The sequence below is a fragment of the Zingiber officinale genome, chromosome 8A, assembly GCF_018446385.1.
Source record: "Zingiber officinale cultivar Zhangliang chromosome 8A, Zo_v1.1, whole genome shotgun sequence".
Classification (NCBI taxonomy): domain Eukaryota; kingdom Viridiplantae; phylum Streptophyta; class Magnoliopsida; order Zingiberales; family Zingiberaceae; genus Zingiber; species Zingiber officinale.
Window position 1 is genome coordinate 130,772,987 of NC_056000.1, and position 66,043 is coordinate 130,839,029.

At 38.2% G+C, this 66,043-nt stretch overlaps 6 protein-coding genes across 13 annotated transcripts; 3 read left to right on the top strand and 3 right to left on the bottom strand.

Moving 5' to 3' along the window:
* Positions 1 to 1,574: 1,574 nt before the first annotated feature.
* On the bottom strand, positions 1,575 to 4,542 carry LOC122010249. 2 transcript variants are annotated; one of them, XM_042566717.1, is made up of 7 exons: positions 4,049 to 4,540; positions 3,873 to 3,959; positions 3,581 to 3,802; positions 3,259 to 3,423; positions 2,649 to 2,702; positions 2,291 to 2,437; positions 1,575 to 2,191 (listed from the first exon to the last, which is right to left on the bottom strand). In XM_042566717.1, the coding sequence occupies exons 1-7, from the start codon at positions 4,280 to 4,282 to the stop codon at positions 1,814 to 1,816; spliced, it is 1,287 nt and encodes a 428-aa protein (XP_042422651.1). In that variant the 5' UTR covers positions 4,283 to 4,540; the 3' UTR covers positions 1,575 to 1,813. The 2 variants fall into 2 exon arrangements, with proteins under 2 accessions (XP_042422651.1, XP_042422652.1); XM_042566718.1 differs by lacking the exon at positions 2,649 to 2,702 and having other exon boundaries at positions 4,049 to 4,542.
* Positions 4,543 to 13,499: 8,957 nt separating this feature from the next.
* On the bottom strand, positions 13,500 to 15,179 carry LOC122012884 (probable methyltransferase At1g29790). The gene has a single exon (XM_042569543.1). The coding sequence runs from the start codon at positions 15,043 to 15,045 to the stop codon at positions 13,660 to 13,662; it is 1,386 nt and encodes a 461-aa protein (XP_042425477.1). The 5' UTR covers positions 15,046 to 15,179; the 3' UTR covers positions 13,500 to 13,659.
* A 1,704-nt stretch (positions 15,180 to 16,883) lies between these two features.
* On the bottom strand, positions 16,884 to 22,467 carry LOC122010251 (single myb histone 4-like). Its single transcript, XM_042566727.1, has 6 exons — positions 22,183 to 22,467; positions 20,835 to 21,034; positions 20,031 to 20,115; positions 18,015 to 18,098; positions 17,199 to 17,481; positions 16,884 to 17,109 (listed from the first exon to the last, which is right to left on the bottom strand). Exons 1-6 carry the CDS (start codon positions 22,330 to 22,332, stop codon positions 17,078 to 17,080), a joined length of 834 nt encoding a protein of 277 aa, XP_042422661.1. The 5' UTR covers positions 22,333 to 22,467; the 3' UTR covers positions 16,884 to 17,077.
* A 258-nt stretch (positions 22,468 to 22,725) lies between these two features.
* Positions 22,726 to 31,783, top strand: LOC122010250. Of its 7 annotated transcripts, none has more exons than XM_042566725.1 (13): positions 22,739 to 22,877; positions 22,987 to 23,008; positions 23,124 to 23,182; positions 23,788 to 23,858; positions 23,942 to 24,112; positions 25,129 to 25,245; positions 25,335 to 25,416; positions 25,501 to 25,602; positions 25,674 to 25,741; positions 30,550 to 31,084; positions 31,203 to 31,406; positions 31,479 to 31,571; positions 31,703 to 31,783. In XM_042566725.1, the coding sequence occupies exons 4-13, from the start codon at positions 23,806 to 23,808 to the stop codon at positions 31,733 to 31,735; spliced, it is 1,458 nt and encodes a 485-aa protein (XP_042422659.1). In that variant the 5' UTR covers positions 22,739 to 22,877; positions 22,987 to 23,008; positions 23,124 to 23,182; positions 23,788 to 23,805; the 3' UTR covers positions 31,736 to 31,783. The 7 variants fall into 7 exon arrangements, with proteins under 7 accessions (XP_042422654.1, XP_042422655.1, XP_042422656.1 ...); XM_042566719.1 differs by having other exon boundaries at positions 22,741 to 22,877; positions 25,492 to 25,602; XM_042566720.1 differs by having other exon boundaries at positions 22,726 to 23,008; positions 25,492 to 25,602.
* Positions 31,784 to 33,155: 1,372 nt separating this feature from the next.
* LOC122010252 (IAA-amino acid hydrolase ILR1-like 1) lies at positions 33,156 to 39,270 on the top strand. The gene is made up of 5 exons (XM_042566728.1): positions 33,156 to 33,557; positions 33,842 to 33,967; positions 35,526 to 35,840; positions 38,347 to 38,475; positions 38,632 to 39,270. The coding sequence occupies exons 1-5, from the start codon at positions 33,183 to 33,185 to the stop codon at positions 39,034 to 39,036; spliced, it is 1,350 nt and encodes a 449-aa protein (XP_042422662.1). The 5' UTR covers positions 33,156 to 33,182; the 3' UTR covers positions 39,037 to 39,270.
* Positions 39,271 to 52,382: 13,112 nt separating this feature from the next.
* On the top strand, positions 52,383 to 53,311 carry LOC122012885 (signaling peptide TAXIMIN 1-like). The gene is made up of 2 exons (XM_042569545.1): positions 52,383 to 52,652; positions 52,770 to 53,311. Exons 1-2 carry the CDS (start codon positions 52,540 to 52,542, stop codon positions 52,891 to 52,893), a joined length of 237 nt encoding a protein of 78 aa, XP_042425479.1. The 5' UTR covers positions 52,383 to 52,539; the 3' UTR covers positions 52,894 to 53,311.
* The last annotated feature ends 12,732 nt before the right edge of the window (positions 53,312 to 66,043 follow it).

The window sequence follows — 66,043 nt, forward strand, 5'->3', positions numbered from 1 at the left end:
AGATGAGCACAAACATAAATGCATGCACAATTAGAATTGTAAATAAATTGAACATTCATAAATAAGCTTAGTATTTGGCTTAGTAAAAACTTATTTATGTTGGTTCAATACACACACGGTCAAGTAAATAAACAAACTTGAACAATTCATTAAACTTAATAAATAAACTTAAACACATATATATTCAGCTCATTAATATTAGTGAACAACGTTTGTCAACAATATTCATAAACTATGTTTATTAATAAAACTCTTATCAACATGTTAAATAAATAAATAAACTTTTAAAATGAATAAACAAGTTTGATTATCAAACTCAAATACCAATTAAACAAACAAAAATTTGAATTAATCAAATAAGTTTGAATTGAGAGCTCGATAATATTTAAATGAACCAAGTTTAAGGTATACAAGCTTGAATTGAGAGCTCGATAACATCTAAATAAACTAAGCACGAGCTCATAAAAAATAAACCAAGCTAAGTTTGAACAATTATTTCAACGGTAAAGTAGAGAAAAATCCCCAATGACAACTTGAATTTTGCATGCAATCCCCACCCATAAAAAACTTTGTTTCCACTCCCTGCATGCAAAGTTTTATTTGTTTCAACTCCCTCATGCAAATATTGTGACCTAATTGCCCCTCAGATTTTTAGGTACAAAAGGTCCAAAAATGAGTATAATTCCTCTTAAATTCAGCATTTTACATTAGAATTGAGTATATTTTCTATTAAATTGAGTATAATTCCTCTTAAATTCAGCACCATGTAAAAAGAAAATCTAGTATATTTTCTATCCAATTAAGTATCATTTAAAGAAAATCTAGTATATTTTTTATTCAATTGAGTATCATTTAAATAAAATCTAGTATATTTGAGTATATTTTCTATTAAAATTGCCCTTCATATTTTTTAGGTATAAATAATCTAAAAATGAGTATAATTCCTATTAAATTCAGCATTTTAAACTAGAATCGAGTATATTTTTTATTTAATTGAGTACGATTTGTTTCCTATTTAATATAATTCCTCCTAAATTCAGTACCATTTGAAAAAAATCTAGTATATTTTTTATCCAATTGAGTATCATTTAAAGAAAATCTAGTATATTTTCCATCTAATTGAGTATCATTTAAAGAAAATCTAGTGTATTTTCCATCTAATTGAGGTGGAAAAAGAATCGTACTCAATTTAATAGAAAATATACTAAATTCTAGTTTAATGTACTGATTTTAAGAGGATTTATACTCATTTTAAAACTTTTTATACTTAAAATATCAAGGGCAATTAGGTAAGTATATTAGACTAGGGAGTGAAAACAAAGAATTTTACCAATGGGGAGCGCATGCAAAGTTGTATTTGTCAATGGGGATTGCATGCAAATTTTCCCTTATTTCAAAGCCTTGGTTCATTTAGGCTTGACCGGCTGAACTTAATTATCTTATCAAATAAGTTTGAACACTCCAAATTTCGCTCAGTTCAGCTTCTTTACAACCCTATGCATAATAATCACACAACATTAAGATTAAAAAAAACTTCGAACAAAAATAATCAAAAAATCACAAGAGCAAAATAATAATCTCCAAGGTTTAATTTCCTTTGCATTTACAGAACACGGAGCCATCCAAGAACACGCTTCTATGAGCACAACAAGAAAACAAAAAAAGAAGAGAAGATTTTCTCTCTAAAAATACCCAATAATTTTCTTCTTCTTCTTTTGTTTTCAACAACAAGAACAAAACAACAAGAACAAGAACAAAAATAAAAACAAAAACAAAAATACATGTCAATATATATTTATATATCCATTAATTTCTAAGGGCACCTCACGTTCCTCCCCGGCCCTCCGTAGTAGAAATAATTCCCCCACACTCTGTTCATCCCTCCTCGTATGCTGTAGCAATTGGGGTGGTCAGCTAAGAGCCTGAGGTTGGCCAGGGGGATCAAGCTGTTGTCCCAGTCCACCAGTTGCAGGTTGCGGAAGTAAGCAGCTCTGCGGAAGCCTTCTTCCGCGAACTGCCCGCTGCCCATCTGCGTCGACGTGTGGAAACCCGACGACTGCGCGTTCACAATCTCTCCTCCGAACTGCACCATGTTCGCGTGCTCCGCCAGGTGACTGAACAGGAACGCCGGCCAGTACCCCACCAGCAATCCCGACCCCAATTCTAGCCACCAGTGCCCATGCTTCGGGTCCTGTTATAATATATACGTAATTTTATCACCCATTCAATTCAGTGCTTGCAGATTAGTTAATGTGATGAGTTTATCTGGAAGAGAATTAGTAATTGTTACCTTCCACACCAGAAGATCGATGTCGAATTGGCCGCCATTCGAGGCTGAGATTGGTGAAATAGCTGCTCCAATGGCTATCCTACTGTCTGTCTGTACGAAGCCTGAGCACAAGAGATTGTAGCAGCCAGTCTCTTCATATGCATCCGTCTGCATAACAAAGCCTCTCATATATCGTTGTAATTATATCTAAAAAGACAGTCCAGTGCATGAAGTAAAGATTCATTGTACTCAGTCTTACTCTGCTTTTTGTAAAAAGTTATTTTTAGTCATATGATAATAATTTTATCGTTGCGTCAAGACTCCCTTTCATTATAATTATTGTTAAAAGTACATGCTTGATAGTAATGTAATTACTTACAGTCCAGTATGTGAAAAATCTGGGCCTGCTGTCTCCATATAGCTGAGGACTTACCTGATGATTAGAGTTAATTATTAATGTCAAGCAGTTTTTTTCATCTTCTAAATATACCAAATGATTAAAAAAATATATATTAAATTTTTATATTTTCTAATGATGTAAATTTATATATCTGTTTCGGACGAAACTGACTGATGAATTCAAACTAAGACCAATGTACTTCTCAATTATCTCCTCGGATCTAAATTTGATATTGCAAATTAAAATGAGTCATTTTTTAAACGAGTATCATAAAATTATAAAATACTATGATTACGAAAGAAATAAATGATCGGATTCAGTACCATAAGCATAAATATACTAAGAAGGTTTTCAGAGATATATTAATTTTGATTTGAAATGATTTTAACTTTTTATACATCCATCAGTCAATTTTGGACGAAACTAAGTAATGGCAAGAGGCATTCCCGGAATGGATATTATGAAAATTAGGTAAATGCCGAATCTAAAATGATGTGGAACTGAAAGTAAGTATTTTTTTTTTTCTTTTTTGAAGAATGGGAACTGAGGATAGGCTTTAACTCAAGCAGAGAGTGTTTAATAATTTTACCTGCCATCCAGCTTCAATGGTGTTAAGATCATCGCCAAAGGCTCCAGAGATGACCCAGATCTGCGACAAACTGAACTCTGATCCAATCGTCACTCTCGGTTCCCAGACACTGAGACTAGCTTTTGCACCATAATACTGATCTCCCATGGCGTAGCCAACAGCATGCTGCAGAGCAATTAACATGAGGCAGTAATGGACAAGACACCATCAACTACGAGGTGGACGAAGGTATGCATGCCTTGGAAGCATTCGAAAATACATTAATTAACTCGAGACAAAATAGATGACGGAGAGGAAGTGAACAAGGATGAAGGAGAGGAACCTCGTGGCCGTTGCTGGTCGAGTCCCGGCGGAGCCGCGCAGCGGCCGGCTTCCTTCCGAATCGCCGGAGGGAACTGGCTCGCAGAATGTCTCCCGCCGTCGTCCTCCTTATCGGCACCGTGCCTTGAGGACATGACTCCCCGGAGATCGTCCAAGCTTGCAGGCTCACGCCGTTTACTGCACTGATGTTCCATTTGTGGCCTCTCGGTCTCTCAGGAGGATCCTGAGACAATTGACTATCAATATACCAGAAGAACAATTTTTTTTTTTTAATTTTGTTTGGTGAAACATACCAAGGGCTTCTGTCCTCTGAGCTTGGGATGATCGAACGAGGGCTGGAGATGAGAAGGAACGCAGTCAATAACATCGCCATCAGGGCTCTGCGTGCACAAGAAGAAAGAAACAGAGTTATCTCCAGCTCAAGAACAGTAACCCCAAGAGGCACAGAGAAGGAGACGACGGGGGCTGCCTCGATCGTCTTCAGGGCGGGTCTGTTGACCCTCTTCAAATGGGCCGTGATCCAGTGATGCAGTGTGAGGTTGACCGCAGGCGCCGCCGCCGCCGCCGCCGAGGCAACAGGACAAACAAGAAGAAGCGCGAGGAGAAAACAGCAAATGAGTAGGTTGTAGCTAGAATCCATGGCCGAGGATTTTTGGAGCTGCGATGCCTTCCCTCTTCTAGAGCTGTCTGTTTCTGTGGGCATCGGTGTGCTTGTCTTCTTCTTGTATCTTTCATTTGTCCCCTTCAGTAAAAGAAATTCCCCATGCCCGGGCTCTCTGTTCTACTCACTTCCAATTCACAGAAGCACCACTAGCTCCAAAGCTGAGAAGCACAAAACTAACAATATCTCCATGTTAATTTGATGCTTCCTCTCGCTTTATATGGCAGAGTGTCTCTAATACAGGACCAACTCAATATATTAAAGAGGGCATAATGTTTTATTTGGAACACAAAATGAGACTATCTAGGCAGAATTTAAAGATCTACGTCTACTATTGAGAAATTCTTAATCGTAAGATTTCAGACCCAAAATCCATCAACTATGTGTGCAAAATTAAAGAATCTACCTTTGTTACTAAGGAACCCATAACCGTAAAATTTCGGACCCAAAATCTATCATTTAAGTCCTCCTCATACTAGTCTCTGAACATATTTTTATTATTTTTGATAATTTATATATTTATGGTGTTTAGGATAATTTGTATTTTTTTTAGTATATATGAGTCAAGATTTACTTATATCAGTGTCCTAGTTTAGTAATTTTGATTTTTGTTGAGAAATTTTTTTCCTAGAAGGATTTATTTTCTTTCTCTAAAATTGATATTCATATATTATAATTTCTTTTCGTTTCTTATCTTAGGTATAGAGTTTATATAAATATATCTATTTAATTGCCTGAGGATTTATCATATAGGTTGCGTTTGGTTAAAGATAATGTAATAAAACTTATAACGTAATGATTTTTTATTACAAGGATAGTTACGTTCTTTTATTTAGTATCCATTAATTTTTTATAAGGAATATAATTTATATCATAATAAAATGATAAAAATATCCTGCGACATTTGTCGTCGTTGACTGTCATCGTCATTGCCTTGCCTGGAGACGACGACAACAGCAGCCGGCGAGGGAGGTGGTCGGCGGCAGCGGCAGCGGAGGCGACGCCCGATTGATGTAGGAAATTGACTAAGAGTATATTTTACATTTAAATTTTAGTTAAGCATTAACTTAGAATATAATTGGATTACATGTTGGCCTTGTAAATCAAAATTTTATTATGGGTAATTTTGCATGCAGTCCCTATTGGTAAATAAATCTTTACATGCAGTCCCCATCCATGAAAATCTTTGTTTTCACTCCCCAGTCAAACATATTTACCTAATTGTCCATGATATTTTTAGGTACAAAAAGTCCAAAAATCAATATAAATCCACTTAAATTCAGTATATTAAATTAGAATCTAGTATATTTTCTATCAAATTGAGTACGATTCTTTTTTCATCTCAAAATATACTCGATTTTAATTTAATGTGCTGAATTTAATAGAAATTATACTCATTTTTAGACTATTTGTACTGAAAAATATGAGGATTAATTTCGATAGAAAATATACTCGATCCTAGTATAGAGTACTAGATTATAGTGTAAAGTGTTGAATTTAACAGGAATTATACTTATTTTTAGACTTTTTATACCTAAAAAATAAGAGGGACAATTTTGATAGAAAATATACTCGATTTTTAATATAAAGTACTGACTTTAAGAAGAATTATACTCGTTTTTGGACTTTTTATACTCAATTTTGGACTTTTTTGTACCTAAAAAATCTGAGGGCAATTTAGGTATTAATATTTATATGAGGGAGTTGAAACAAGTAATACTTTGCATGCAGGGAGTGGAAACAAAGTTTTTTGGGTATGAGGATTGCATGAAAAGTTAATATTGTAATTGGGGATTTTTCTCTAATTTATCGTTTTATTTATTATCTTTTGTTACCGTTAAACTGTATCAAATAAATTAATCAATATTGTAATGTAATTTTAATTTCTCTTTATTAATAAAGTTTTTTTGGTAAATATTAAATTTCTATTTATTTTTAGAGATTTCTCTATATCTTCTCTATAATTCCGTCTTCTTATCAGTTTTTAGGATAATCATTACCTTATTCGATATCAATCCTCAGTTCCGACAAGAAAACAGCTCTTGCAAAACTAAATAATGTAATATTAAGACGAAAGAAAGATTTCAGACTTCGTTAGCAAGCCTGCAGCTTTTACTCCTTTTCTCTTCTTTTGATTCGTAATCGTTGTTGCAACTGGACCACTGAGTCGTCGAAGGCACCGTGCATGGGCTTTATCATTAATTCCTTGTTCCTTTTCGGTAATGGAGTCGAAAGTGGACTCGCAATTCATCTAGACTTTCTTTCTCAGTTCCCTAGAAGTTCTTCGGCGTCTTAAACAAATCAAGTTTTGTAATATAAGGAATTGGAAAGACTCTGCAGTGAACTGTAGTTTCCCGTGCTCTCCGGAACCACCCCATGCTCTCGTATTCGATTACAACGACGACTGTGCTTGAAATTTCCACTAAACCTTAAAAATCAAAAGGGCTTATCTAATCGTCACACGCACATCATTTTTTTTAAAATAAAAATTAAAAAAAATAAAAGAGAATTTTATTTTATGAGAATATCCTTACTTCCACTATTATTATAATTCATATGAATAACAGTTAAACATATATCAACAGCTAAATAGTTATTACAACATGAATTAATCAATATAAGCTTAATTATCATAGTAAGTTTAAAATAGTGGTAGAAACTATTAAGTGGCGGTTATACTACTATAAATTTACACGTTATAACAACTATTATTTAAGATACTACTTAATAGTTTCTACAACTACTAGTTAAGATCTATGATTTAGAATATGGACAGTGACATAATCAGGATTTTTAATTAGGAAGATCAAATTTTAAAAATTCATTAAAGAAGAAATGAATAATTTATAATTCTTGAAAGATCATTATTTTTGAGAAAAATAAAGAAGAAGAGGTAAAAAAGGGGAACTTTACTTTCTTCGTTAGCAACTTGACTAGTTTCGGTGGGTTCGGTAACGACACAAGAAGAGCAAGGCAAAACAAAACATGACTATTTTATGGTGCCAATAAAATCCTAAAAAATACGAGAAGAGGAAGAAGATATGGAGGCTAAGGGTTGCTTGATCTTGTTGCTGGAAGAGAGTAGCAACTGTTGCTGCATTTCTTGCTTGTTGGAAAAGAGAAGAAAGAAGAAAAGAGAGCTCTTGTACTTCAGAACAGGAAAGGAAAAAAATTATAGGTTTACTAATGTTAGAGAAGAGAAGAAAAAGAAGCAAATGAGGAAGAAGAAAAAAAAATAAAAGAGAGGAATGGACGAAGGGGTGTCATATGGTATGGCGAAGTTGTAACATGCTGTAGGGAGAAGAGGGAGAGAAAAAAATAAAATATTTTGTCCAAAATATCCTATTTTTTTTTAAATCATTCGAACTTGTTTAAACATTAAATTTGGTTCGGTCATAACTCAATTTCAAATCAATCTTGATTTGAACTAACATAATTCTTATCTCTGTATACATATCCGTTGAATTTAGTTCAAACTAAATTCAATTTTAATTTTACTTCCTTACTTCATGTCTTATGATTTAGTTCATTCGTTTATTATTATATTTTTATTTTTAAAATTTAATATTTAATATTTCAAATCACGATATTCCCTCGTAGAAATGGTACCAATAGATAACTAAGTCATGTGTTTTCCAAATATGTGATCACTTTTATTTTTTACACTGAATGATGATGAATTGACTACTCAAAATGACGATAGGGACTTTCAAATAGATATATTATTCTTTAATAAAATATGATATAGGGTTTAAGATTTATGATTTACTTATAATTAATTATGTAGTAGTTATTTAGTAATTCCTACCGTTGTTTTAAAGTAATTTTAATCCATTTATTATGATTGTGATAAAATTTAACTAATTTTGGGCAATTGATAAAAGGTATTATGATATAATAGAAATCAAGATTTATAATTCAAGAATTTAGGATTTAGTATTTAAGATTTAGTTAGCTTAGTTTTGATCCATTTAGAATAATTTTAATAAAATTTAAATAATTTTAACTAAATTAGTAAAATATATTTGAATACAATAATACTTTATCTATATTAATTTTAATTAAAATAAAATAATTAAATTTTCACACTTTAGTGGCTACTCGAAAAGGTACTTTCAACAAGGATATTCTCAAAACATAGGATGTCATTTTAACTTTTTTAAAAAAAAAAAAAATGTCCATCTAGCAATTTGATAAATCTGGAATTTCCTATTATTTTTTTTTTTTGTTAATCCAACCGGTTAATCTTAAAGGTGAATGATATGATCTCATCAAAATTTATCATTGACCATAAAAATAAATCTAAAAATATAGATGAATCTTGACGAATGACCAACGACACGAGTGATTCGAGCTCCGGAGATGTTCGAGAATATTCGACATGAAAATTGAATACTCATTCATTGCATAAGCATACCATCTCATTATTTACCATCACACCGTAATCCCATCGGCCATCCTATTGATCTTTGTCCTATTCTTTACCATCTCTAGTTAAATTATTTTCACAATTACCTTAAAAGTCGACAGTGTTGCCTCAAACACGTACGGTGACTGTCAGCTAGTTTGGTGCCTGCAGCAACCAACGTATGGGGTCCCTGCCCTCAACTCCTTTACGTGTCTCCCACCTCCAACTCTTCTCTTCTCTTCTCACTTCAAATTAAAAGCATGCTCTCTACAGCAGATACTAACTTAATATATACACATATTGGCTCACTCCTCCACTCACTTGAACTTTGAATGGATTATATATTAAGATATCTCACTGAAAGCAGTGCTGTCCAGATTGGCCCAGCTATCGATGTAAAGCAGCAAAAGTGAGGCATGGGCAACTAAATATGATATTTCAGGCTCTATCACAATCCTAGACTACCACCTATTAATGTAAAATGTAATAATTTTCACGCCAAACCTTCCTCTAATAGACTATCAAATCTATCACATGATTACGGGCTTGGCTACGTCCTAGGACAATGGATTACACCTTTTGACAGTAAACCATCGGCCCTCTAAGTGTCCCTTACTTATTGGAAGGAAAGTAAATCATGAGATTTTGTCTAGTAACAACAACACATACGAGGGGTTAAAATAACTAGCAGGGCATTCCGCATTGCTGGAAATCAACTTCATGTATATTGACAGTGACACTCTTATATGAATTAACTACGCTAGTCCGTGAAGATAATAATAGACTACCACATACATTTATTATAGAGATTACAGAGAGATACATATGTGGCAAAGGTGATTCACTTGTCCCAGCGCTCCAACCAATCCGTCTCTAGGTAAATACGGAGGAGGTAAATCGCAGGTAGCTACTAGCCATTAGTGAAAATGACCAAGGTAAGAGGGAGGGTATCATCAAAAACCTTATATGACAGCATCCTATATTTCAACCACTGTATCGTTCGGGGGGCTGAGAGAGACATATGTTTATATTATCCTAGGAGAGTGGTGATGCAATTCCTGCATAACAATCTACGTCTTCGAATTGTGTTCGTACCATGTCTTGCACATTCACACACGTATTGAGAATCCGTCCCACATTTTCCACTCATCCTCCCATGCATTTGACCTAGTTTTTGATCGAGTTAACTCCGATTTGATTATGATCACATGGTTTCACCTTTAATCTTCTGGCCTGACCCAAGCCTAGCTAGACTTGAGCCGAGCTGGTTTGTCTTGAGCTCAGCTATGAGTCAAGCTGCCCTGGCTCTATGTTGACCGAGTTCAAGGTCGGCTACATGGTGCTTACTATCTCCGGCATATCAAGATCATTGATTTTGAACGAGAATCGATCAATTTTAGAGTTTGCAATTAGAATTTGATAGATTTTCTCTATGGTATAAATATAATCCATCATTATTATTCTCTGGAAATAAACATAAAGTTTTTCCTTATGTGTTAGTTATTATTCCAAAAGTTAATAGTCGTCCGTAATTTATCTCCTCCATATTGATCTTGAAACGAGTTGATAGGGATATTAAAAACAAACATATTCATCTTTTACAAGGAAATAAACATAAAGTAGGACGGAAGCATTAATTCATGGCATGCCAGTCTTGATGATTGGTTTGCCTTTGGAAATGGAGGTGGAGCAGCACTGCCACTGCAGTAAATTCCAGCCTTCGCAGCCCACACGTCTAAAAAGAAAAGGCGTGAATTGTAGGAGAAGCAACAAATAGTGGCAAGCACACGGCTATGATTCTATCAGACATGCACAGTCACTATCTTTCTTTTTGGGCACTCAGCCACTAACTTACTAAGGAATTGGTGCGAGTCTGTGTGGAATGATCATATTGCAACGAGTAAGATGTTCATCATACAAGTCACTGTTAAACGATCAAGAACAATCAATAGACGAAAACCTGTTAACAACGAAGAATCAGACCAAATATGAAGATGAGGTGATCAACTAGATGATAGAACCACAGATTCTCTACACAGACGATGATGATTTAGAGATCAGAATATCTTTTAGAAACTAACCATGTGACGCTGGACAAGATAGTGATTATCCTACGGACTAAGAGAAAAAAAAAGGAAAACCCGGTGCACGAAACTTTCGCCATACGGGATCTCGGAGAAGGATCCATTGTACGCAGTCTTACCTTGCTTTTTGCAATAGGCTGTTTTCAGGATTCGAACCCGTGACCTTTTGGTCACATAACAACAACTTTACTGTTGCGCCAAGCTCCCCTTCGCTATAGAGAAAAGAAGATTGAGGAGAAAATAAGAAGAGGATCCTCCTAAAATAAAAAAAAAAATACGTTGCTCTTTAAATTTTACCACAATAAGAAAATTGTATTATGAATAAAAGATAAATCAACGTCTAAACAGAAGTCTTATATACCATAGCCTAAGTCCCAAATAAAGGAAAGAATTATAATTAACAGATCTTAATTTCAATTTTAAGAAAAAAGAAAATAGATCTTTTACCCGTAAAGGAAAGAACATAACTGAATGATCTTAACTCAAAACAAAACAAGACGTAGATCAAGATAAATCATCTCATATAAATACCAAGAATATCAAAATCATCCTAAATACCCCAAAAATGAAAATTAGCAAAAATAACAAAATGACTCTGAAAAGGGTTTAAACGGTGGAATATGGGGCCAAAACTTGACAGTTAAGGTTTCACCAATAACAAACGTAGGTTTTCAAATTCTGCACGTATGATCACCGACAGAACCTTATTCTGAGTACTGAGTCAAAAGTCATGCTCTTTTGAAGTTTGAAGGGTCATATTGGATTTTAACATGAGTTGGGCCTGCATCACCATGTATTGTTAACCGCTAAATATGAACTCAAGTTTAGGGTTTGACTGAAAGATTTAATTTGTATATAAGAAGACAGCTCTTATAAACTTGGGCAATGGCATGAATGGGCTACATCAATTAAAGAGGTTCAAGAGAAGAATTGAACCAAATGTTCATTCATCAATAAATAGAAAATTCTATTAAACCTATACAACTATACAAATGAATCCAAAAGCGTATAAAAGGATAGGAAAAGGGTTACACTAGGCCTTGACAATGAGCATTTAAGTATATCAATGATCACCTCATGAACTAGAAGTGTAACCATATTTGTCGTTGTCATATCTATTTTGAGGATTCATTCATTTCGAACCGCCAAAACACACATCCTCATGACTAAATTCTGGCAATGAGGTGAAACACCACTATACTTCTTAAGGCTATTTCTTTTAGCCTCTACCTTTTATAGTGGTAAGGCAAACTGTTTGAACCTAGAAAATACCAACTCTTCCTTTTAGTTCTTACTCATTGCTTTGACATTCTTCTTGCAACAATTTAAGAGATCATTGCACTTTTCTTGGAGCCCTCAAGATCAAATTAAGTGATCATTAGAAAATTTTAAGTTTCAAGTACATTTTAGTCATTCAAGTGGGGTAAAAAAGGTTTAATTCAACTACAGTTCTTCAAAGAGCCAACTGAATTCTAAACTATATGACCAACAACTATTGTCAACCTTGGCAAAATGTAGTATATATGCAATTGACCAAACAAACAGAATGAACTGAGTAGGTCAAATATGCTGGAAGAATTAGGCAAATCAATCAAACCAAACTTAAAATGAATGATTCTATTAGTTAAACTATTTCATTACTACAATCAAATAAAGGAATCAAATGGATTATTTTCCCTTTCTATTCTATTTCATTCATTCTAATTCTAATTCTACACCAAGGGCTTGACTTCTCTTTGATCTTGCATGGAGACCTCCACTATCCACCGCATCTCAAATGTTCATTCATGAATAAATAGAAAAATCTGTTAAAACTATACAACTATACAAATGAATCCAAAACCGTATAAAAGGATAGGAAAAGGGTTACACTAGGCCCTAACAATGAGCATTTAACTATATCAATGACCACCTCATGAACTAGAAGTGTAACTATATTTGTCGTTGTCATATCTATTTTGAGGATTCATTCATTTCGAACCGCCAAAACACACATCCTCATGACTTTAGAAAAGCACACAATTACAATGCTAAATTTCTAGCAATGAGGTGAAGCACCACTACACTCTATGATAATGCCAAATTCTTCTTAAGGCTATTCCTTTAGCCTCTACCTTTTATAATGGTAAGGCAAACTGTTTGAACCTAGAAAATACCTACTCTTCCTTTTAGTTCTTAGTCATTGCTTTAATGTTCTTCTTGCAACAATTTGAGAGATCATTGCACTTTTCTCGGCCCTCAAGATCAACTTGAGTGATTAGGTCAAATATGCTGGAAGAATTAGGCAAACCAATCAAACCAAACATAAAATGAATGATTCTATTAGTTATACTATTTCATTACTACAATCAAATAAAGGAATGAAATAGATTATTTTCCTTTTCTATTCTATTTCATTCATTCTAATTCTAATTCTAATTCTATACCCCAGTGTAGATTTTTTTTTGATAAAGCTAGAGTACAATTATCAAAGGAATAAAAAATAGAATTAAGCTCCAAAAGAGAGTCAAATATCCAAATCAACAGATAACAAGTGATGAGATTTTTTCTAACAAAGACATGGCTTTACAAAACTGGATAATGGAACTAAAAAAAAAAGGGTATACTTCTGCTCTGTTAAATTTTTGATAATGATCGAGCCAATAAAATATTAAGGTGATCAAACATATCAAACCTTTTTAAAATGAACAAGATCAATCATGATGAACACACTACAAATTATGATGAGCCCAATAAAATATTAAAGTGATTAGACTCATTAAGCCTTTTGAACAATGAGAAAGATCATTGTGAACTCATGCTAACAATTAGAAGGGTTAGAACTATCAACAAAACATAAAAGCAACAAAAGCTTGAGCTTTCAAGTGTTGTTCACCTGAAAGTTGACATTGATGTCCAAATGTAACATTAGTAGTCACCTTCTCCATTCACAAAGACCTCGGCGGCTTTTCTAACAAGGCGGAGAGATACACCTCGTCTTTCGACTTGAAAGAAATCACCCACTTGTGCTTCTTGTACCTAAACTGGAGGAACATGTATATGTAGTCATCAAGATCCTTTCTGCTACAGAAGAACTTGTCCAACCACAACAAGCCCCCCGGCCTTAGCACCCTGTCCCAGTCGAACAAGATAAAGTCCAATAGTTGTAGATCAATCCAACCATCAAGGAATACACTAGAGTGTATCAAATCCATGGTGTTGTCGAAGAACGGCAGCCTTTGATTAAGTGTTACATACAGAGGGATTAAACCCCTAAGTGCAATTGTCTCACTAAAAGGAGCTCCCAAATTCAACGAAGTCGACACAATTGTCACATTCCACTCCCTCATTCGAGCCGCGAAGCTTCCTGTTCCAACACTAACATCCAATCCAATCCTGATTTCCCCTGGTTTAACTGCAAGAACATCAGCAATCAGGAAGTCAGCTAGTGAGACATTGCTAACCCATCTCAGCTTCTCCTTCTCAAATTCAAAGCATCCAATGCATTTGGAGAAGCTCCTCCTCGGACTCCTACTCGACAAGCACTTGAAGTCCCTGCATTTGTAGTTACTCCACCTCACATTGCGATCGTCTGGCATAGTCCACAAGGACATGTTAATTGGAAGTGGCTTCTGATATAGGTTGGATGCCGGAGCCAAGCACCTTCTCCGGGGAAGAGGGTCACAACCTCCGAGCATCAACTTTTGTGCTAGATTCCAATCATCTTTGCAGTAGGAGCCCATGTCGTAATCCATATACTCCTCCAGTTCCTTTCTCATGAGGACACAAGCATGGCCAATGGTGTTGTAGGTTCTATTAGTACCATACACGCTCAACTTCCCGTCCTTGTTGCCCTTTCCGGTGATATACTTCCTTGTCTCCTCCACTGTGAAGAAGTTGATTAAGGGGGCCTCCACTGCATCCGGTTTAGGAATGCGAACAAGAGTGAGTGCGACGTGAACACTGTAAAGAGGTTGCATCACTTGCTCTTCGAGGAAGATTCTGAGCTCGGTGTGAGTGATGTTTTTGACAGCGATGCTCCTTTTGTTCTTCAAGCTGGACTGAAGCTTGTTCTGGATATCGGAGATCCGGGCAAGGGCCTCTTCGACACGGTCATGGAGAGCCGTAAGGTCATAGTCAGCATAGCCATTGCTCATCGTCTGGAATTTTTGGCAGTTCTCTTCATTGGCATCGAGAAAGTATCCAACATGAAAGAAATGGTGAAGGCTTGCAACACTTAATATGACGAAGACGACCAAGATGATTTGCAGAATAACAATGGCTCTAGTGAACGAAGATCTGGGAATGTGCCGGGTCTCCATCCTCCACCTCATACGTAAATGAAGAAAATGATAGAAAGGAAGAACTCTCCTCTCTCTATCTCTAGCTTTCTTACTTTCCTAACAGGCAATTCGTAGCCCCCACGGGCTGTATCAGCTGAAGAGGTGCCTGATTCTTGCAGTTAAGGTTCTGGGGTCAAAGGTTATCAGTTGTATACGGGGTTAAAATCCTGGTCTGCTGTGTTAAAAATTCCTGCGATCCCCAGTCACCTCTCTTGCCCAGCATTAATCGTGATTTACAACAGGCAATTCGTAGAGCAACTTGCAGGCACGAAAGAACTTCGCAAAAATGTCGATCCGACCCAAATTTCGACTCTCGGAACTCTTCAAAAAAGAAACCATGCCCGAGGAGATCTAGCTCACAAAACGAGGCCTTCGACTCTTCGAATTCTACGAACAGATAACTACGAACAAACGAAGGTACCTGCAGAGCAGAACAGAGCAAGAACGTGCAGAAAGAAATTTAGCATCTTCCAATGCATGCATTTATTGACGAGAAAGCTTCTGATTTGACAAAGTATGAGCCGAATAATTAATATATTGTTGATCCAAAAATTATAACCAACTTGAATTTCATAGTTTAGTCAACCAATAACTAAGACCATCTCCAACCATATAATTTATGGATAATTTTAAATGGTCGCCAGCTAGAATCAATACATGTAAGTGTATACATAGGTATTTTAGTAATATCATATGTGTACATTAATTATATGCATGTACATGCATACATTCTAATTGGAGGATAAAAAATTCTAGCTGGTCAGATTCTGGCCAACAAGAATTACCGATAATTTATTGGATAGTATTAAATGATCAGAATCTGATCCGCTAGAATATATACATGCATGCATATACAAGAGCATTTTAATAATATCAGATGTGTATATTAATTATATGCATGCACATGCATGTATTATAATTGGGAGATACAGATTTCTAGCTGAGCCAACAAGATTTACTGAAATCTATTTTGGTGCACTTTCAACATTAATTTGATGTCATTTGAGCACCAAAATTTTTTCCAATTCCAATCAATGGACATCATTTCCTACACTAAAAGGAATATTCTTTAAAATATTCTATTTTTCCAACTTATAATTTATTATTCAACATATATATTAATTTGTTAAATATTTTTATTACGATAATAATTACTATTAATTTGTATGATATTGTATTTTAATTACAAAAAAATTAAAATTAGTATTTTTGTAATGGTTAGAAATAATTTAATAAACATACTAATATTTAATATTTAAAAATAATATATAATCATAAACAATTTAGATAATTTTTTTTTAAATATTTTCACGAGACTAATAACGTCTAAAAATATTTTAAATATAACTTGCTTATTAAAATATAATATATTTTAAAAATCCATACTTACATCAAATTGGTACAAGTGAATAGTGTGCTATGGTGTGCACTGTTTATCTACACCAAAATAATACAAATTTTGAAATATCCATTGGAAGAGATCTGGTGTTCCTCTTACACCAAAATGATGTAAAAAGACACCGATTGGAGTTGGCCTAAGATTGCCGACTCGTACGATGGCAATGCTATGCACATGGGATCATTGACTTTTGGAAGTCAATTTGTTGGAACTGATGTTGTTGGGGGGCGAGTTAATTAATGCCTTGTCCAATCGGGAAGTATTCAATATCTCAGATTAGTTATTGTGTACACATAGTTGAATGTATAATTTTTTGGCAGGCTTAACTAGCAATTGACTTGATTAACTACATTGATGCATATCAGCAACAAATAGTTGAATGGATGAACGCAAACAGCATCCAAAAACAAAGTAAATAGACTCACTAGGATGCTCAAGTTCTAGTTTCGCCAATAAGTTGGTTTATGTACATCAGTCCGGTGTTCATGTTCATTTGTTAATTACAAGTTAAAACATCTGCCAATGGCTCTCACCTTTCAAGCTAGCATTACAACAAAGCAGTTCAATAGCCAATGAACTCTGGTGAATTGGATGATGCCGATACCGTCTATTCTCACTCGAAGCTTACGCAACAGTGACAATCTCACCTCTTGAACCTGTAACATCAAACGAACAAATCAGCATTTAGTACAAAGAGAAAACTGAGAGAAACACAGTCAGTGAAATAGCAATTATGTTAAGGTACATCTCTCAAAAATCTCTTTTGCCAGTAGCAAAAGGGAATCAGTTTCTTCAGCCATCTGTGCAATCTTCTCGGCCTCCTTGACAGCTTCGGAGGCTAAAAATGATTTGGCTTCGGAATCTGCTATTTTGTAAGCAGCAGTTATCGCAGCCTCTTCTATAGGGTCCATGGCTTTTGCTGAACTGGTATTCTGAGGTACCCGAGTTCGATTTACTGGGTCTTTTGGTTTGGGAATAGGGGTTTTTGTTGCAAATGATGAATCTTTCAGCCTGTAACCCTTTTGGACCTACAACATGATGAACCAACAGAGAACAACCATCATTTGTACTTGCAAAGAAATAGTATGTTTGTTTTATCAGATAAATTTAATAAATAAGCTCTCATTCTTAAAGATCTGGCAACTAGTAAATACTATATATTGCGCGCTACTAAGCATTTGGTTCATGATACTGATGCTGTTCTAGCTGGCGAAAACATTAGGCTGCACCAACCTTTTGAGGGTGTTGAAACTGCCTCATAAAACTCTCTGAATCATGTTACCTAAATTGAATATTATTTGTGGAAAGAAATAAAGAACCCAAAATAGATGCGTTGCATTTTAATGGCCCAAAAACATTCATGCTTGGCCATTAACATATTCCAAACTAACAAAGGTATGTAAGAATCCATATCCAATCATTGATTAAAACATATTAATTTGACATTGAAAGAGCATGATATTCCTTCAACAATAGTCAAAATATGTTGAAAAACTAAATACATGTCATAAATAACATTAAGCTCTAAAAACATCAACCAAACGACTAAAGAGTTGTTTACCCTTTCTATTTTATTCTGTGCAACAAGCCGTCTTAACTTGGAACTAAGCACCCTGCGGAAATTTTGTGGCACCTCTTGTCTTTGCTGCATAAAATAGTAGGGATAAACAATCACTAACTATTGCAAAAATATGTGGATTTTATGAGATTTTCAGTGGCAAAGTGCCAAAATGTACATGCTAGAAGCCTACACAGGTATAATTTTCATAAGATACAAGCATCAAAAGATTCCCCATAATACACAACTTTGGGGAGTTACTTTTAACAAACAATACCTGATATTACAAATACTGAGCTTAGACATGATACAAGGGTTGATTCAAAAATATCTCAGAAGGTCAGCAGAACTATCGGATAAGAAATCTTATTTAACAACATAATTTAGTGTTCTGGGTTTTGAACAATACCAGAAGCCATAAAGAGAAAGAAGACCAGTTAATAATGAAGCCAGCCAAATGGTTATGGGATCAACTAGATAATATAAAAGGAAAGATAAACATAGAAAACATTGCAATGCCCACATTTGAACACAATGCAAAATTACACAAGATGTCCCCTCATTTAGACTCTCCAAAAAATTCCATAGGTAGCATGAAACATTCTCTACACAGATGATGATATAGAGATCAAAACATCTACGTACTTCCTAAACATCAGAGATCTTCAGCACAATATTCAATAGGAAACATCACAGTGACTTTGAAATTGGTAAAATCATATTCAATTAAAGCTCGGACATCTTGAGTATTCAGCATAAAATTTATGTATTGGAAAAGAATACTAACCAAATAGACAAACTCAATGTAAAATTGTTAAATAGTATAATAGATAAATCTATCCAATTTAAAAAGTAAAGCAACAAATAACTATTAGCTAGAAATATGGCTAATTGCTCAATTCAGCTATCAAGAAATGCTTGCTTTTATGTATAAACTTTTGAAAATGTAAAATATTAAAATCACATGTCATCTCGTTGTCCAAAGTAATTGTTAATCTGTTGAGGCAGTCTTATGTTGCACTATTTCATAATCTTATGCCACATAAAGACATTAACTTGGTAAGATGGTTTGAAGTTTGGTGATAAGTGGTTCTTTTAACAATTTTTTTTTGATACCATCATGTAGCCTCTGAATCTGAAATAGACAGATGGTCATGTCATGTTTGCTGATTAACAATTATTTTGGACAATAAACTAGTACATTATTTTAATTTATATTTTTAAAAGCTGATATACATATAAATATAATATATAATTTAAACAATTCTTAATTTTGATTATAGTAGATGAAATCACAAATTTTATTCCATGTTAGCAAATAGCATTTAACCCCTAAACATAACAGAAATGATTATGGACATAACAATCGTTTACTTCCAAAGTGTTCTAGTCCAGCTTATCTTCAATAGCACAAGATGCAATTCGTAATAAAGAATTAATATTGGTTATACATGATAAAAAAAACCATGAAGAAACAAACTGAGGGATGGCATATGACAAACTAGTAGTTTGAAGAAGTTCAAGGGCCAAGCTAGTAGTTTGAAGAAGTCCAAGGGTCAAGCTATGATGAAAATCATACGCATATATACCCAACATATATATATATATATAGGAATTTGTTGCGCTGCACTGCAAACGTCTGTGCCTGTCGTGCTCGCCTGAGAGGGGAGGAGCCCACGTGGCCACTGTGGGCCCCTCCCCTCTCACACGAGAACTAATTACTTTTTCGTGAAGCATTGGTTAGAACCTCCACAAAGTGCAATTAAGTTCAAATTTTTAGAACCTTTACCATAAAAGAGGTGCTACATTATTCTCTTGTCAATAGTATATAAAGAAAACTTTTCGATACCCAATATAACTGCACAAAATATGAAACTCTGAGCATACTTGAAATGCCAATCAACATATGTCTAAACATGTGGATCTGCCAATCTTAGGAAGCCAAAGAGATAAAACAGACATTGTGTTTTTCAGTTTAAAACTAAACTCATCCAAGATAACCAGGTTCTAATCACAAACCTCTATAAAACTGAAGATAGCACCAATTTCTACTCCATTTGGTTCTTGCATTGAAGTAATTGCCTCAATTATTAAAGCAGTGTATCTGACAGACAACAAACAAATGATTCATATAAGAAAATACTCCTATAACAAGACAAAGTACGGAGAGTCCATAGTTAATAATACATAAGAAGAAAGAAAAGGAAGACATTTAACATTTATTTATTTTTTAGTTGGCACAGAATCCAGCTTACACCGACTAATCTTGGGGTGACCGGCCCAGTCCCACGGAAGTTTCCACCGGTCACCAGGTAAATAGGGAAACGCTCACAACGGGCGGCCCATTAGCCTAGCGTTCTTAGTTCAACCTCCCATTAAGGGGAATTCATCCATTAATTCAAAAATAATGGTGGCACCGACATTTAATATTTATGAACCTACGGATTGTTATTTCGTATGCACCTAGGCAGATCTAAGAAATCTCTATGAAATAAGTTATGAAAACTGAAGCATCATGATGCTACAGATTGTTATTTCATATCATTTCAAGGGCAAGTTAAGAAAACAAGAACCTACTTTATAAAATACTATTTCAAGCATGCCTGGCAAAACTTCTTCTCAATTGAGATAAATCATCATTTTCCTGTATAATTTTTTTTTAACTTGTTACAATGTGTGACCCTTGTACTCTGAAGAAAGTAAATTTTAAAGATTGAAGAAATAGTACAGGAAGGGATACTAGATCATGATGGGAAAAAACTTATTTAGACCCAAGAGAATACTCAATTGTAATGGAAAATTGAAACAGATAACATTATGTACCGGGGAGGATTTTTTGCATCTTGTGCACTTTTTGTAGCATCTGGAGTTGTAGGTGATGCATCTTTATGTGGGAGGGGAGTGGGAGCAGCGCTTGGGGAGTTGGATTCTGGAATGGCTGAAAGAGGCTTTGGCCTTGGTGTTCTCATCTTTTCTCTAGAACCTTGGCCACTGGCACTAATGCTCATATTCCTCCATTTGTCCTAATTACCATAACTAGTGGATCAAATATGATTACAATGAAAAATGGAAAAAAAACTAAAATCATATCATCCTTTAAAAAAATAGTAATGGCTTTACCGAGATAGTTGTCTATCTTTCTTCAAAAATAAAATTTACATGCAAAAATGAAAGTACAACACCTATCCCAGACCACAAAGTTATAAGGGTAAACTAAATATACTCATGGAAGGAAAATCTGTCAGTACAAATGCTATGACTGTAGCAAAGACAAGTGAAGAGCAAAAGCACTCCAAATATTATGGTTTCGTTACCAGAATGAAAGGATGGGAAAACTTATCCTTGATCACAAATTTACTAGGGTAAACTAGATTCACTCATACGGTGGAAAATATTTTTACAACCGCAGCAAGCATGAGGAGAGGAAAAGGACTTCAACTAATATGGAGAAATATGGATCATAACATACATCTAGGGTATATAAACAATAACAGTAATCTTAAATATCACAACTACCTCAGTAATGTTCAAACACTTCCCCAACAACTCAAAGTTCCTGTTTAAATTGTTATTTAAGCATTATCTCCAATTACACATCAAAAACCTAGGACCTCCTAAAACCAATCTATGATTTATAGAGCAACGGGCAACCAAGGGAAAAAATAATGTTCAAAGTTACGTTTTTATATCCTAATTTCGTTTGATTAATTTTATTATAAAATATATAGCTAAAGATTTATCACCAAGAGATAGTAAATCTAAAAGGTTAAACCATCAAGTTATTTAAACCTTAGTAGTTCGCACAGTAGAGAGAGTCGGACACCAAATCTAAGAATGATTGTACAGATAACAAAACAACACTTGGGTTAGATAATACAATAATACACCGAAGAAGCAACAAAAGTGAAGAAGTATCCAAATAGCGAATACTAAATATCACTAGAACACAGCCTGATTTTCTTTGGCTAAATAAACCTGCAGACAAGACAGATGTACGAATAGATTGATCAAAAGCGTTGTTCGTTAGCTCTAGTGATGTTTCCGCTCCATTATCGATTTCAACTCGAGAATCATAAATGGGATAAAGAGGGCATTACCAAAAAACTAAACCAGGGAGACTACATATAATGGAGTAAAGAAATCGACACAAACCAGTAAAGTTGAAGCAGACCTTGAGGTCGATGTTTGATCGGGTGGATAGGCAGTGGCTGAACTCGGGATCCTTTTGGATGGTCCTCCATTTCCCGGCGCCATGCTTGTCCACGCCGGCACGCAGCGCCTCCTCCTCCTCCGAGGTCCATTTCTGCTTCGGGGCTCCCATGGCTGTTCCGACTCTTCCGCTACTTCACACCGTACTTCGGTCACTCGTCGCTTCTTCCCCCTCTTCTTCCTCCGCCCGATTAGGGCAGAACTGAATCACACCCCATGAAGAGGATCCCCTACGAGACAGGATCCACCTTAACTAGTTTCCTCCGTGTGGGAACCACCTAACTCTACCAATGGGAAAAAGGATTTTGAGTGATTGGTGTCTCGGACGAGGCAGGTTGGTTCGCAAGCTATTGCCTTGATCCATCAACTCCTCGGCCAGCCAGGATTGATCATCGCGTGCAACGATCTCTGAAAGTTGGCAGAGACTTGTGACCACGAACGACCAGGATCTCACAACTTTCCGAAAAGAACGGTTCAGATGCAGTTTATCAGGAGTTTCCAATTTCGAGATGATGGTTCGCTCGCAGAGGATCCCATCGTTTTGGTCCTTCAACGGGCGGCGAGTACGAGTACGCCGAGGAGGGGGTTCGATGCTTTGGACGGAAGGTATTGCCCACGGAAATTTCCACCGGCCTCATCCGCAGCGGCCGTTCTTAGGTATGCGCGAAACTGTATATGTTTTAAAAAGTAGGACGAAAAAAGCAGGCCCCTAATCCCTGCTTGTTCATCCCTGTCGAATATTTTTTATCGGCATTGCTGCTAGCAGTCGACACGAAACATCAAACTTGGTAAGCTCCGTTTAGTGTTGATTGTCGAGTTCAACATTTGCTAGTAGTTTCTCTTCTTAAAGTTTCCTCCAAGCCTTCGTCGTCTTTCTCCATTTTAAAAAATGGATCTTGTTAGGTTTGGTCGCGAAATACCTAAAACTGCTTGGCTCGGGATTTGTAGAAAGCTATGGCTTGGTAATGCGCTGAACCTGGATCAACATGCGTTTGCACTTTATATTGATCTGCTTCACTTGACAACCTTGAGAAGAACATGATAGTGCCGTTCTAAAATCAACACCCCGTCTGTCTGTGGCTTCGCTTCCCTTTTAAAAATAATGTAATTTATCCCTGAGAAAAGCATAATTTGGGAAGCTTATTAGCAGTAATAATCTTTGTTTCTGTCCATGTTTAGTCCTCAATATGCTACAACCAGCATTTACTTTCATTCTATTGAGCAGGCATGGCTCTAGAGAAGCCTATAATTCAGCAATTGATTCATGTTAGGTCAAGAAAGTTGAAAGAAGTGATACTTATTTTATAAATTCAATTTTGACAACCACCAGCTATAGCTGTCTTATTTTTCCCTCAAAATTTTCCTTAGAACTGATAATTCATTAGTAGATTACTAGATTTTCAAGAGATAGGTATGACTCCCTTAAAAATGACAGAGTAGCTTTCTTACTGAATCATTAGCATGAAGATTGTTGTTCTCTTCTTCTTCTTTTTTTGGCAAGTAGATGCAAATTCATTCTTTTCCCAGAAGGAGATGCCTTTATGATCAAAGTTTTTGTACTATGCAGGGTGTTTGCTAGAGAACCATGAGTACATACAAGTGGATAAGCACGAACGAGTTTGATCAATACTTAGAGAGGTAAGTTCATTAATTTAAGGCTTCTAGTTGTTAGGTTTAACATCATGAATGCGTCTAATTGCTAACTTTGACATGCCTTGTAGTGTCATATGGCCAAACATCCCGCAAGATAGGAAACAGTTGTTCAATCATGTTAATTCATATGTATTTTCAAGTTATGTGATGAATGAAAAAAGAAGGAAGAACTTGGTTCGATGGTTTGTGAAACAAAACCCATTCTCCACCAATTACTTTGTGATCCCTGTATGCATATGGTAAGTAGTCTTATGTTCTTTATTTTTGTGGATGCGTAAGTCTTGTGCATGTATACTAAGTTTGTGTTAGACGGTTGTTCTATATCTTAGTAAGGGTGGGCAAAAAAATTGATATATTCAATCCAAACCAAAAATCAAACTGAACTAACCCAAAAAAATTTGGATTTTCCAGGTTTCAGATAGTTTTGGGTATTCTGTATTTTGTGTTTCAGAGTTAGATTTCCAGTTTGTTTATATAAATCCGAAAAAACTTCTATAACAAATGCATATTATATAAGTTATATCAACCATATTATATATGATCTATCAACTAACTCATTAATAATTATACATTTTATGGTATTAAATATCAATTGTATATCTGATTTTTTGTAACTAGTTAATTTTAGAGAAATTGAAAAGCCTTGACTTGCTTTCCTTGTCCTTTGCCTTCATAATTCCTATATTTTGCCTTCCACCTTTCATGATGTCACAAGATTGATCGATTTGTTTCCATCACCTGTCCCTATCGTTGTCATCTCGTCTTCTTCTTCCAAGTTGACAATTTTGTTTTGATGCCCTCGAGATGAGCATGCAAATCACCTACCTATGCCCACACCATAGATAAGCATTTAAATTACTTAGGATATCTAAAACTATCTATAAGCATCTAAATCATGATTGGCCTCTTGGTAAATTTGAAGTTAAATATGACTTAGGTCACAATGACTTTGCTACCTTTTGAAAAAAGTTTACATCATTATACAGCATGATCGAAATTTAACGGATCTTTATTTGCAAGAGAGAAGCATGAGGAGCAAGGAGAGGATTAAAAGAAACCGAAGAGAGTTATATTAGCAAAAAAAGAGTCAGAAGAGGTGGGGCAGGAAACAATGAAGACAATAGACACAACTGCATCTTGTTGGATTCATCTAGATTTCAATTATATTAATCCAATCATGATTCAACACAATCTTAGCTAGGAATCTTTTATCTTTAGTTGAGTCGAATAGTTGAGAATGTGTTGGCATATGCAGGAGCCATTGGAATGTAGTGATTTTATGCAATCTTGGCACTGAGGATGGTCGCATCATTATTCTTGACTCACTCATTGATATTGGGCTGCCTAGTCAGCAAGAACCTTGGATTAGAAGGTCTTTCATTTTAATTAGTAATTTCAACTCTCTCTTATTCTGTTTTCATTGATTTCAGTTGGCACTGAAGATGGCTAATTACCATGCAGAATTTTACTTGACGTTTATAAAGAAGCAGAAAGACCTGAGGATGAAGAATTTATTTACAACATTCCTCTACATGTTCCTCATGTATATATAACTTCAGTGATTTTTTTGTTGGCATTTTTCATTACCCTTAGAATGTTAATATTCTTATTAGTACAGATGCCACAGCAAAAAAATGCCCATGAATGTGGAGTTTATGCATTATACTTCATATTCCTGCTAGTACGGAGAGGGCTTGGAATTTTTCTCCCAGAAAAACAAAATAATAATGTAAGTTTGTTCTATAAGTCATGTGATCTTTGAGTATGAATAAAAATGAATTTTCTTTATCTGACATGCAGGAATGCCATGATTGGTTTTGGATAGAGGAATACTATAGGTTCAAAAAAGAAGTGTGCTCATATCGTAGGTAATTTGTAGGATTTTGATGTTGTTTTATTGTTATGATTGCATAGCTAACTTTCTGTACCTATAGTAGTTGTTAGTATAGTACTGAGATTTTTGTTCAAGAGAATATACAAACATTTGGAATCACCATCAAGCTTGCATCAAGGATTGTCATAAGTGGGTTGATTTGTGATTCAAATCATCCAATTCAATTCAGAGACAATTTGAATCAGAATCAGTCTCATACAGTTCAAATCAGACCTATTTGGTGCGAAATTTGCGATTCCATGATTCTGATGTGGGCGTCGAGGTGGACGCCGCCATATAGTTGGAAGCAAATTAATTACTACCTAATTAGTTACTGTTATAGTGGAAATAAATTAATTATTGCCTAATTAGTAGCAAATAAATAATAGTCTAATTTAACTATTGCTATAGTAGAAACAAATAATGACCTAATTAGTTTTTTTTATTTTTAATTCCTTGTTTCCTTATGGGTTGATTTTTCATGAATCGTGTCATGTTCGTGTCATGTTTGACTCCTTATATAAGGAGTGTTATTATTAATAAAACCGTTGGACCAAATGATATTCTGATAGAGGTATGGAAGTGCCTAGAGAAACATGGTATGGAATGACTTACACAATTATTTAACATAATATTGAAAACGAAAAAAATGTCTAATCAATAGAGGATAAGTACTCTAGTTCCCTTATATAAGAACAAGAGAGACGTACAAAATTATGCAAACTATAGGGTATTAAACTAATGAGTTATACCATGAAACTTTTGAAAAAAGTAATAGAAAAAAGATCAAGGAAGGAGACCACAGTAATCGAAAATCAATTTGGGTTCATGCTTGGAAAGTCGACAATAAAAGCTATACATTCTCTTAGATAATTAATTGAAAAATATTGGGAGCAAAAATAAAATCTACATATGACATTCATTGACTTAGAAAAAGCTTATGATAGAGTCCCAAGAGAAATTATATGGAGAATTCTAGAAAAGAGAGGTATTAGCGTAACATATATTGAACTAATTAATGATATATACAAGGATGTAACAACCAAAGTAAAGACTTCAGGTGGATTAACTGAAGCATTTCTAATAAAGATAGGCTTACATCAAGGATCGACTCTAAGTCCCTATCTTTTTACACTAATTATGAACGAACTCACTACGCACATTCAAGACACAGTACCGTGGTGCATGTTGTTTGCAGATGATATTATTTTGATAGATGAAACACGTGAAGGAGTAAATGCTAAACTAGAATATTGGCGGGAAACACTAGAAGGGAAAGGTTTTAGGCTTAGTAGATTAAAGATAGAATATATGGAATTTAAGTTTAGCAATATTAGAAGTAATGAGATAATTGTTAAGATAGAAGAGAACGAGTTGCCCGAAACCGAGAGCTTTAAATATTTAGGATCATTTTTGCAAAACGATGGAAGGATTGAGAGAGATGTCTTACATAGAATACAAACAAGATGGTTAAAATGGAGGGGAGCATCGAGTATTTTATGTGATCGTAAAGTACCTCCAAAACTTAAAGGAAAGTTCTATAAAATCGCAGTTAGACCTGCTATATTATATGGAGTTGAATGTTGGGATATGACTCGAGCACATGAGCAGAAGATGAGAATTGCAGAGATGAGGATGTTAAGGTGGATGTGTGGACATACGAGGATGAACAAAATAAGAAATGAGAGCATAAGAGAGAAAGTCAGAGTTGTATTTATTTAGGAAAAACTACACGTTTAAAATGGTACGAACATGTATTAGACAACCAATAAATGCTCCAGTTAGGCGATGTGAAACTATGACAAACACGCATATCAAACGAGGAAGAGGAAGACCAAAAAAGATTTGGTTAATAACAATAAAATAAGATAAAAAGTATTGAAGTATAGGTGATGATATAGTAGGAGATAAAGTTCAATGGTATAAAAGAATTCATATAGACGACCCCACCTAGTGGGATAAGGCTTGGTTGTTGCTGTCGTCTTTATTATTATTATTATTAAAGAGAGAAAGAAAATTTGAGTAACTTGGACTCTGTCTAGGACGAGTTTTTCCCCCTCCCCTTTTCCCATACGTGTTGCATGAGTACGGATCTGGATCTCGACCTGTAACTGGATCCTACACCGAGACCATAACAACTTGGTATCAAAGCCGATCATGGGTGAGACAAATCCTATCACATCCAAACTCGATGCCTTCATAGAATGATTGATCTCGCAACAACAAGTTTTCATGGAGCAGATTACCTTCCGCTAGTGAGAACTAGACGAGCAAATGGCTGAGTTATCCTGGACTGTTCAAGAGACAAGACGACAGCGTGTGCCCACCGCAAATAGCCCTACTAGCATGGAATGTGACCCTTCCAAAGCCTCGGAGGTCAAACCTGAACCACCAATTAGTGGCACCCTGTTTCCGCGGTACTCGAAGATGGAGTTCCCCTCCTATTTTGGAGAAGGGGATCTACTGGATTGGATTAAAAGGTGCAAAAAATTCTTTGCCAACCAAAGGACCACAGGAACCGACAAGGTTGGCTTTGCTGCCTTCCACTTGGTAGGAGAAGCCCAACTTTGATTTGATCAAATGGAACAAGAAGAACCAGATATGACTTGGAAGTAATTCAAAAATCATTATCATATCCGCTTTGTGCCACCTGTGAGCAACAACCAGAGAGCTCTTGATAGAAACTACCAACGACAATTCCAATCCCACCTCGCCCGGACCTCGGACCTCCGACCACAACAACAAGTTGATTTGTTCACTACAGGGCTAGTCGAAGATCTCTATATCGACATCGAACTGCAGAAGCTTAAAAACCTAGGCATTGCAATGAATATGGCCAATGCATTAGAATGAAAGCAGTGCTTCCATCAATGCAAGGGGTTGCTAAGCACGAATTCAGGCAGGACCACAACTAAGCTCAACACCAGCAGTGGAGGCCCTCCTTTGGCGAAGACCAAGACAACGGGGGACATCAACAAGGAGACTCCACCTGCTTCATTCTTCAAGTGTCTGGTCTGCACCGAGATGGCAGAACGGAGAGCCAAGGGTCTCTGTTTTAACTATGATGAGTCATACTCCATGAGTCACAAGTGTAGACGGTTGTTTTGGATTAAAGTGTCTGATGATGATAAAGAAGGTGAGGAAGAGGTGGAAGTGGATTCGGAAATTTCCCTCCATGCTATTAATGGCATTATACCCTGCTTTTGAGCTTAAGGACAAGCTCAACGTCGAGGAGGGGAGTGATGATGTGGACGCCGAGGTGGACGCCTTTGTTGAACGCCGCTATAGTTGGAAGCAAATTAGTTACTGCCTAATTAGCTACTGTTATAGTAAAAATAAATTAGTTATTACCTAATTAATAAAAAAAATAATGGTCTAATTTAACTACTGCTACAGTAGAAACAAATCATGACCTAGTTAGCTTTTTTATTTTTGATTCCTTGTTTTCATTATGGGTTGGTCTTTCCTGAATCATGTCATGTTTGACTTTTTATATAAGGAGTGCTATTATTAATAAAGAGAAAGAAAATTTGAGAAACTTGGACTCTGTTTAGGACGAGTCTTTCCCCCTTCTATTTTCCCCTTACGTGTTACATGATCAAGTACGGATCCAGATCTCGACCTGTGACTCGATCCTACACTCGGGATGATAACAGATTCCTTGAATTGAATCAATTCAACTTAGTCCTATTAAAAATGTTACGTGAAATTAGGGTTAAAAAATTCAATTCAACTTAGTCCTATTAAAAATGTTACGTGAAATTAGGGTTAAAAAATCCCTTTGTGTTTTGCCTTCATTGGATGATCATTCATGTCTCCTGTCCCCTAGCATCCTTCCTCATGGTTGTAGGCATCTTCTTTGTTAACATCCCTTCCTTTGTTCGTATTTTCTTTGTCAGTGCCTTCATGTCTTGGCATTGTTCTCAGTAGGCATCATGGATCAGCATACCACTTCAACAGTGGGTGTTGACCACTGGAGACTAGTGTTTCATTGGCTTCTTCCCGGAGAGTCTTCGCTCATAAGAGGTCTCAGCTCCTCATCCTTCAACAATTGAGTTTGCCCAGCAGACCTTTGACAATGGACTCCTTTGTCGAAGGTTGCTTCTTCAGTGACTTCTTTTTGTCTTTGACAGAAGACCTTCCAACCCTCATCTTTAACCAACAACACTATTGTTTCTTCTCAGAGAATGTCAAACAGAGTTACAGAGACAACTTCTCAACATGATTATGTTTTCTTCCTTTTACTACTTCATTGGTGTTAGTTTATTAATCACATTAGGGTAATGTATTACTGTGTTAAATAGAATGTTCTTGCAAATTTTAGTAAGTAGAATTCTTTTTGGCTTATTTATATGATTAACATGAACCTCACGATTCACGATTCGAATGATTCATGATTCGAAAGCGTCAAAACAATTTTTGATCGAAACTTTGATTTGATAACCTTGATGTGCAGTATAGGCCCATGTGAACGAATACATGCCAGAATAATACAATCAACTGGAAGAATAACAAATATTGCTAAATTAATTTATGAGTTTGTCAGCCAAGGCAATGATATTCTTTACAGAAACATATTGATTTGTTTTCAAACCATGAATTGGAGTTTAATTCCATTAGAAACTAGAAATCTTGATTTTAATTGGAATATGAATAACTAATGTTTGGAAATCATGTTAGTTGTAGAGAAATGGCTTCGTCGTTTATTTAATTTCGTGTTCAAGTTCACTTCATATCTTCTATTATTGGTAATGGCATGATTTGTCTCAACATCCCTGTGAAATGTACCTTTGTTGCACTTAGTCTGTTTTCCGAACAAAAACAATATCAAAAAACTGGTCAAAGAAAAACGAGACAACAGACAAAGCAAGAGGAAGTTAAAGATGATGTGGAGGTGAAAGATTACATATTGCTTGATGAACAAGAGGAAGAGAGAAAGAATGAAAGAGATGTGCAAGAACAGGGACAAAAGAAAATAAAGGGAATGGCACAAGTGAGATCTGATCGGCCAAGGACTCGCTCCCAATTAAAAGAGGCAATGATAAAAGGGAGACAACAGTCATGCACATCCACAAGTGGAGATGACGTTGGTTTTAAAGGAATGGGTGAACATCACTGTGTCCTGGTTGCTTCAGCAAGGAGTGCTTTGGACATAGAGACTAAGCACAAGATTCACATCCAATTCAATGGCAAAGGGAAACCTAATGATAAAAAATCTACCAAATTGTTATCTGCCTTTTTAAGAAAGATTGCAACCGACGCTGTGGATTGCCCGCTTGATATGAAATGGACAAAGATGCCAATTCAAAAGAAGCAAGATTTGTGGGCAAAGGTTCAAGTAAGTTTTGAAGAGAAGCTGAGCAAGGCATTTTCTTTGTTTAAATATTTTCCCTAAACTATAAACTACTGCTGTGTATCTCCAATCAGAGTACTTTATGCCGTCAATTATGTTACAGGAGAAGTTTCTTGTGCCAAAATCAGCTGAAGATTATATTATGAGGTTAATGGCCAACAAGGTGAAACACCATCGGCGAGTAATTAAAGCCTCATATTATAAGGACGGTGCAACTAGAGAGAAGAACATCAGGAATCAACCAAATTGTGTGTTGCCTGAACAATGGGCAAACCTAGTTGACTATTGGAGTTCAGACTCCGCAAGGGTGAGTTATACGTCTAATATTTCTTTTCTTAAAATACTGCATACCACTTGTAACAATGAACTGTTTCTGAAGGAACTGTCTCGAATAAGGAAGCTAGCTGGTCGAAATAACCAGCCAAAGAACCATAATGTAAGGAAGAAAAATTTTGCACTTGGAAACAAGAAGGTAAACAATAGTCATTGGCATGCAAGTATGGAACAACTTAGCTCCGTCATGCATTTGATCCTGCAAGATAAATGCTTTTCGCAAAGCACTAAGAACTTATGGATCTTGTACTTTGTTTCTGGAAAATGCAGGTGAGGAAACAGTCGAAACTCGAACGAGAGTAAGCTGTATGCTTAACGACCTGAGGCAGCAACAGCAATTGGCTTGAAAGGGAAAATGGAGTAGAAACAAGCAGCATTTGCAGGATAAAAAGCTTAATTGTTATTGATATAGGCAAGAGTGTCAGACCATACTCTCTTAATTCAAAGTCGAAATCATTTCTTAATTCAAAAGTTGAAATCAAGGTTGCCAATTGATCTTCTTATTATATTGTCTCGTGAATCTTGTAAAATATGTTGGAATCTGAGAGAATGTACAATTATATACTCTTTCATTCAATAGAATTATGATAGATTGAGGAAGTTGATGTTCATTTATAATAAAAAAATGTATAAATTCATATTATTGCTTATTTAAATGAACTTTCTTGTCAAATGTTTATAACTTAGAAAATCATTTGTAAGGAATCTATTCTGTTCTTGTCCTTCTTCTTTATACTATTATCACAAGGAACCTTTGAAAAATATTGAATGGGTGTTCTTTGCAAAAAGAACGCTCATAATTGAACCGCGTGGTCCGATCGCAAAATAACTGAAAATTAAAATAATGCCCACATGTGGACGACGATTCGATCTCATCCCTAAAAAACAATAATGCATATATATATATTTATATTTTTATAATCCAAATATTAAAAAAAATTTAAAAATAATCAATTCAGTCCAATAAAATTCTTTAATTAATAACTAAAATAAATTTAAAAATAGTCGTATCAATTTATTCAAATAATTATCATTCTTATAGTCCTATTAAAAGAAAATCTTAATTACTTAGAAGATCTAATACCTAAAATTAGGATTAATCACTAAAAAAGTCTAACCATTGGCATTCCTAAAACCACTACGCCGTCCTAGTATTCGATATGGATCGCAATCATCAACTATTTTGTTATGCAAATTTTTTATTTTGCCCCTCAAACTTTTCCATATATTACTCTCACGATAAATCTTACTCCCCCTGAGTGATTTAAGGCGGAAAATTAAATTCTTGGGCTTTTTTATATATATTTGGTATTAAATGCTGATAGAAGGTCAGTGTCGTGTCCTCTGCTAGTTTATTCTCCACGTGCGTAATTGTTTGAATGATTAGGAAAACAATCCACAAGAAATCCCTAGAATTAAATATGAAAAATATTTTTATTTTAATTAAGTTAGAAAAAAATATTTTTTAATCTAGAAATGCGTATTTTTAGCTAAAATTTTTAAAAAATAATTTATATCGCAGTCGATTTTGTTAACTTCAGAGTAGTAATATGTCGCGTGTTCCTATTTCTGATGTACCCGGCTTGCGTTTGGCTGAGAGAATTGATTCTCATGGACGCGGAAATGGGTCCATCTTATTGTGTGGAGAGTGAGAAGTTGGGTAAGTTGGATGCGTCCAAGCCACAGAAGTTAATCTCTGCGCTCTGGTCTGCTCTCGTTTCCTTAATAAAACCCCTAAAGCTGCACGGGAATGGAAGAGCTCGGAAGAGAAGGGAGTGGCTCGGCGATGGTTTTTGCGAAATTGATTGCTTTGGTGGCGCTTTTCGATCTGGTGAGGTCGGCGAGCGTAGCGGGGTCGAAGCTTGACGATGCGGCGGGGTTCCTGGAGAGGGCCAAGGAGTCGGAGTTCTTCGATTGGATGGTGAGTGTCAGGAGGCGGATTCACGAGAACCCCGAGCTCGGGTACGAGGAGTTCGCCACCAGCGAGCTCATCCGGAACGAGCTTGATGCTTTGGGGGTGACTTATCGGTATCCGATCGCGGTCACCGGGGTCGTGGGATACATCGGCACCGGGAAGGCTCCTTTTGTTGCGCTCAGAGCTGATATGGACGCCCTGTCGTTGCAGGTTTTGGCTACTTGAATTTCATTTCATTTCTAATCCAAACATGGAGAACATGAAGTGATCGGAAAAAAGACATCTTGTAGCTTTTTCTTGATGTAAATCGATAGAAAAATTTTGAAAGAGATGAGAAGTAAAAAATTGAGTAAAGACTGGCTGATCTAGGAATTTCATATTACTGGCGCCACAGTTTGTTAGTGACTGTTGGTACAGTGATGTTATTTGTTTGGTAACCTTTTTTGCTTTTGGAGAAAAAAGATCTTTTTTGACGCTTTGGTTGCTGTGAATAGGAGGCGGTGGAATGGGAACACAAGAGTAAGGTTCCTGGCAAGATGCATGCTTGTGGCCATGACGCACATGTTGCCATGTTGCTTGGTGCTGCTAAGATCCTTCAAGAGCATCGTGAAAATTTGCAGGTTTGTCATTCACCAGAACTATTTTGTATAAAGACGACCTAGAAAAAAGTTTAGGGAGATAATTTGTTGCTTCTCCAATTAACTTGTAAGTAATTATTCAATAAAGTTTCATTAAAAATTTGCTATAGAAAGAATTTGCTAGATGTCTCATGCGTTAGAAAGTATATTCTTCAGTTTGCATAAATTATGTTTTCATGTGAAGAATTAGTAAGATGCATCTGTTTATGTATTCAGATTCTATTTACATTTGAAAGTCGAGTGATTTTTCAGATTCGGTTTATGTATTTTAACAGATAGCCAGTAAAAAAATTCTTTTTTGTTATAGTCCTCATTGAAGATTTCTTTGAATCAGTCATAATCTATTTGAGCTGAGATTTTCATACATATTGCAATTTTTCTCATATAAGATGTTTCAAGGTAGCCAAATACTTGTCCACAAGCTTAGTTGATGAAAATATCACTTAACACCAAGCAGGAGAATTGCCCTACCTGGGACTTGATTTTATTATCAAGTGATTCTTTGCTTAATATTGTCATCATTAGATTTCCAGGCCTAATATGGAAGACGGGTATATGCATGTCAGCATTTGATAACTGAGCATCTTGTCCTACATTGGCATGGAATGGAAAGCTTAGAGACTAAGAGATCTTCGCCCTTCAAGGCATCATTTGACAAAGGGCATAACTGTTAGGATCTCACTTCTAAAATGCACAATAACTAGGTGACTCTATGATAACATGACCTGGACCAATTATAACAGCATGATCTCATTATAATGGAGGCATCTGTGGGAATAACACATACTTTCATTCTTGGAATGGGAGGTTCTGATGGGGAGGCTTTTATCCCACATTAGCAAGGAATGGAGAGCCTCAATGGCTTAAAAGGACCCCCCCCCCCCCCCCAAAAAAAAAAAAAAAAAAACTTCATCCTTCAATATACCTTTTGAAAGGGCAACGTCATCATTCTCTCACTAGCAGAAAAGACCTCAACTTATCCGTGATTCATGCTTAAAGCCTATCATCAAAAAAAATAGCCTCCTCAATATCCATTACCTATATGACATTCTAAATTTCAACTAGATCTGGAGCCTTATTTTTTATAATGCTTGAGAACCGAGATTGACGACTATTTTTGGTTACATCTGAGCATGCATCTGTGTGCATGTATTGGAAATATAAGTTATTTATTCTCAGGTTAGCAAGACAAAATGTGCCGTGTATTGTATTCCACCAACATCATTCTTAGGTTGTATTGATTAGTAACTGCTTCAGTCCATTCTATTACCTTCATTGTAAGTAACTGATATTCCTCACTTTGCAAAAATTCCTATGTATTCCATTTCATCTCAAAGCTAGTTTGCTGTTTTATTGGAAGAGCAGAGCTTGTCAGTGTGGTCTCTTAATTATTTCAGATATAGGACCTTCTAATTCTTCTATGAGTCTACTGATATTATGCCAGTATGGATAAGTTTTTTGTTCTAGTTTTCAAGATTTAATTTGATTGCTTTCGGCTAGTTGATTTTTAATGCTCAAACTGTGGTTGTCCTGGCAATAGGGAACTGTTGTGCTCATTTTCCAACCTGCGGAAGAAGGAGGTGGTGGGGCAAAGAAAATGATAGAAGCTGGAGTTGTTAAAGATGTTGATGCTATTTTTGGGTTTCATGTAGCTCCCAACATACCTTCTGGTACTGTAGAAGCAAGGTCGGGTCCAATAATGGCAGGGAGTGGGTTCTTTGAAGCAGTTATAGGTGGAAAGGGAGGTCATGCTGCCATCCCTCAACACACAATTGATCCAATTTTGGCAGCATCAAATGTCATTGTGAGTTTGCAACATCTTGTTTCTCGTGAAGCTGATCCATTGGATTCACAGGTAACTTTTAACACTAGCCAACCCCACCTAGTGGGAAGGCTTGGTTGTTGTTGTATTTATTCTTTCAAACTCCTTGCTTATATCTGTCTTGGCAACATTTTGATCTAGGTTAGTACCATTTCCCCCTTTTTTTCTTTTTGCCTCTGTGAATGGCTAGGGTGTTGATGGCAAAATGATTACAAGAAGCTCCACAATATGAACTTAGACAAGCATAATATATGTGGGCCTAATAAAGCAAAAATGTGCTAACTTAGAGCCTCTAGGGAGATAAAGTAATTAATTTTCAACTACCTCTCCATGTTTTGGTTATATTATTGCATCCAGACTGTTAATAATAGTGAAAAAACTGACTTTGCAATATTCTGTATCCTCCAGGAGTTAGCATACAGCATATTGGTCTTTTGACACTGAGTTCATTGTTATCATTAAATCTCCTCATCATTTGTCTTTTACGTATCATTTGACAAACCTTCTATGGATAAGCTGTCCTCTATTATGAACTAAAGAATGCTTGAGGTAACTTAATGCACGGAATTAGAATAAACCTTTTTTTTGCCCAAATAACCCAAAGTAAATTGAAATGTTTGAATTATATAAAATTAATAGAATGTAGCGTCAAAAAATATTAAAATTTGGAAACTGACCTTGTATCTCATGGGACAAAAATGTATATAGAATCCCTTTTATTCTCAAAATTATTGAAATTACAAGTCTTCCTCTTTCTTTAGGAAGTGGCACCATGCTTGTATTCTATTACCATATTTTTTCATTGATTGGATAGTTAAAAAGAAGATTAGTTACTCAAAGTCTTCTTCTCTACTCTAGTACTCTTTATCTCAAAAGATGTGATAGCTTTACTGTCTCTCTCTCTATATATATTTTTGAAGTAATAGTTAGGATTTTACTCTGTCATTTAACATTTTCTCCTCTTTTATTTCTTTTTAGTAGCTGGACACCTATTGGCTTTTGATTTCCAAGTTATCTAAATTTTTTCCTCCATCTTTGTAAGCTTCATATTCTCACAGCATTTTTAGATCGAGATGCTAGATGCTTAATACTGGTCCAATGAATAGTTTCTCATATCTTCATCAAATGGTTTAATGGAACACATTTATCTATTGTATAACAAATTGGGCATGATTACATATCTTTCCTCCGGTTCAAGTCTTAATCTAGTTTCATATCAAATCAATTTCCTACGAAGAGGAGGCTTGGTGTAACGATAAAGTTATTATCATGTGAGCTTGAGGTCATGGGTTCGAGTCGTGGAAATAGCCTGTCGCAAAAATGCAGGGTAAGACTACGTACAATTGACCCAATGTGGTATGACCGTTCCTCGAGACCCCGCATTAGTGGGAGCTTCGTGCACCAATCTAATTTTTTTCTTAATCAAATCAATCTCCTACACGTTTAATAGCTCTGTTTTGTTGTTTATAGCCACCTCACTCATTATCGAGATCTATTGAATAATAGGGTATGTGAAAATGATTATTTCATCCTCAACTATAATTCATAAAAACAGCAAAAAGAGTTGACTAGTTTTATTTCAAGAATATCACTATATGTATGATTCGTTGGCATAAATATATGTAGCAAAGCCACTTGTATGGAACATTAATGTGTCTTGTCACAGCATTTATTGTGGTACTATGTTCAATGGCGGAGCCAAAATGGGGTAACCTATCTTCCTCCCTTTTCTTTCCCCTCATTTTTTTCTTTCTTCCGTCACTAATCCGACAGCTCCTCAATATCATCAGCGTTGGTCCCTAGGCTATAGCCAAGGTAGGCCATCACCTGGCTCCGCTCTTGACTATGTTGAGTAACATGTTGACAGTTCTATGGATCATGGCATCACCTCACCGGCTAATATTTGGATCTCTGATACAAATTAATACCTTGTGTATAGATATGATAGCCATTGCAACAACCTGTTCTGCCTAAGTTAATTATCCTAATTTGTTTTATTGTAGCACTTTTTGTAGAAAACTCTGTAACCAGCTCAACATAAAACTTATTGTGAACTTTACTTATCCCATACATTTTCAGATGTTCAACAAATAGATATCTAGCAAACGTGGCATGGCCTGTGAAATGCTGTATATGTTGAAGTTACCATATTACAATTGCATGATGCTATCGCCCATTAACAAGGTTTAGTTTGTGAAGGAAGTTCATGATGTGGTTCATCATAATTCTCCTAAGAAATTTGCCTTCACCCCAAGTGTGATTACTTCTGGAACAATACAACAATCGAAATCCTTGAAAAGGAAATAGCCAGTGTAACAACAATTTCAGATACTCACAAAGTACTGGCGGAATCATTTGGTTATTTCTGTAGGAAAAAATCACAGCCATTTAACTTTTCTAAGACCCCACAATCATTTATCTATTATTTCCTGGATTCTCGCCCTCAGAGACCTCACAATCATTTAGCTACTATCTGCAACTCTGTTACTTATAAGTTGCATCATCTGAGAATAAATTTCGCTGGGCCTTTTAATTGCAGGTAGTAACAGTTGCAAAATTTCAAGGAGGTGGTGCATTCAATGTCATTCCTGATTCAGTTTCCATTGGTGGCACCTTCCGTGCTTTTTCCAAAGAAAGCTTTTTCCAACTCAAACAACGAATCAAAGAGGTTTGAGATTCAATTCACACTTCTCTAGCTCCGTAGTTTACAACAGTCACACTCAACTAAACTAAAGATTTGATAATGGACATGGAGACAGTTTCATGTTTAATAGATTTGCTGTATACCAATTCGCTTAAATGTTTTTTCCTATTGTTTTCTTAGGTTATCATCGCGCAAGCATCAGTTCAGAGGTGCATCGCAACTGTTGATTTTCTCGACAAAGGTTATCCTTTCTTCCCTGTTACAGTAAACAGCAAGGCTCTTCATGGCCATTTTCAGAAGGTGGCTGGACGTATGCTTGGGGCCGACAACGTAAGAGACAAGAAACCTGTGATGGGATCAGAAGACTTTTCGTTTTTCAGCGAGGTTGTCCCTGCTTACTATTACTTCGTTGGGACAAAGAACAAATCAGAGGGACCCGTTTACCCTCCGCATTCTCCATTCTTCACTATCAATGAAGAGGCACTCCCATACGGCGCGGCGCTTCATGCCTCACTGGCAATGAGCTACCTCTCCAAGGATCATACCACTTCCCCGTTGACGGTGGAGGTTCATGACGAGCTCTAAGTTCTTCTCGACTGTGCCTACCGTCTTTCACTTAAAATGAAGCCCGGTATCCAGGTTTGTCGTGTCTAGTGAAGATCATGTTCTATGCTCAAGCTTCATACCAGGCAAATTCTTGCTCGTACAACTGAATATTCTGTATTTTTTTTCATATCAAATGTTGGAACCTCCATGTAATATATGAATCTACAAATCCAAGGTAGCCAAACATATATTAAGGAATGAATTATTATGCCACTAATGTTTGTTAAAAGAGGCTTTAAATAAGTTGACATTATTCGTTAACAATAATAGCTTAGTGTTTATTTCACATGATATTACTTCCCGAATACAAAATTTTGTAATGAAAATTTATACAGAGAAAGTATTTCTTATGTTTGTTTCTTAGAAGTAGACACAATTTGATTTATCAGTTCTGTCAAAACATAGTCTGAAAGAAACAAGGCAGTTAAAATGATAAAGGGTACAGGTTACAATTCTTTTTCATTATTCCTAAACTTGTATTACATGTAAATCATTCAAGAGGAAAATTGTATCATTAGTGAACAAGAAAAAAAAAACTACTCTTGAAGCCAGGAAATTTTATCACCACCACAACAACCGGAAAGATAGAAACCAGGAAAGAAACTCTAGCAATCTACACGGAGAACAAACAGCCGATAGTCCAGCCAAAGAGTAACCCGACGCCGACCAAACCCAACCCGACCACAAAGGTGACTGTGCATCTCACGACATTGCCTTTGCTCCCTTTCCTCCTCACTTTCTTGGCCTGTCTGACCACGAACCATGCAAAGGCATCCAAGGAAGTATGGGGAACAGAGTTGATATTGTTGAATAAATGAATGGAGAAGAAATAGAAGAGGAAAGAGGTTTCATTGTGAATCAAATTTTAGTCTCATATTAAAAATTTCAAGGTATTTTTGTTGGTTTATATTAATTCACATGCATTGACGATGTGAGCAAATGTATCGGGAGAGGCTCTCTCTCACGCGTGGGTGCGCAAGGGAGTTGCAAATTCAGGGTCCAGATTACATTGAACCAAGTTGACTCGAGCGCGACCTGCGCACACGAATGTCGGACCGGTCAGGGCAAAATTTGCCTAAGTAGAACAACCAACATGATTTGTTCCATTTTTCTTCCTCATCCGTGCTTGGTCGGATTCACGGTCGGTCGTTGTATGTTAGAAAACGGATGACCCTTGTAAGCCTCGAAGCACAGTCAAAGGTAGGCGAATCTGTTTCAAAGAAATTACGACTCGCAGGCCTCGATCAGCTCGCTCGGTCGGTCTCTTTGTCAGACTGACAGACTTCTCTACCCACTCGGGATCTTCGTCCGGCCAGTCTCTTTAACAGTCCGACCTGTCTGCTTCACTCGGCATGTCTGCTCGATCCGGCCAACCGCTATGATAGCCCGACCTGTCTGTTTCGACCGGCCTGTCTGCGCGACTCGGCCGACCTCTCTGATAGCTCGACCGGGCCACCTCTCTGTTCGCCCGGTCTGTCTGCTCGACCCGACCGACCTGTCTTGCTCGGCTTGTCTGCCCGTCTGACCGACCTCTCTTGCTCGGTCTGTCTGTCTCGTTCGATCGGCCTCTCCTGTTAGGTCTATCTGTCTCGTCCGACTGACCTCTTTGCTCGGACACTCTGCTCACTCAGTCATTCTGAGGTTGACACTTGGATAAAAATCAGCTCCTACTGGTAGCCTAAGATCGTCTGCTCAGGTCAACTCAATTGTAAGTTGAATTTAAATTCTGTGTAATATTTTAAATTCAACTAAGTCCTTTCAAAATCTCCAACAATAAATTGTTTGTATTCCAACATATATCTGGTGCTCCGATAGCTTGAGCTGCAGAGAAAAGTTCTCTAGCTGCAACGTATGTAGCCACTGCAGCACTGCTTGTATGCAAAGCACCGATAGCTTGAGCTGCAGAGAAAAGTTCTCTAGCTGCAACGTATGTAGCCACTGCTTTGTATGCAAACAGCTGAGATGCTTGTCTAAATAACAGTTTGACAGCATGTTCTTTCTCGTTATAAGCTTTCCGCGCAGACATTTCAGCTCTCCTGGCTCGCGTTTGGGAACGGTGAAGTGCTTCCAGCAGCCGAGCTCTCGTGGTGTCGTTTTTCTCAGTCGTCTGGTTGCTTTCAGGTCGTCTATTTTCTGCACAATCTCTGTCGACACTGCATGACATCACAAACTCTTACTGCTAATGTAAATCAATTCAAAGCATGTAACACTGATTAACAAGTGATCAGGAAAATAAGGTCGAGCTTTTCCTTTGGATGCAAAAACATTTTTATCGATCATTCCATACAAGTATACGATAGAGTGGGATGATAACAAAACTAGTTCTAATCACTGTGTGTAGTTTCTTTGAGCAAATAAGTGGAGTCTGACTCTGATGAGGTTTCAAAAGCCCCTCATGTTAAAAATAATTCTACTGACACAACATTGAGATTTAATTCCATGGAAGATTCAACACCATGGGCATAAACGAGTTGGTACTTGAGTAGTAAATTGCTACATGAGAGCAGGCATCGAATTCCTAGGGATTTTATTCCCTCCCACCTAAAGAGGTCGTTTGGTCACCGTGATTTACTTTTTCTTCTCGTTGTGGGGCCGGCGGTGAGGACACTTAGGATGAGCGAGTCACTTTTTTCCATATAATTTGAACGTCACATCACCCCCACGGGCATAGCTGAGTTGATACTCAAATGATAGATCTACACCACAATAGCAAGGGTCAATTCTCGCGAGGTTCATTCCCAACGGAATTAAATGACCCTCCCACCTAGGAGGCCGCTCAATACTGTGATTTATTTCCTTTCATCTAACTATGGGACCGACGATAAAGGGTGCTTGAGGTGAACGTAATCACCCCTTTTGCACCACTAGTTAGAACATCCCGCAATACCTAGGACTGAGTCTACTTTAACGTCCAATCTTACACCAAATCAAAGGACTGAGCCAAAGTCTAAGTTACTGATAGTTCGCTCACTAGCATCATGTAAGACCTAAAACTCCTCTGGACTAAACTAGGGCATCATTGGGCATGACATACGCATGCACCACGAGATTACAATAGATAATATTGTGGACTATCAAAACTTATGTACACGACTAAAATTATTCTAACTCTGTTGTTTGACACTAGAATATGAGCTTTTCCCTTCTATTGGAGACTATTCAATGCAACAATAATAATCAAGTTTTATTTTACTGGGTGGGATTGGCTATATCATTAGACTCTATTTCCCACTATATCATTATTATATTTAAATAAATTTTATCTTGTTTTATAGTTAATAACTAGGTGTTTTTTTGGTCTTCCTCGTTTGTTATGGACATGTGTCATAGTTTCATATCGCCTAACTGAAGCACACGTTTGCACCATCTTAAACGTGTCTCTTGCAGATTTTTCATTAGATGCAATCCCGACTTTCTCTCTAATATTTTCATTTCTTACTCTGCTCATTCTTGTATATCCACGCATCCACCTTAAGATTTGCATCTTATACTCATGTGTTCGCATCATAGCCCAACATTCAACTCTATATAACATAGAAGTTCTAGCCATTTCGTAAACATTTTCTTTAAGTCTTAGAGGTACTTTACAATCACAAAGAACACCTAACTCTTCCTCCATTTCAATCATCTCGCTCGTATTCTATGTAAGACATCTCTCTCAATCCCTCTATCATTTTACAAAAATGATTTTAAATATTTAAAACTATCAATTATAGATCATCTCTTATCTTAATAATTATCTTATTACGTCTAATATTTCTAAACTTAAATTTTATATATTATGTCTTTACTCTACTAAGTCTAAAACCTTTTACTTCTAGCATTTCCCGCTAAGAGTCAAGTTTAGCATTCACTCTTTCACATGTCTCATCAATCAAAATAATATCATCTGCAAACAACATGCACCGTGATGTTGTATCGTGGATGTGTCATTATTAGCGTAAAACGATAGAGACTTAGAATTGATCTTTGATATAACTTTATCTTTATGGGAAACACTGCGGTTAATCCGCTTAAAATCTTCACTCTTGTCATTGCATCCTCATATATATTCTTAATTAGTTTAATATACGCTATGCTAACACCTTTTTTTTCTCTAGAGTTGTCCGTATAATTTCCCTTAGGACTCTATTATAAATTTTTTTCTAGGTCGATGAATACTATGTGTAAGTCTTACTTCTGTGTAATTTTCAATTAGTTGCTAAGAAGATGTATAGCTTTTATTATCGATCTTTCAAGCATAAATTCAAATTAATTTTCGATCACCGTGGTCTCCTTTCTTAGTATTTTCCAAAATTTCATGCTATGACCCATTACTTTAATACCCCTATCGTTTATATAATTTTGTAGTCTCTTTTATTCTTATATAAGAGAAGAAAAGGACTTACCCTCCATTGATCAAATATTTCTTTAATTTTCAATAACAGGTTGAATAACTTTGTGAGCTATTCAATATCTTATTTCCCAAGACACACCCATACATCTATCGAAATATCATCTAGTCTAACTGTTTTTCTATTTTGCATCTCATTTAAACCTCGCTCAACTTCTGAAGTTTAAATTCTACAATAAAAATTTTAATTTTTATACTCATTTGACCTACTTAAATTGCCTAAATTAAATTGATCATCTAAACTTTCATTAAAAAATTGATGAAAATACCTCTTCCATCGCTCTTCCTAATCATTTAGGAATACCCTATTACATTCATCTTTAATATATCTTATTTCGATAAGATCTCTTGTCTTCCTCTCTCTCGTTTTAGCTATTCTATAAATGTCTCTTTCTCCTTGTCTTGTATCCAAATTTTGATAAAAGCACTCAAAAATATCATTCTTAGCTTTATTCACTACTTTCTTAGCCTCCTTCTTAGTTACTGTATATTTTTTAAAATTTTCTTCATTCTTACAAGTATATAATTCCTATAAGTTGTTTGTTTTTTTTTTCACTTTCTCTTGAACTTTCACATTCCACCACCAAGATTTTTTACTTAGTGGTGCATGTCCCTTTGACTTAATATACTCTTGATTATTATTTTTAACTTTGATATCATTTTATCCTATATCATATTTTAGTCTTTTAACAGAGATAAAAGAAAAAGAATGGCAAGCATACACCTAATGGAAGATTCTTAATTATTATTTCACCTCTGTAGCACTATTTTCCTGTGTACTTCTGTGCTTTCAGTGGCAAATTCCATTTTCTACTTTGTGAGACTAAGGTCAGCTTGAATGCCTTTGGTAGAGTCAAGCAGGGAAGTCATTTATATAATCCAATTGTTTCATAGAATTGTGATGGTACTTATGCTTGGAGTGAAAATAGTTGAAGTTATAATTTACTACAACTTCTCATTTCTTATGTATTATTCACATATGAATTCAACTAATTTGACTGTATAAACAATATCAGCACCAGTTGTTCATAATGTTCTTCCAATAAGTTGAATAAAAAGAGCTACTGAAGATTTAAATTTAAATAAACATTTAAATTCCAAGTTTGTTAAATGAGTGAGGATGGTATGAGCAAAATGTGGCAGAGTAAAATTATTTAGTTTATTTGAAAGAGCCTATTGATAGCAAAGTTATTTGTCATTGCCCCAATGGCTTCTAAAATTTCTCTCTCTGACACACAATTTTGGTGAAAATGCTGTTGAATCAATTTAAAAAGGTTAAACTGAAGCAATAGAAGTGACACAATCTCAGATGTCAAGAGAAAAATAAAAATTATCATTGAAATTTTTTATTATATTTTCAGGTAAATCCTAAAGAGAGAAGTAGCTTAAACTAGGGTTTTCATAGAATGTTTGAAAAATTCAGTGTCAAAGTGGGCCTTAATGGAACCAAATGTAGTTGCTCAAATGTTTCAGTTGCATATTAGCATCTATGTCAAAATCTTATCAATAAAATCATTTTCATATAGTTGGTCACAAGTCTATTAAACTGAAAGATTGCCTCTAAGCAATTTGATTAAACAGCACCATAGAGTTTTGCTCATTGAAATAGGAGTTGCTCATAAATTCAATGTTAGTTCAAGTAGAAATACACTAAGCAATCTGATAAAAACAACAATAGAGTTTGACTGATTAAAAAGTTGTAAAAGGCCTTGCCTGTGCAATTTCCTTGAGCCATGCTGCTCATGGCATCTTTGATGAGGTGAAATATCCTTGTTGTCTAATCTCCAAGGACTAGAAGGATCATGTAAATCATCATTGGCACCACACATTCCTGTTCTAGCCATTCTACCAAGTGATGGCTTAAGTACTCCATTGCCATCCACATTGTCATTATCAACAAGAACTACCTGTGTGGGTTTGGGTAGATCACAATTCTCAATATGATGCAATGATTTTTGGGCAACCAACAAGGCCAGATCATCTTTATCTGTAATACGCCACCAAGGCTCAGACTTATTAATAGCAACCCAAGGTGATCCAAGTTCCAAGGCCTTATGTATTCTTCTAGATGATAATTGCTCATCCGGCTTCATACTTAAAAATTCTTCCTCCTTGTAGACAAATTCCATATCTGGCTTCTGTTTTAAATGCTGATGAGGAAAGTTAGTTATCAGAACAAGAAAGAAAACTACTTAAAAAAAACTTTTCTAAGCTGATTTTCTCAATTTTGAAGAAATCCAAATAAGATGATGATTGTTCAATTAGATCTTGTAGTCGAAACATAAGTTAGAGAAGAGCATAAGTCATAGAGATGACAAGGAAATTGTTGGAGACACACATGCACCATATTCATGATTATGAAAATGAAGTATTAAATAAATACAAGGAACATTTTCCCACAAGTTAACCATCAATGACAATGAAGAAGGAATTTGATGAACCAATCTAAGATCTTGTTAAAACAAACTAGTAAATTGGCTTTGGGAAATCTAAAAAAAAAAGGAATCAAGCTAAAAATGTAATTATGATAGTCAGGCTTTACTGCCAATTTGATTTCATAAATGACTGGAACAGGAACAATGATAACTTTTACTAACAAAAATATCAGATAATAACATAGTTTGATAGCAACCCATTGTTATGATAGTCAGAATCTGTCTGACAATTCTTGATGAATAAAATTATCTACTTCCATGGAAAAAACAACAGATCACTTAAAAATGAGATCAGAAATAGTCAACAAAATGTAGAGCGACTCATGAGACATTCATGTAAATATAGCTATCACTTCCTTTATAAAATGATAAGAATAAGAAATTCTCTCCAAATGTTGATGAATTCATATCCTCTAAACTTTAGTAAAAAAGAAAGCGATAAAGAATGGCTTGGTGGAAATTTTCACAGTAAGTTACCAGATATCACTAGATGTTAACCTTCCAAAATCTGTTAGATGAAAGCAGAACTGTCATTTGTTAAACAGACAAGGATCTGTAGAAGATTTACCTGACTCTTTTACTTTAGATAACTGATCCTGTCCGATCGTTGAGTCGACGGACGCTGGGGACATGGCACACTCCGTTGTTTCTGACTGGTGGCGTAGATCTCTGGCGAACCTGCAAAGAAGCCGAGCCGGGAGGGGTTTCCCGGCGACGGCCCTCCGACGCTCAAGTCAGGCAACGAGAGAGGCAGCGTAATGTGGCTACAGTAAAGATTTGCGCATACCTTCGTCGACGTCTGGGGGGGGTCCTTATATAGGACCTCGGGGAGGCGCGGGCACACTTTTCTATGCATGCACGCTTCCCCAAACATACCTTAACAAGCCTCTGTCCGAAAAGTACCTCTGGCGTCATTCCACAATCGTCCGAGCATATCCCGGATGTGACGGTGGAAGCTTCCGCCGTATGATCCTGTGTACGGCTCGGCCGCCAACTCTGCTGCTTGTCGACGGCAGGTGTCTCGAGGATGATATTATCCTCTGCCTACTTTGTCCGCTTGCGTTCCCTGTCTGCTCCAGGGCCGAGCGGGTCGGCCGCTCGGCAGGCATATCACTTCTGCATCGGTCGTATGCTCGGATGAGACTGCTCCTGCCTGTGTTGCCTTGTGCACCGGCCGAACGGATATCCCGCTCGGCCCTTGAAACCTTTTTACCTTGAGCATCAGAAGCCCGACCCCTAGTCGGGTTATCTTTCATTCGGCTCGGGGAGATTCACACCCGGTCGGATCGATTCATCCGATCGGTCGGCCTGCTTCGCCCGGTCGGCCGGGTCGCAGGGTTGAATCTCTTGCCCTTTGACCTCCACGTGTCGTTGACCTTCCGCCAACGAGGGTCCTCCGCCCTTACCACCGGATCACATGCCTCCCCCTCAAGTCTAGTCGAAGGAGACGCTAAGTCCGACTGACTGGATAGCCGGTTGGCCTGAGTGATACCGCCCTGCCAATAGGGAATGTTCCTCCAAACGGCCGCTCGACGGTCCTCGCTGACGCCCTTCGGATCTCCTCAGGATTCGTGCAATCTTCTCCATTAAGACCGAGCACACGCGCTGTGCACCGTAATGGCGCTCATTAAATGCGCCCCTATGACATGGTGTCACGTGGCGTCTCTGCTGGCGTCATCGTACGGCTCGGCGATGTGTCCGATGGGACATCGACGGTTTGAAATGAATGGTCCGATGGGGGTCTCGGTTCCTGTGACCTGCATCGGACGGTCGAGGCCGATCGGGGCCGACCTTATAAAGTCGTCACCTTCTTCCTCCATCACACTTCTGCCTTCGCGTGTCCCGCCGTCTTTCTTCAGTGCTTCAGCGTTCCGGCGACTTCGCTTCACTGTTTTTCGATGATTCCCCGCCGTCTTCCTTCGATCCCCAGCCTCTTCGTAAGGTTCCTCCGCCTTTCCTCTCTGTTTTCCTCGTCTTTTTTGTCGAGTTCTCGTCTTCTGGTCGCTGTCCCTTTCATCGTCTCCTTGCCGTGTGTCATTTTCTATTCTCTTGGCTTTTGTTTTCTTGCCCGATCGGATAATGACCAGTTCATCCCGAGCCGTAGATCCCACTTTAGGTCCCTGGTATACTACCATGGAGTCTCGCTTCGATCGGCGTGACGCCGAGGCTTTGCTTGACGGTTTTGACATTCCGTCTGACTTTGAACTTATTCTACCCTCACCAACCGCTCGGCCTCACAAACCGCCGAGCGGAGCCATTTGTTTTTTCCGCGACCAATTCACAGCCGGTCTGCGGTTTCCTCTTCATCCCTTCTTCGCCGACGTTTGCAACTTCTTTGGTCTTCCGCTCGCCCAATTAGTTCCCAATACTTTTCGACTTTTGTGTGGAGTGGTGGTACTGTTCAAGATACACCGCATCCGGCATCCCTCTCAGACCGAAAATTTTTTACTATTTTTATTATCCCAAGCAGTCCGAGCTGGGCACCTATCTATTCCAGGCTCGACCCGGTCTAGTCTTTTTTGATAAACTCCCTTCCTCCAATAAACACTGGAAGGAGTTCTACTTTTATCTTCGTCTCCCCGAGCAGGCTCCCTTCCGAACCAAATGGCAGGTCGGACTGCCTACTTCTCCCGAGCTAAAAAGATTTAAGACCCGACCGGATTATCTCGAGGTCGCGAACATGCTTGCCGGTCTGAAGCTCGATATCAACAAGCTTCTGCCTGAAGGCGTGCTGTATATCTTCGGCCTGAGTCCGAGCCGCACTCCACTTCCGAGCAGCTTCGGTAAGAATTTCACTTGCACATGTACTTTGAGTGCTAACTGATTTTCTTCTTTTTTCCTTTGCAGCAAATATCGTCATGGAGTCCGTGATGCTCGGGATTTTGAAGAGGAAGGCCGAGGCGCTTGAGGCGGCAGCCGCCAAAGAGATGGAGCAATTGGGTATCACCCCGGTCGGCTCTCATGAGGGTGAGAGTGAGACAAACGCGGAAGAGTCGGCCGCTCAGGCCTCCCCCGTGGAGGTGACGGGAGGCAATACTTCAAACAGGGAGCCAGCCGCGCAAGAGGAAGGCTCCGATCGGGAAGGCGAGCGCTCACTCAGACAAAAGAGGCGTCGGACGGAGTCACCGTTGTGATCGGCTACTTCTGCTATCCGCGTATCCGATCGGGCGGGATCCGATTCTCGAGGGAAAACTCCAATGGTGAAGGCATTATCCTCCGATCGGACTCCGTCTCAACTAAACTTGTCTGCCAACCCTATTGAGGCTATGCCGGTCAGCACTCTTCCACCTGCCCCCCGTCGGGTCCCGCGCTCAACTATTTTGTCCAAGTTCTCCGCCGCGGCCTCTGCTCCCTCCGCATCTGCTCACACATCTCTCGGTCAGAGCCGCACCATCAGGGTCACCCTGCATCTTCCCACCAAGGAACTTTTGCCCGAGTCTGATCGACCGACCGCGCCTGAGCATATGATCACTATGAAGGGGCCCCTCGCCGAGATGTGGGCCGATGCTCGGGCCCGTGTCGCGATGATTCTGCTCAGCAAACTGGCCAACAACCATATGCAGCAGGCCACTGGGGTAAGTGTGTTTTCTTACGAAGTCCTTTACGCCCTCTTTCCGATCGGCTATCAATACTTCTGTTTATGTCAAAGATGGGTGGAGGAGATTGCTGTCTCCAATCGACTGGCCATGGTGGACGAAGAGTTGAAGAGGCTAAAGAGCTCGGGCGGCTCGTCCTCCCAGGGCCCCTCATATGCTGAGCTGCAGAAAGAACTCAAGAAGACCCAAGATTTGTTGGAGGCTGAGCAAAAGAAGACGGCCGACCAGGCCCATACTCTGGTCGAACTCGAACGACAGGTCAAGACACTTAACCGGAAAATAAGCCTAGCCACCGATCGAAAGAAAACGGCCATCGCCGATCTGGAGAAGAAAAACGTCGAGGCGCGGGGCCTGGAACAACGAGTTAAGGAGTTGATGGAGCAGCTGGACGGCGAGAAGGCGAGCCGCTCGGGTGAAGCGATCAAACATAAGGACGAACTGAAGCACTTGCAGGAGGCTCTTGAAGCTTCCCAAGCTGCCTTCAAGGAGTATCAAGAGGCCGAGCCAGGCCGGGTCGCAGCCCTGAAGCAGTAGCACATCCGCTCGAACGAATTTTCTGTCCGACGGCGCCAATTTGATCATGTCCGAGCGCTGAGTCGATGGACGCTGGGGACGTGGCACGCTCCGCTGTCTCCAAATGGTGGCGTAGATCTCTGGTAAACCTGCAAAGAAGCCGAGCCGGGAGGGGTTTCCCGGCGACGGCCCTCCGACGCTCAAGTCAGGCAACGAGAGAGGCAGTGTAATGTGGCTACAGTAAAGATTTGCGCATACCTTCGTCGACGTCTGGGGGGTCCTTATATAGGACCCCGGGGAGGCGCGGGCACGCTTCTCTATGCGTGTACGCTTCCCCAAACATACCTTAACAAGCCTCTGTCCGAAAAGTACCTCTGGCGTCATTCCGCAATCGTCCGAGCATATCCCGGATGTGACGGTGGAAGCTTCCGTCGTATGATCCTGTGTACGGCTCGGCCGCCAACTCTGCTGCTTGTCGGCAGGTGTCTCGAGGATGATGTTATCCTCTGCCTACTTTGTCCTCTTGCGTTCCCTATTTGTTCCAAGGCCGAGCGGGTTGGCCGCTCGGCAGGCATATCACTTCTGCATCAGTCGTATGCTCGGATGAGACTGCTCCTACCTGTGTTGTCTTGTGCACCGGGCGAACGGACATCCCGCTCGGCCCTTGAAACCTTTTTACCTTGAGCATCAGAAGCCCGACCCCTAGTCGGGTTGTCTTTCATTCGGCTCAGGGGGATTCACAGCCGGTCGGCTCGATTCATCCGGTCGGTCAGCTTGCTTCGCCCGGTTGGCCGGGTCGCAAGGTTGAATCTCTTGTCCTTTGACCTTCACATGTCGTTGACCTTCCGCCAACGAAGGTCCTCCGCCCTTATCACCGGATCAATAACCATGTCAACGACCGCAAAGGTTAAGTAATGAATATAACAGCTATAAGTATAAAATAACTAATAGCTAAAAACACAACCTTTAACCAACAAACAAATTCACGCTGCGAACCAAGATGGGATCCAAAGAAATGGGAAGATAAAACCTTTCACACAGCAAACAATCACTAAACAATCACGTAGAAGTTAGGTTTAAAGAGGAAGCAAGCAGAAGAACAAGGATAAATATCCTAGATCCTCAACAAAAGAAAGAATATGAAATTTGTTCACAAATGCTAACCGGCTAAACATGTATGTTGTCCGAACTTATTTATTTAATTAATTTTATATATATTGAATGAATATAAATAAATATTTACTAAGTCGAACATTAAATTTATTCAGGAATATCCGACCCTAATTCTCATGGATAGACCTAATCATGGTTTGGGACTGACAGTTCGGAAGTGTTGATTCGACGATTTCTGATATATCGATCCTTAACTTTAACTGTCCAATATAGTTACAATTCACAGTTTGGAACCGTGATTTATGGTTTGCTAAAATTTATCACAGTTCAAAATTATTATACTAAAAAATTTAAAATTTATTTTCAAAAAGATTTACACTTATTTAAGTTGTCTACATATTCTCTTACAATATAGAAAAATTAAAATTCATGTAATTTTTTTATAATTTTATCCTTTGATATTCGAAAATGATATTATTATTTTCTATTTCCATTATATTCATTCTATCCTTATTAAAATTTTCAATTTCATTATTTAAAATTTACATTTCTTAGATTTTTTTTTTCGATTCTTCGATTCTGATCATGAATAATACTTGAGCTCCTAATGAATGAACAAGAGATAAAATCAATCATATTCCTATGGGTTTAGATGAGTTGATAAATAACAAGTTAATTGTCACATAAAATCTTATGATTAATTCTCGAAGTTAACTGAGTGTAAATTCTTATAACTCATGTAAATTCATCTTGCCTATCACTTAGTTTTTTAACCATCAATCTTCTTTATATTAATCTCTTCATATTAATCTCGCATAGATTGACACTAGGACCATAAACATATTCGTGTTTTGCCTCGAGAGCTAAAATCCATCTCCGTTCATCTAATAAGAGTAATGATATGCTTAAGGAAAAAAATTCAAAGAAAAGCTCAAGGATAGACACATAAAGTCATGATCCACCATTTCATTTTTTATGGACTTCATCACTTTATATATTTATCCTTAAATTTCTTCTTAAATTTTTTTTCCTTAAACATATCATTTTTTATCAAATAAATACATTACCGAACACTGCACGTTTGTTGCACAGCAACTGGGTGGTATCAGGCTATCAGCCCGAAGACGCACCCGCGGCGTTAAAATGTGAGATGCACGTGATCAAAGATTACGTGTGAGTTTCTTATTGGGCCCACGTTGATATGAGCCTTATTTGGGTCGTAAAATCACTGTATCCGTCAAATATGATGTCCACCAACGCGTCCAAATAGGCCTGTGAAGCACTACCGCACGACAAACTGGACGCTTCGCTTTCGTCTTCGACTACGCCGCCTACCAAACAAGCATCCTTATCCTCTTCAATCGCTCGTCTCCCGATCTCATTCTCCACTCGCCGCTTAGGATTGAGGATTCAAGAGGAAGATAGAAGAAGGATGTGCTTCGAGAGCGACAGCGAGTGCCGGCCGCTGGGTTGGTTGCTCGGCCTCCCCTTCGCCTTCCTCGCCCTCCTCCTCTCCGTCGTCGGCGTTCTGGTCTGGATCGTCGGGTACGTACCGTGGTCCAAACCCTAATTACCCCTCCCGTCCGATCCTCTAATTCCTTCTATCTAGAACAGTCGATTGAATGAAAAGAGTTCTGGATCGAAATTCGAAACTAATTGCAGGTTGCTGCTCTCTTGCGTCTGCCCCTGCTGCCTCTGCGTCACCATCCTGGTAGAGTTCGCGATCGAGCTCATCAAGGCGCCGCTCCACGTCATGCGGTGGTTCACCAAACAAATCCCATGTTAGTCTTCTTCCGATCGTTGATTCATGCGAGACGATGTTTTCCGGGTCTGTGCGATGATTCTTCTTATCTTCCCTTCTTCTACGACGAATTTCTACATTCTTGCAAGCGATTGAGAGGAATAATTCGCCCACGCGGGTTATCTTCGGAGGACGATTTACTCCATTATTGAAAGCAGAAGTCTGTTTCAGTTGGCTAATCCAGTCCGTTGGTAGTTTCGTTTCAGTGGGGAATTTTGTTCTTGGAAAAAGCAGGATGAATTATGCCATATTTTGTGTTTGTGTTCTTTTTGGAATGTAGTACCACTACCAGTCGGTGGTTCACAGTCTCGCTGTTTAATAATTTCTGTTGTTGCCCCGTGGGATTGGCGCAGTTGGTATTGATATTGATGTTTAATTTAATAGATTTTGAATTAAGTTCTCAGCTAGTATAAAATGACTGTGAGCTCCCCATGCAAATGATTGTGAAGCTATGTTAAATTAACCATGCGATTTATCTGTCTATTATGGGACCGGATATCTGGAGAGCAGATTTCTTGGTCTTTATTTTTTTTAATTAGGGATGGATGAATTATAATTGTGGTAGGATAGTTGTCGGGATTTTTGATCATAATTAGTTGTGATTTTTTCTTGAATTTAGTATTCCCTTCGGATTATAATTTAATTTGGAGAGGACGATCGGAGGCCGTCGTTATTGGTAGTGGACAAGTGACTAGGTTATTAAACGTCGATGATTTTTGGACGGCTTTCGGCCGTTTTTTCTGAACTAAATTATACCTTGGAGGAGACGGTGATCTTAATAAGGGATCGTAATTAATTGTAATTGAATCACAATCATGATTTGATCATAATTATGAGTGATTCATCCTCTCTCGACTATCTACTCCATTAATTTATTACTTTGGTTCCTCAATTTTTGAGAGCCTATAAGGACATCTCCAATCATTAAAGTTTTGAATGAACTTTTTTTAGAATTCTAACATGTCATTCTCAATCGTTAAAGCTTGGAGTGAATTTGCTTTTATAATTTTCTCCACATATAGTTACTATTTTCTCCGCAATTAAAAAAAATCTGCATATAATTTTTTTCATTTAATATCTTTATATAGTTTTCATTTCATATTTTAATTAATTATAATCTTTAATTTAATTTATTTATAATTAATTAATTAATTTTTAATTTAATATAATTTATCATTTTATTTAATATTTAATTATTTTACAAATTTAATTTAATTATAGTCATTTCTATATTTTTTTAACTTATCCCAAATATATTTATTTTTGAAAGAAAAAAATATAATTTTAATTTTTACTAATTATTTATAAATTAAAACATTATAATTAGTTCATCAAAAAATTTATTTTTAAATTATTTAAAAAGAGTCATGTATATTAATTATTGGCTCCATCTTAAAAAAAAAATAGATTTGAAAACTCAAATTTAAAATTAATTAATTTTTAATTTAATATAATTTATCATTTTATTTAATATTTAATTATTTTACAAATTTAATTTAATTATAGTCATTTCTATATTTTTTTAACTTATCCCAAATATATTTATTTTTGAAAGAAAAAAATATAATTTTAATTTTTACTAATTATTTATAAATTAAAACATTATAATTAGTTCATCAAAAAATTTATTTTTAAATTATTTAAAAAGAGTCATGTATATTAATTATTGGCTCCATCTTAAAAAAAAAATAGATTTGAAAACTCAAATTTACTCTTAATTAAAAACGTAAAATGTCATTTACACAATCATAAAATTTTTTAATGAGATTTTTAAATTTTACAAACTAAAATTTGCATTGGAGATGCTATAATACTATACAAATGTATTGTAATCAACTTTGGACAACTGATTGCATCAATGGTCTCGTCACCCTTTTTTTCCTGACCGATTAGGAAACGTAAAAGGACGTTTATTATTCAATTGTAATGAATTGAAGGACGCTTCGAATTATTATTTTTCGAAAATACATTTATTTTCATAACAATTTACGTAATAATAATTATTATAACATAAAATTTGATTATTTCATTTTTGTGAGAATTATTATTATATTAAAATATTTTTTTTAGAAATTTAATCAAATTTATTTAAATACTATTAAAATTCTTTTAAATTGATCAAAATTAATTTAAAATAATTATAGAAATTAGTGAATACTTACAGGTTAAATCTTAAACTTTAATCTTAAATTTTAAAACTTTATATTCTAAATCTGAGATACTGTTATATCCAAGATACTTAACTAGATCAAAATTATTTAATTTTTATAAAAATCATTTTAAAATGGTTGTAGAAAAAATTAAAGTAGTTGATACTTGCTACCTAATTAAAAATAAATCTTAAATCCTAAACTTTAAAAATTTAAATCATAAATTATAAATTTCAAAATTATTATATATTAAAATATTTTTTAACGATTTATTTAAAATTATGGAAGTTAATAAATAATTATTACATAATTATAAAAGCTACTTGTCCAATATTACAATAATAATTTTTTAATTATTATACTAGTTATTGGATAACTATTATATATTATAATAATTAATCATAGCTAGAATCAGATAACATCGATGTTCCTGTCAGAAATATGAGAAGATGGAATTGTCGAAATGACATGACTGGAATATTGATCGCATCTTCATAATCTGGATGGTGAGCTATCTTCTGTGTTGACCAAGTCATCAAAAGTCCTCTGATCAACAGTACCTGTAGCCAGCGACCAGGTTACCCCGGTCTCTGGCCTCCCGATGCTCAAGGCGGATACCACGAATATATAAGCAGCTGAATGAATAATGAACTAATAAAGTAAAGTAAAGGATGAATACGATGACGTACCCTGGCTCCGGGGGCGCTCTCGGATGGATTGGTGAGCTAGTCGCGATGTTGATCGAGTCGTCGTGACCGTGCAGGGTAGATGAGTGTGAGTCAGCTAAGGAGTCGAATCTGGGAGCGACGACATGGAATTCAGTGTAGCACGGATCCAAAAGGCGGCATGTCGGTCGAAATATGACGAAGGCTCCTGAGCCGGAATACTACAGCGGCTCGCGGGTCGGGACACGACACGCAGGCCGGATAATACCAGTAACTCACAATCATAATAGCGATACGAAACACAACGGCTCGGTGGCCGAAACACAACACACAGTGTAGACGCAAGTCACAAAGGTACAGTGCAACAGCAGTAGCCCGAAGGTCGGATCGGCGATGGCTCGAGAGCTGGCTCATCGCCCGATAGGAGTGCCAACAGAGACGATGGTGTTGTACCCCCTCGATGAAGGTCGTGGGCCAGCTGGTGGTTGTCGCTGGAGATGGCATCGGAGGGTAGACTTGGCCACTAGAGGTGGCGGCAGTGGCTGTTGCTGGAGGCGACAACCGTGGGAGGAGGTGTGGGCGACACCGGCTGCGGCATCCGCAGCCGCTGGAGGCGGCAGTGGTGGCGTGAGGGGGCAGCATGCTCCTGCAGTGGCGCTGGGAAGGGAGAGGATGATGCGGCGGCTGGATAAAAAGGGTGTACCAACGCCGGTTGGTGTCAGCAGCCGTCTATGAATGACGAAGGCAGTAAGGTGGCTCACCGGGAGTGGCGTCGGCGGCTAGAGGCTCTAGTGTTGGCGGCTAGGTGGCGCTAGCACTGGCGGGTCGGTGGTGAGGGGGTTAAGGCTCGCTTGCTGTGGTGGCGGCGCCCAAAATCAACCCCTTCTCCCCTATGCACAAGGAGTTGAAGAAGTCGTTGGTGGGCACGGCTACCGTGGCTGCTGGGGAAAGGAATAGAGGAGAAGTGTGGCGGCTCGCCGGCGACGAGGGAGGCGACGTCGGCGGCAGCATCATCTATTGCGAGTCGCGATGGTTGGGAACCACAAAGGTGTTAGGATGTATACTAAAAGCTTAGCTTTTGGTATAAACATTTATCTAGAAATAAGAATCACATTGGTCAAATGTCTACATTTACGATAAATGTAGTTGTTCAATTAATTTATATTGTAGATAACATGGTGTGTGGTGTCACACACAGAGGATCATGTTATTAGTACCTTATAAATTATAAACAGTAGCTCACGACCAAGATGGAAAGGAACAAACCATTGGAAGGTCGTAGTGTAATTAGGTATTAGTTTATCTTAACTATATAATTACACTAGTACACTTAGAGTGTATTGAGTAGGAGCATTAGAGGTCGTTTCTTTTATACTGACTTTATAAAGGAACAAAGAACTCAGTTATTATGGAAGTGTGTGCTCTTAATCCTAATATAATAACAAACACATATATTTGATATTTATTTCTTTAATTTATCAATGGTGAGATTTAGTTCGATAAATCAATAAGCCCGATAAGTTGGGAAATGATATCACTTATAGTGTGTGTTGTTGATTATAGAAGGAAACTATGTCTTAGTGATCTAGGTTGATAATGTCCCCAAGAGGAGCTCATAAGGATTGTCATGTTAAACCCTGCAGGTGGACTTAGTCCGACATGACGATAAGGTTGAGTGGTACTACTCTTGGACTAAGATATTAATTAAGTGAGTTGTCAGTAACTCATTTAATCAGTGGGCATTCGACATCTTAAATACAGGGATACTAACACACTCATAATAAGAAGGAGCCCAAAATGTAATTTGGGATTGGTGCGGTAGTTCAATAATAGTTCTTTAGTGGAATGAATTATTATTGATGAAATTAAGTTATGTGTTCGGGGCGAACACGGGATGCATAATTTCATCGGGAGACCAAAACCAATTCCTCCTCTCGGTCCCTATCGTAACCTCTTGTATATAGAGATTTATACCCACCACATACCCACCTTCTTACCCAACCTATAGGGGTCGCCCAAGCTAAGCTTGAAGCTCAAGCTTAGGGTCGACCAAGCCTAAAGGTTGAGCCTTAAGGTTGCCGGCCAATTGCTTGGAGCCCAAGCTTAGGTGGCCGGCCACATCATATTAAAAAAGGATTTTTATTAAAATTATTTCTTATGTGGATATCATGTTTTAAAAGAGAGTTTGAAATTTAAATCTTTCCTTTTATATCTTTCTACAAAAGATTAAGAAAAGATTTGAAATCTTTCCTTATTTGTAGATTGAAAGGTAAATTTTAATTTTAAGAAAACTTTCTTTTTTTAAACCATGTTATGATTTGAAAGAGAGTTTAAAAATTAAATATCTCTTTTATAAGTTTCTACAAAAGATTAAGAAAAGATTTGATATCTTTTCTTATTTGTAGATTGAAAGGAGATTTTAATTTTTAGAGATAACTTTCCTTTTGAAAAATTATCCACATGTTTAAAAGAAAGATTTTAATTTATAAAATTTCCTTTTTATAATCCACCATGAAGGAAAAAATTATTGGAGAGATTTTTATAAATTTTCGGAAGCAAATAAGGAAGTTTTAATTTGTGTTTAAAATTTTATTTGCTTAGAGATTTTAATGTGGTTGGCCATTGTAATTGAAAAAAAGGAATTTAATTTTAATTAATTAAACCTTTTTTTTCATGGTAAAAGAATTAATAAAGTTTTTATTTAAATTTCCTTATTTGCCAAGACCAATGATTATAAAAGAAGGGGTAGAGGTGCCTTCATGATTAACGATTCTATTTCTTTTTCTCTCCCTCTCTTCCTTGGTGTGGCCGGCCAACATCTCTTTATCTTTTCTCTTCTCTCCACTTTGTAGCCGAACCACATCTCTTTCTTGGAGTCCTTGTGGTGGCCGGATCTTGCTTGGAGAAGAAGGAGAGAAAAGGATGCGATATTTCTAGCATCCCTTAGAGCTTGGTGGTGGCCGAACCTCTTCATCCTTGGAAGAGATTTTGGTGGCCGAAACCTAGAAGGAAGAAGAAGGTGCTTGGTGGTTCTCATCTCGGAAGATCGTTGCTCACACAACGTCCGAGGTTAGAAGAGGAATACGGTAGAAGATCAAGAGGTTATTTGCTTACAAAGAAAGGTATAACTAGTAATTGTTTTCCGCATCATACTAGTTTTCTTTGTATAGTTATTTTTGGAAATACCAAACACAAGAGGCATAAGATTCTAGAGTTTTCAAATTTGTTTTCGAGTTTGTGTTTTTTTTTTATTTTGTCGAATTTGTGATTTGATTGTTCTTTTTTGTTAACCTAGAGTTATTTAAGGAAATTAAATATTAGCTTTCCTTAAAAGGCTTTGTCTAGGCGGTGGTGGTTGCTCCCATATCCAAGAAGGGCATGTGCCTCGCCATGCAGTCCTGGATGTTAATATTTAATGAATTAATAACATAGGTGGATTTGAATCAATAGTGTTAAGTTCTGCTGCTTGCGATTTAAATCTAAACCATTAAGAACAGATAAGTTAAATTTGGAATCAATGATGTTAAGTTCCGTCTGCGATTCCTAATTTAACTTCTAAAGAACACAATAGGTTATTTAAGGAAATGTTCGACACTTGTACAAAATTTTTGTACAGTGGAGCCGATATGGTTTTCCTAGGACTAACCAACAGAAGGCTGGTGGCGGGAGCCTCCGGCGAGGCGGCCCTGAACGGGGTGGCGACATTCTCCCCATGGCTGTGGCGGTGGCCTCCTCCCACAAAACGAACCAGCCCCCTCTCCCCTGATGAACAGTGCTCTTCTAATACCAAAACCCTCAAAATCTGAAATGACCAAAATGCCCCTCCTTTTTCTCATATCTCCTTTTGATCCCCAAAATCCTGTTGCCGTATCACAAGTCTCTCCCTCAAGTATAGAAAAAAGGAGGCACGAGTCCGACTGACTAGACAGTCTATCGTGAAGGCTGAATCACTCTCGATAACAGAGTCAAATCGCTGAATCCATCGTATAAGGCCACGCAAGCGATCGCTATATGGTGTCCCATGAGAGATGGTAACGATGCCGAGCGGACTACGAAAAATAGTACCAAGTCAACAACCGGACAGATGTCGAGCGGGTGGCAAAACATTAAGCGAACGATGAGTAAAATGATAGTCGACCGAGTGGTACGCGGGATGCCGAGCAAACCGAGTGAACGAGCGAGCAATGTCGTGCGGGTGACCGAGAAAGTATCGACCAGTCAACCGTAAGATGCTGACCAGACCATCGAGAGAATGTCGAGCGTTCAACCAAGTAGTTTAAGTGTGTGGCCGAACGGACGGTTGAGCGATACCAGTCAGACGACTTCGCAAGTGCTGATAGAATGAGGTGCACTTGGCAGAGTGGCGAGAAAAACGTGTCGACCGAGCGGCAAAAAATAGTGTCGAGCGGATGCCACGCAAGCTATCGGGTGAACGCCAACTGAGCGCTCCGGCGAATACCGAACGAGCGATGAGGCAATGTCGGGGCGGAAGTGGAGCTCAAAAATGGAGCGGAAGCATAGCCCGCAAAATCACATGCACACGAAAACGGAAGTTGTGAGCCGAGCGGGCGCATTGCCTGTGAACTGAACGGGAGTATAACCCATGAATCGAAAGTGCATGCAAGCAAAAGTCGTTAGCCGAGCGAGCACGTCACCCCGTGAGCTGAACGGAGGTGTAGCCCGAGAATCGAAGACGCACGGAAGTAAGTCGTGAGCTGGGCGGGTGCAGAGCTTATGAGATATTCTGGCCCGAAACCAATGGAGATACTCTTGTTTGCGACCATTGGAGATAGCTCAACCCCGAATAGGGGAGATAAGCTGCTCATATGCTCCGTGACCAATGAAGACCTCTCGACCCCGAACGGGGGAGATATGAGATCCAATGAACTGGTTCGAGACCAGTAAAGATCACTCGACTCCGAACGGGGGAGATAAGGAAATATGATATACTGGTCCGAGACCAGTGAAGACCACTCGACCCCGAATGGGGGAGATATGAGATCCAATAAGTTAGTCCGTGACTGGTGAAGGCGAAGACCGCTCGACCCCGAACGGGGAAGATATGAGATCCGATGAGCTGGTTCGAGACCAGTGAAGATCACTCGACCCCGAACAGGGAAGATAAGAAAATATGATATGTTGGTCCGAAACCAGTGAAGACCGCTCGACCCCAAATAGGGGAGATGGAATATCCAATAAGACTGGTCTGTGACCAATGAAGACCGCTCGACCCCGAACCGAGGAGATAGGAGATCCGATATGTGACGATCGCTTGACCCCGAACGGGGGAGATAGGAGATCCGATGGTGGATACTTGGGTTTAAGATTGCCACTTGACCGTTGGTGGAGACCTGGGTTTAACGTCGCCGCTCGATGATTTGATAAAGACTCGGGTTTAAGGTCGCCGCTCGACCGTTGGTGGAGACCTAGGTTTAATGTCGCCGCTCGACGATTTGATGCAGACTCGGGTTTAAGGTCGTCGCTCGACCGTTGGTGGAGACCTGGGTTTAACGTCGCCGCTCGATGATTTGATGCAGACTCGGATTTAAGGTTGCCGCTCGATCGTCGGTGGAGACCTGGGTTTAACGTCGCCGCTCGATGATTTGTTAAAGACTCGGGTTTAAGGTGGTCGCTCGACCGTTGGTGGAGACATAGGTTTAACGTCGCCGCTCAACGGTCTTCACATGGGTTCATAGTCGTCACTCGACTTCTAGAGCCTATAGCTCTAATATAACTCAAACTCGGTTGATCGGCGCGGGAGTCTCTGACTTTGAGCCCATGGCTATAATATAATCCCAGTCGATCTGCATGGGAGTCTTCGACATTGAGCCCGCGACTTTAACATAATATAATCCCGGCTGATCGGCACGGGAGTCTTCGACATTGAGCTTGCAGCTCTAACATAATATAATTCTGGCCGATCGGCACGGGAATCTTCAACATTGAGCCCGTGACTCTACTATAATATAATCCTGGCCGACCGACACAGGAGTCTTCTGCATTGACCCTGTGGCTTTAATATAATATAATCCCGGCCGACCGACACGGGAGTCTTTCACATTGAGCCTGTGGTTCTAACATAATATAATCCCCGCCGATCGGCACGGGAGTCTTCGATATTGAGCCCGCGGCTCTAACATAATATAATCACGACCAATCGACACGGCCACACGGGAGTTTTCAACATTGAGCCCGCGGCTCTAACATAATATAATCCTGGTCGATCAGTACGGGAGTCTTCGACATTGAGCCTGTGACTCTAATATAATGTAAACCCGGTCGATTGGCATAGGAGTCTTCGACATCGAGTCTGTGACTCTAATATAATATAAACCCGGTCGATCGACACAGGAGTCTTCGACATCGAGCCTGTGCCTTTAATATATTGTAAACCCGGTCGATCGGAGACAAGCCCAACTGATCGGTACGGGAGTCTTCGACATTGAGCTTGTGGCTCTAACATAATATAATCCCGATCAATCGGCATGGGAGTCTTCGACATTAAACCCGTGGCTCTAACATAATATAATCCTGGTTGATCGGCACGAGCGTCTTCGATATTGAGCCCGTGACTCTGACATAATATAATCTCGCCCGATCGGCACGGGAGTCTTCGACATCAAGCCTGTGACTCTAATATAATGTAAACTCGGCCGATCGGCACGGGAGTCTTCGACATTGAGCTTGTGACTCTAATATAAGACAAGTCCGGTCGATCGGTACGGGAGTATTCGACATTGAGCCTGCGACTCTACTATAATATAATCTCGGCCGACCGGCACGGGAATCTTCCACATTGAGCTCGTGGCTCTAACATAATATAATCCCGGCCGATCGACACGGGAGTCTTCGACATTGAGTCTGTGGCTCTAACATAATATAATCTCAGTCGATCAGCACAGGAGTCTTTGACATTGAGCTCGTGGCTTTAACATAATATAATCCTGACCGATCAGCACGGGAGTCTTCGACATCAAGCCTATGACTCTAATATAATGTAAACTCGGCCGATCGATACGGGAGTCTTCGACATTGAGCTCGTGGCTCTAATATAAGACAAGTTCGGCCGATCGACACAGGAGTCTTCGACATTGAGCTCGTGACTCTACTATAATATAATTCCGGCCGACCGAGATGAGAGTCTTCCACATTATTCTGTGGCTCTAATATAATATAATCTCGGTCGATCGGTATGAGATTCTTCAACATTGAGCCTGTGGCTCTAACATAATATAATCCTGACCGATCGGCACGGGAGTCTTCGACATTGAACTCACGGCTCTAACATAATATAATCCCGATCAATCAGCACGGGAGTCTTTGACATTGAGCTCGCGGCTCTAACATAATATAATCCCCGCCGCTCGGCACGGAAGTCTTTGACATCGAGCCTATGGTAAACCGAGTCGATTGGCACGGGAGTCTTCGACATTGAGCTCGTGACTTTAATAGAATATAAACTCGGTCAATCGGCATGGGAGTCTTCGACATTGAGCTCGTGGCTCTAATATAAGACAAGCCCGGCCGATCGACACAGGAGTGTTCGACCGAAGAACTATGGCAGATCCTATGATCAAAAGAGAAAATACAACGGAAAAACTGACCTGCCATCCAGCAGAGGATCAGACTCAATTTCTCGACTTCCGAATACCCGTGGAGTGAGGAGAATATGATACGCTCATCGAAACCCACCAAAGTCATGAGTATGGCAGAATTTTTTGCCGTCGTCCATCTTCACGTTCCAGATCAGGCGAAGTTCCCACATACGACGTCAATTATGTTCCTGTTGGGAATCTGAGAAGACGGAACTGCCGGAATGACGTGGCTGTAATATTAACCGCATCTCCATGACCCGGATGGTGAGCTATCTTCTGTGTTGATCAAGTCATCAGAAGTTCTCTGGTCAACAATACTTGTAGCCAGCGATCAGGTTGCCCCGGTCTCTGGTGCCCCGGTGCTCGAGGCGGATCCCATGAATATATAAGCAACCGAATGAATAGTGGACTAATAAAGTAACGTAAAGGATGAATACGATAACATACTCTGGCTTTGGGGGCGTCCTCTGATGGATCGATGAGCTAGTCGTGATGTTGATCAAGTCGTCGTGACCGTGCAGGTAGATGAGTGTGAGTCAGCTGAGGAGCCGGATCTGGGAGCGACGACATGGAATCCGGTGCAGCATAGATCCAAAAGGCGACATGTCGGCTGAAATATATATGACGACGGCTCCTGAGCCATAATACTACAGTGGCTCGCGGGGCAGGACACGACACGCAGGCCGGATAATACCAGTAACTCACAATCATAATAGCGATACGAAACACAGCGGCTCGGTGGCCAGAACACAACACACAGTGCAAGATGCAAGTCACAAAGATAGAGTGCAACAGCAGTAGCCCGAAGGTCGGATCGGCGATGGCTCGAGAACTGGCTCATCGCCTGATAGGAGTGCCAACAGAGAAGATGGCGCTGTACCCCCTCGACGAAGGTCGTGGGCTAGCTGGTGGTTGTCGCTGGAGATGACATCGGAGGGCAACCTCAGCCACTAGAGGGGGCGACAATGGTTGTTGTTGGAGGCGACACCCGCTGGAGGAGGTGTTGGCGGCTATTGGAGATGTCGGCGACACCGGTGGGAGGCACCGGCAGCGGCATCCGCAGCCGTTGGAGGCAGCGGTGGCGGCGTGAGGGGGCAGCATGCTCCTGCAGCGGCACTGGGAAGGGAGAGGATGACGCGGCGGCTGGGCAAAAAGGGTGTACCAGCGCACGGCCGGTGTCGACAATCGTCTATGAACGACGAAGGTAGTGAGGTGGCTCACCGGGAGTGGCGTCGGCGGCTGGAGGCTCCAGTGTTGGCGGTTAGGTGGCGCTGGCACTGGCGGGTCGGTGGTGAGGGGGTTAAGGCTCGTTTACTGTGGTGGCGGCGCCCAAAACCAGCCCCTTCTCCCTTGTGCACGAGGAGTTGAAGAAGGCGTCGACAGGCGCGACTACAGTTGCCACTGGGGAAAGGAATAGAGGAGAAGTGTGGCGGCTCGCTGGCGATGAGGGAGGCGACGCTGGCGGCAGCATCGTCTATTGCGAGTCGCGATGGTTGGGAACCGCGAAGGCTGGCGACGGGAGCCTCTGGCGAGGCAGCGCTGAACGGGGTGGCGACGTGCTCCCCGTGGCTGTGGTGGCAGCCTCCTCCCGCAAAACAAACCAGTAGGGATGGCAATGGGCGGGGCGGGGGTGGGTTTGCCATTCCCATCCCTGCCCCGTTTTCATTTTTTCAGGTTCGGGGATTCCCCAAACCAGAACCCACGGGGATCAAATCCCCATCCCCATCCCTGCCCCATTTCCAAATTTAATTTATATTATTATTATTATTATTATTAACGATAATATTAATATTAATATCAATATTAATAATATTATTATTAAATATTCATACTATTATTAATATTTTTTTAAAAAATCATATTATTATTTAATAATAATAATAATAATAATATTCGGGCGCGGGTTTGGAGATGAGGATAGTATTCTCATACCCGCCCCATCCCCGAAAAATCGAGGATCCCCATTCCCATTTTGGGTTTTCCCCACGGGGCCCAAACCCGTGAGAAAAATTGTCATCCCTATCCCCCTCTCCATTGATGAACAGTGCTCTTCTAATACCAAAACCCTCAAAACCTAAAATGACCAAAATGCCCCTCTTTTTTCTCATATCTCCTTTTGAGCCCTAAAATTTTGTCGCTGTATCAATCGAATTTGAGACGATCAATTTGATCGTATGAAAAATTTTCATTTGTAATTAAAATTAATCAGAAAATATTCACAACGAACAACTCAATATCCTATAGTTAGGCTCTGTATTTAAAGAGAAAATTCTTACTAATATATCATAATTGAAGATTAAATTATTGATATTCAGATGATAATTTGGCATCTTTATTGCACTGTATGTAACGATAGCTCAAGACATAGCATTTGGATAATAATAAAATAACAGGATATTTTTTTTTAGAATATCTACAACAATTTCTCTAACATAGAATTTAATTTAAAATTAAAAAAAAAACCATTGTAATATTTAGATTTCATAAAGTACTCTTTAATTAAAATAAAATTTATTTTTTAAATATTAAAATATCATTTAATTAGGAAGATAAAAAAATAAATGGATAAAATCTAGATATTAAAAAGATAATAAAATATAAAGATAGAATAAATTATAAGGAAATTAGTATATTAAAAAATAGATATTTAAATTTAATAAAGAAAAATTCTGCGGTAAATTTTAAATAGAAAATTTGATGCTATTATTTTAAAGATTTACGGATC

Coding starts and splice junctions, on each gene's coding strand:
- LOC122010249 (XM_042566717.1), bottom strand. CDS start 4,282: ATGCCCACAGAAACAGACAGCTCTAGAAGAGGGAAGGCATCGCAGCTC. Junction 3,803..3,872: donor TCAGAGGACAGAAGCCCTTG/GTATGTTTCACC, acceptor CAATTGTCTCAG/GATCCTCCTGAGAGACCGAG. Junction 3,424..3,580: donor CGACCAGCAACGGCCACGAG/GTTCCTCTCCTT, acceptor ATTGCTCTGCAG/CATGCTGTTGGCTACGCCAT.
- LOC122012884 (XM_042569543.1), bottom strand. CDS start 15,045: ATGAGGTGGAGGATGGAGACCCGGCACATTCCCAGATCTTCGTTCACT.
- LOC122010251 (XM_042566727.1), bottom strand. CDS start 22,332: ATGGGAGCCCCGAAGCAGAAATGGACCTCGGAGGAGGAGGAGGCGCTG. Junction 20,116..20,834: donor GATGCAAAAAATCCTCCCCG/GTACATAATGTT, acceptor GTTGTCTGTCAG/ATACACTGCTTTAATAATTG. Junction 17,110..17,198: donor AAAAGAGATTTTTGAGAGAT/GTACCTTAACAT, acceptor TTGATGTTACAG/GTTCAAGAGGTGAGATTGTC.
- LOC122010250 (XM_042566720.1), top strand. CDS start 23,806: ATGAGTACATACAAGTGGATAAGCACGAACGAGTTTGATCAATACTTA. Junction 25,603..25,673: donor CAGAAAAACAAAATAATAAT/GTAAGTTTGTTC, acceptor TCTGACATGCAG/GAATGCCATGATTGGTTTTG. Junction 31,085..31,202: donor ATTTGTGGGCAAAGGTTCAA/GTAAGTTTTGAA, acceptor ATTATGTTACAG/GAGAAGTTTCTTGTGCCAAA.
- LOC122010252 (XM_042566728.1), top strand. CDS start 33,183: ATGGAAGAGCTCGGAAGAGAAGGGAGTGGCTCGGCGATGGTTTTTGCG. Junction 35,841..38,346: donor CTGATCCATTGGATTCACAG/GTAACTTTTAAC, acceptor TTTTAATTGCAG/GTAGTAACAGTTGCAAAATT. Junction 38,476..38,631: donor TCAAACAACGAATCAAAGAG/GTTTGAGATTCA, acceptor TTGTTTTCTTAG/GTTATCATCGCGCAAGCATC.
- LOC122012885 (XM_042569545.1), top strand. CDS start 52,540: ATGTGCTTCGAGAGCGACAGCGAGTGCCGGCCGCTGGGTTGGTTGCTC. Junction 52,653..52,769: donor GTTCTGGTCTGGATCGTCGG/GTACGTACCGTG, acceptor AACTAATTGCAG/GTTGCTGCTCTCTTGCGTCT.